This window comes from Anabrus simplex, chromosome 5 (assembly GCF_040414725.1).
Source record: "Anabrus simplex isolate iqAnaSimp1 chromosome 5, ASM4041472v1, whole genome shotgun sequence".
NCBI lineage: Eukaryota > Metazoa > Arthropoda > Insecta > Orthoptera > Tettigoniidae > Anabrus > Anabrus simplex.
The window spans coordinates 414,869,496-414,941,584 of NC_090269.1; positions in this window are offsets into that span (position 1 = coordinate 414,869,496).

The following is a 72,089-nucleotide window of genomic DNA, read 5'->3' on the forward strand; positions in this document are numbered from 1 at the left end:
CAACGGGCTTATCGCGGATTGGTGTCTGGTTGGAGTCTTGCTTCCCTATAAATGAGGAGCATATCAACGTATTCCTCTGTGGAAAACATGCCGAATGACAGCAGTGATTACAGTACGTTCAGGCCTTAACCAGTGGTGTATGCAAAGGGCACAAGATGAATAACAGTGTCATTCTGATGTTTTCATATGGCAAACGTGGGCCTGTGTTATGTATTCGAACATCATAAAAAAGCAAAAAAATAAAAAAAAATAACAAGCAAAGTCATCTCCGTACAGGCCATGAAGGCCTTTGGAGGGGTGGAAGATAAAGGCATCCACTATCCGTAACCTCGCCACTTGATGGGGTAGAGTGGTTACTTCTACGCCCGGCCCCCATTGCCCCCAGCAATTAACCTGATACTCATTTATTGTGTAGGCTGAGTGAACCTCAGGGCCATGTGCACCTCCGGAAGTGAAAATATCGTTTCTTAAAATTTACGACTTCCTGACGGGGATTCGAACCCACGTCCTTCCGGGCGAACCGAGCACGTCTTCACCGCCTCGGCCAGGAAGCCCCTATTCAAACTTCATACCGATACAACATTATTTGAACGATGCAGGATTCGGACCACCGCCGGCACATTTCTTCGATTGCTAGGCAAACGCCTAACTACATCCGCTACACTGCGCTGATAGAAACATGCTGGTAGCACGACGAGAGCAGAGTATATACGCTATCCAGTTGGATGATTAGGGCATTAATTACTGCACTGTCACCTAGTTTTATGCATTGATTCCCCTCTTCGTCACACCCGGTTACGAGGCAAGGTACATTAACATAGTTACATGGTAAAAGGACGTTGCTACATGATTTTAAGGCGTCATATTTTGCGAACGGATGATATAACATTTCGCTAGGGTTCAGAATCCTGTGAAAAATGTGCTCTCTGAACATTAGTACCATACAGTACGCGTGCAGCTGTATAGCACCCCTATAACATAGTGCACGTTAGTTGGGCTGCAGCAAACGATATTGGAAGAGGCTGCTGAATCACATTGTACATGCACTAATTTGAAGTGTTCAATCTGTTCCCCCACTTTACACCTGTTTAGCGACGGTATATCCTAAAATACTCCCTTAGTGAGCAGCTACACTATAATAAAAATGTATTCCCAAAATATCGGTTCTTTACATCGAGTAGTTTCGACTGGGGGTTGATTACAATCAGTCGAACTTAGCATTTTATATACGTATAAAGATTTTAGCTGTGGGCTTTGATCCATCTTCATAGTGCGGTGGAAACTCATGTAGTAATCATTACCAATTCTTGCGTTATAATTGTCGATATTATTTTTACTTATAGTTAATGTTTTATTATGGTTAATAAAGATATATATGTTATGAGTTATGAAAATTTCTTTGCACATACTTCGATTTGGAAACTGAAGGATAATACTTAGAGCTTTGTATTTTAAAATTTAAAAAATGTTCAAAATATTTCTTTGCTACACAACCCCAGACAACTAACTCATAGCTCAAGTGATGGCACATTACTACATAATACACTTATAGTAGTACATATTGAACCCGACAGGGGCATGATCCAAGGACCTTAGGTTGATATCGATCTCCGTAATTACGCACGCAATGCTATAAAAGGGAAAGAACGCTGAAAATGATTAATATTCATATCATTAATAGAGGTCATACCGAAACTAATTAATATTCATACCATTGGGATAGATAAATTGTGTATTTTAAAATTATTCTACGAGATTTCTTTGTCTGCGACTTGTTGCGCAGTATTATCCTTTGTGTAGCGGGGGCCCTGCAGATGAAGCCAAGCCAACTTAGACCCGAGAGGGGTTACGAATGGGGATTCCCTGTGACATCACTCGAGAGAAGACATCCCTCCTCAAGACTCACAGAATGAGGGGAAACTAACTTTTTCGAAACGGAATATAGGAGCCATCTTGGAATCGGACTGGCCAACGTAATTACCTACGAGATAGAAAATTAATAAAACTCGAATTAGGGGCTCATCTCCCGATTTAAAAGGGATAAATGTTACTAGAACATTTATTTACAGTGTTTAATGTCCTCTTCCGTGATAACTTTCAGCCGAAGAAAGAATACTGTGTTGTTTCTGCGTGGAAAAGTACTGAGGCCATCTGGTTAGTCTCATGACACGTCCTCGACGGAGGGACTTCGCCACGTGTGGTAGGGGAAGCAGAACATATTTTAATTAATTTAAAGAGATTCACCGAAGGATAATTGAGTGGTTATGTCTCAATCGCACCAACTAGATACTGGTCACCGACTACCCGTACTATTATACCTCGAGTACGCCGGGAATAGGCGCTACGCAAATTAGTGGAAGGGGTATCGCTCCCTAGTAAAAACTACTGCAGGAAGGGACAAGAGTCAGTCGGGACTCGTGGCTTACAGACGGCGAAGCTATGTGCAGTCGAGCTTCCAGCGATCTTTTGTTTGAGTGAATTTAAATTTAATTTACAAGTGAAATCGCGTACTGTGCGTAAATATTGCAGAGATTGGATAGACGCGATGCTAGTGTCTAAACTTTAAAGATCAGGGAGGTGTCGCGAACATCTAATATAATTTGTAATAATATTATTATTATTACCACTGCGCTACAGTGTCGAGTAGTAACAAAGGTACGCGGAATCCGATACTGAACCGCGGATTGCGGAGTGAGGGCCGATATCGTGGCTGGACGTTCACACTGAATGTAACTAAACAAATCTTGGAATAAATAGTGACGTATTGTGTGCCTCAGGAATACTGCCAGCGGTTTCGTCAACCTAGAACAATGGACTCCCGGTTGGAAAGAAGAATGGTGCCTCCAGTAACTGCTTTGGTGCCTATGGGTCAGCACTAAACCAGCAATGGACTTCCTGAGCTGACAACGGGTCATCAAGTGATGGAGATGAGTATTAATCATATTTAATATGACGTGATCAGATTGGGCGGGGAACAGTTATCGTTACCTGACGCTATAATGTTAGAGATTGTAACTTCAGTAATGTAGATGTGCTACCATGATACACGTAGCTTCTATTTACTTTATTTAATTAGTAACACGTCTGAGCAATCAATTGTAAATAAAGGTGTAATACGATAAGTTTGCATGCAGTAGTAGATTGACTTAATCATTTTATTTGGGGAAACTTGTAATTATTGATGCGTCAGGGAACCAATTTTTAGTAATTCAGAGTAATTCAAGTTAGGCTGTAGTTAGTCCAGCGTTGAAAATGCATGGCTGGTAAATAGTGTAATTTTATTCCGTGAGCACCCAGAACTACAAGATATGACTTCGGAACTGACACCACAGGCCTCCACTGACATATATTTAGATAGGAATTGTACAATTTTAATTGGCAAGCTTATCACAATTTAAGTGCAAATTGAGGAATATTTAATTCATAATTGTATTACCGTGTAACGATTTTATCAGAAATCACAATTTAGATATGGATTAATTACACCGTTATTACGAGGAAGTTAATTACGATCACGCAGTATGGTCTAATTTCCAGGTAAGTCGTGTAGGGAGATAGTGTAATGATGAACCCAATAAAATAATAATAATAATAATAATAATAATAATAATAATAATAATAATAATAATAATAATAATAATAATAATAATAATAATAACAATAATAATAAATTGTAATTATGGTAATCATGCAAGTATTGGTATCATAGAAACCGGTGTCGCGTCGCGGGATCATGATATTGTAAACGAATGTGTGTGTTGAATTGAAGTGAAGTATTGAGAGCTGATGTAATTTTGCTTAATGAACAATGAAGCTCAGTTTATTAGTGAACGATCCCCGAGATGGGGTGTTTTGTTAAGAAAGGGCGTTATGCCCGTGAAGGCCGAGGCCATTGACCACCCGCCGTGCAGGGGTTGGGGCAGTTGACCTAGTGAGGAGAAGTGTTGGTTTTTTTTTGTATGCTCGTCCGCTCGTATAAGGGGGAGCCTTGAGTTAAAGAGAACGTGGCCCGGAAGAGTCGCCTAATAATGGAAATATTCAACACGCCAGAATGATGTAGTCGCTAATAAATGACACGGCGATTGTTACCAGTACTTGTTAGTTTACTGTCATTACTCACTTGAGTATAATGTAGCTTAGGGTTTTCAGAGTCCCACTTCCATCCAAAGGGGTGTCAGTTCAGTTCCCGACAGCAGCATTGGTACCCCAATGCTCAACCGAAGGCTGGATGTCTGACGTGTTTACTGTATATAATTTGTGTTCTCTAAGTGTTTATGTATCTTGTTGTGATTATAATTGAGTTGCCGATGGTGCTGACCATCGGGGTGGTGGATTGTTTACAAGTGAGGGTCGGTTCAAACCCGGGCGTTTGTTCCACATTTTTATGAGTTCCTTCTTGGTACTTCGTTGGGGTATAGTTGTGTGTTTAATATAGGGATTGCTCAGACTCGTTGCATGCATGTTAATCCTATTGGTCAATGATATCACATAGCCTCAGTGTCTATGATAAGTGTTTTTCCGTTCGAATCTCGTCATAATGGATCGCTCTGCGATAGATAATACTCGGATCCATCACATACGACTAAAAGTCGATAACAAACAACAACAATTGATAATTATCCATGTAATTCATTTGTATACACTGACTGACAGAGCAAATGCAACACCAAGAAGGAGTGGTCAGAACTTCATGCCAATTGCAGGGTAGACTGACGTCACTGAGGTATGCTCATGATGTGAAATGCGCAGCTGTGCTGCGCACGTAGCGAACGATAAATGGGACACGGCGTTGGCGAATGGCCCACTTCGTACCGTGATTTCTCAGCCGACAGTCATTGTAGAACGTGTTGTCGTGTGCCACAGGACACGTGTATAGCTAAGAATGCCAGGCCGCCGTCAACGGAGGCATTACCAGCAGACAGACGACTTTACGAGGGGTATGGTGATCGGGCTGAGAAGAGCAGGTTGGTCGCTTCGTCAAATCGCAGCCGATACCCATGGGAATGTGTCCACGGTGCAGCGCCTGTGGCGAAGATGGTTGGCGCAGGGACATATGGCACGTGCGAGGGGTCCAGGCGCAGCCCGAGTGACGTCAGCACGCGAGGATCGGCGTATCAGCCGCCAAGCGGTGGCAGCCCCGCACGCCACGTCAACCGCCATTCTTCAGCATGTGCAAGACACCCTGGCTGTTCCAATATCGACCAGAACAATTTCCCGTCGATTGGTTGAAAGAGGCCTGCACTCCCGGCGTCCGCTCAGAAGACTACCATTGACTCCACAGCATAGACGTGCACGCCTGGCATGGTGCCGGGCTAGAGCGACTTGGATGAGGGAATGGCGGAACGTCGTGTTCTCCGATGAGTCACGCTTCTGTTCTGTCAGTGATAGTCACCGCAGACGAGTGTGGCGTCGGCGTGGAGAAAGGTCAAATCCGGCAGTAACTGTGGAGTGCCCTACCGCTAGACAACGCGGCATCATGGTTTGGGGCGCTATTGCGTATGATTCCACGTCACCTCTAGTGCGTATTCAAGGCACGTTAAATGCCCACCGCTACGTGCAGCATGTGCTGCGGCCGGTGGCACTCCCGTACCTTCAGGGGCTGCCCAATGCTCTGTTTCAGCAGGATAATGCCCGCCCACACACTGCTCGCATCTCCCAACAGGCTCTACGAGGTGTACAGATGCTTCCGTGGCCAGCGTACTCTCCGGATCTCTCACCAATCGAACACGTGTGGGATCTCATTGGACGCCGTTTGCAAACTCTGCCCCAGCCTCGTACGGACGACCAACTGTGGCAAATGGTTGACAGAGAATGGAGAACCATCCCTCAGGACACCATCCGCACTCTTATTGACTCTGTACCTCGACGTGTTTCTGCGTGCATCGCCGCTCGCGGTGGTCCTACATCTTACTGAGTCGATGCCGTGCGCATTGTGTAACCTGCATATCGGTTTGAAATAAACATCAATTATTCGTCCGTGCCGTCTCTGTTTTTTCCCCAACTTTCATCCCTTTCGAACCACTCCTTCTTGGTGTTGCATTTGCTCTGTCAGTCAGTGTATAAATGCGTCATTACCATCATCATCATTAAGGCCTAATAAACCACTTGTATTAATCTAAACTTTAACCCGAATGTGTTCTCATTGTAATTAGGTATGATCCGTTTCCTACCCTGTATGCCTTTAAGCTAAGTCTAGTTAAGCGCCTATTTTGTTTTATTCCAACCCGTTAACGCCCTGTAGATATCATGCCGGAGCCATTATGTGTAGGGACGGGTGCAATATATATCTACAATTTTTGATAACCTACACAAAAATAAGTTTCAGATGTTAGTTTATACAGATATAATTAGCATGATTCATCCAAGTCATAATGTCTTTCTAGAACAATGCCTAATAATTTAGCACAGTCTGTTATTTGAATGCATGTGTCATTTCAGAGAAATATCATCTTCGTAATCCCATTTAAAATCAAAGTTCATAACATTATATTTGTGAGGATTAACCATAAGGAAATTGTAAGTGAAAAATCTAGTAATATGTTTTGTTGGTGCATTAAGTATTTGTACCTTTGATTCCCTATCCTTCCCAAGTAATAACAGATATGTTTTCTGGATAGAGTTCAGTAGTTGAGTTTACAATACTTGAAGTTCTTTAATACATAGGAGGGAGAGAGAAGGTCCCTAAATAATGTCTTGTAGAATACCGCTACTTGTGATACCAAATGTTCGTAATTCCAAATGAAAATATTTCATAATCTATGTCATAAATGACCTCACTGCACACGTTAGCAGATGTAGAGTGACATCACGGACATCATAATTTCTTTAGCAATAGGTCCTGGACTACACAAAGGCTTTAGATAAGTCTAAAAGTACTGAAGAAAGGGAATTATAATGATCAAGATGAGGATTATTTAAAATATTACGAGTAAAGGCTGGTGGAACAGCAACAGTCAGCAAACCTTTCCTGAACCTTTCTTAATTTTTTTAAAGAAAATGGTTCTCAAAATTTGTAAGTATGTGATTTAAAATTACTTTCCCAAGGATTTTACATAAATCAGAAGTTACAGTTCAAGCACTGTAGTAGTTTATATCATTGGCTGCTTCTTTCTTTTCAACAGGTTTAATTGTATGTATGTTTAGTCCTCAGCCCGAAGGCTGGTTGGATCCTCAACAGCTCTGCCATCAGCTGTCATAGATGGCCTAGGCATCACTGAAGAGGCGTACTAGGGAAATGAGGAGTGAGTTAGTTTCCCGTTGCTTTCCTCACCGAGCCAGAAGTTGCTATTACATATCAGTCTGCCAAGCCCACTGAAATGCATGCACCAACCGACCCTATGAGCAATATTTTCACACCATTCATAGCAGGGACTGGCTGCAGAAGGAATGGCATTACTAGCATCACTCATACCTCAGTCACTTTCATTTTGTCAAAGCCAAGGATAAAGCTGAGACAGATCAATGAAAGTAACAAGATTGCTCTAGCCCATACCAGAAGACATAGTGCCCTGTAAACACTAGGTCCCGCCAGAAAAGGCATCAGGTTTAATTATACTGTCTTTAAAATACTGTGGGAAGATTCCATTCATTTGCGCTTCGTTTACAGGGGACATTAATGGGAAAATAAGCTCATTATTACAGTACTTTAGTATATTTTTAGAGTTTCCAAGTCATCCCAATACCAGAGTTGCACATGGCCCTGAGGTTCACCCAGTCTACACCAAAAATATGTACCAGGTTAACTCCTAGGGCAAAGTCGCCCAGGTGTAGAGCTGACCATTCCACCCCACCAAACGCCGAGGTTTCGGGTAGTGGAAGCCTTTAACTTCCGAGCGTCTTCAAGGTCTGTACTGAGATCACTTTGCTTTCACTTTTGCTAACTCACCCAGTTGAAGACGAATTTCCTAGGCTGTCAATGGCTGATTGTAATTCCTGGGTAGTTACAGAGCATGAAGGTACGTTTATAAACTCATCACGACAATTTCCTGTATTATTTACATGAGTGACACTTAGCAGCAGTCCTAAGCCTAATGTTCACTCGGCATTTATGCTACAGCTGACCATTGATTAATTTCAATCTTTTAATTTTTCACTGCGCTTCCTTCAAATCGTCCTCTAATACCCTGATGATTTCTACTTTGCAAATTATAACGCAGGCACTCCCGTTCTCCGCTGTGTAACATGGCGGCCGATATCAGACAACTTTTACCTGACAGCAAATTTATATTTTGAGCAAAACAGTTCTATGAAACACATTCTGAATACGGAGAATGATTTGCTCTGGATTCCTTTTCTTATTCTTTTCTTGCTCAGTCCGCATTTATTAGCACTATAATAATAATAATAATAATAATAATAATAATAATAATAATAATAATAATGGCGTGTGGCCAGTATTATAACCTTTTAGTCAAGGAGTCGAGAGTCCCCACCTTTGATATTCTTAAGTGACAGACAATGGAGCGCATGGAAATCACTCCAGTTTGGAGTACTCTCAGTTTCCAGAAAGACGGCAACATTGCCCGCAAATGCAGGACTTGCTTATTTAGTCATGATGTGGACTCATATTTGTGTTCATCCGGCAGCAAATTACCAATATGGAGGCAATTATTTAAAATTTATTGTTCAGTATCCTGCTGTGCACATTTATTTTTGATCAGTGACATTACGAATATTGGCCACATTCATACTGCATTGATAACTCAACAATGTTATCATTTGCACGACCAACGAAACTATTATATTTTATAATTTTGAAACCAGCAGTCGGAGGAATGTATTAAACATCCTAGGGAGAGGGAGAACAAACTAATTGCATACCGCGCAGTAATGCATGTTTATTGAGTTTGGAAACACAATTACACTTGAAAGAGGTCTGTATGAGGAATTAAACACAATAGCCAACAAGACTGACTAATTTGTCCCCAATTTACAATGTAATATTGACCGTAAGAGAACCCTACATTATGTGCCCCAATGAGATTACTTGAAATAGTATATGTTTAAGATTCCACAAGACTGTTGTGTCGTGATAGGAGTTAGGACTTTGTGGGTAGTTTGATTTGGTTGGTTGGTTGGTTGGTTGGTTGGTTGGTTGGTTGGTTGGTTGGTTGGTTGGTTGGTTGGTTGGTTGGTTGGTTGGTTGGTTGGTTGGTTGGTTGGTTGGTTGGTTGGTTGGTTGGTTGGTTGGTTGGTTGGTTGGTTGGTTGGTTGGTTGGTTGGTTGGTTGGTTGGTTGGTTGGTTGGTTGGTTGGTTGGTTGGTTGGTTGGTTGGTTGGTTGGTTGGTTGGTTGGTTGGTTGGTTGGTTGGTTGGTTGGTTGGTTGGTTGGTTGGTTGGTTGGTTGGTTGGTTGGTTGGTTGGTTGGTTGGTTGGTTGGTTGGTTGGTTGGTTGGTTGGTTGGTTGGTTGGTTGGTTGGTTGGTTGGTTGGTTGGTTGGTTGGTTGGGTAATGTCGCTTTGCACGGAAATGATGAGGCGCTTCTGTAGATCAGTCGAAATAATTTGCTTTATACATTTTGTTCGCAGAAGAATTGCCACTTGGTTGCGCTTAGCGGCAGTTTATTGTGTTGAGTGTAACACATCACAACTGTACAGAATGCCTTTGCCTCTCCGTCTCGGGTAACACCGGAACACGCTCCACAGAAAACACTTGAACCAAATTGCTGCAAATGGGTAAAACCGACAAATTTTCCCCATTCTTACATTGTGCGGTATACGAAATTGCCTGAACTTGCGGCAAGGGTACATTGACCAAACATGCCGGTCCATTGGTACTCGTATCAAGGAACATCTACGAAATATTCGTCTCAACCAGTCAGACAAATCAGCAATAGCTGAGCACGTCCGATCGACGGGTCATGATGTCGTGTTCCAAGATGCCCATACCAGAAGACAGCGCACTATAAACACTACATCTTGCCAGCAAGGGATCACATTGTTGGTTACCATTATAATGTACGAGGTCCACTACTTGCCAGTTGCTTGATAAAAATAATAAACTGTTAAGTCTACAAGCGTCCAATCCTGCTTCAATTCATTCTTCGCCTGGTGTGACAACTGACACCGCAAACTCAATCCCTCCAAGACCTAATCTATCCTTTTTTGTCGTAAACGACGAAAATACAGTACCATTGGCAACTCAGACCAGCTCAAACTCCAGGTCCGAAACACTCCGATCCGCGGCCAACCCACCCTCAAATACAATACCACGGCATCGTCGTCGACCAACACCAAACATTCCGCCTCCGTTTCCTAAACCTGAAAATCAAGACTGCAACACCCGGTCCCGACTTGTTCGTCGCCTAGCCGGAACTCGGTGGGGACTTGACTCTTTCCTTCTCCTCCTCACCTACTAGACCTTCGTCCGACCTCCTATTACCTAAGATGTCATCATCGTCATCATTATTCATCAATGATCTACATGTAGGGTGGTTGCCCTGTTGATAGATACACTATCAATTGATTGCATGATATTTACATTTATTTATAATTGTTGACCTAGCATTTTCTTAAATATTTTGTACCATCGCCTTCCATCTGAGAGAAACCTTAGTCCTACTATCTTACTCAGAAACTTCTTAAGGTCTTCTTAGTTAGAGATACGCACTCTGCTGCGTAGTGGATTGAAGGTCTGGCTATTGCGTTGTAGTGTCTTAATTTGACATTCATCGACAGATGTTTTGAGGCGTACAGTTTGCTACAGGCATGGTATGCCTTGTCTAGCTTGATTCTCCTCTGTTCGAGAGCAAAAGTTTCACTAAATCCACTCTCCAAGGTATTTTACCCTTTCTTGATATGCTTGGCATCAGACTTCAATCAATCAATCAATCAATCAATCAATCAATCAATCAATCAATCAATCAATCAATCAATCAATCAATCAATCAATCAATCAATCAATCAATCAATCAATCAATCAATCAATCAATCAATCAATCAATCAATACTGATCTGCATTTAGGGCAGTCGTCCGGGTGGCAGATTCCATATCTGTTCTTTTCCTAGCCTTTTCTAAAATGATTTCAAAGAAATTGGAAATTTATCGAACACCTCCCTTGGTAAGTTATTCCAAACCCTAACTCTCCTGCCTATAAACGAATATTAGCCCCAATTTCTCCTCTTGAATTCCAACTTCTTTATCTTCATATTGTGACCTTCCCTACTTTCAAAGACACCACTAAAAAAGACTACACCCATCGATCTAGGGGCATCTTTGATATTGCTAATAAATTCAGTCTTTCCTATGTTGATCAGGAGACCTGTTTTAGCCGCTAATGAGTGTGGTGTTGGGAATTGCGTAGTAGTATCTTGCATGTTGTTTGCTAGTAAGGTCAGATTATCGGCAAAGGCCAGGCATAGGATTCTTAAGATTGTGGGATTTGGTCCCCATTCTTAATTCCATATTGACTGGTAGGGATCTGGTCTACTGCCTGTTAATCTCTTCCAGAACACAGTAAAACAATATGCATGAGATCCTGTCTCCTTGCCTCACCCCCCTTTTGATTGGGAAGCTCTCCGAAAGCTGTCCTATAAACTTTACTTTGGAAAAGGTGTTTCGCAGAGTGGCTTACACTAACCTATTAATTTCGAGTCCTAGCTCCCTTAGGGTTTTGAATGCAGTTATTCTATCCACAGAGTCGTATGCCTTATGGAAGTCGACGAAGATAACTAACCACTGCCTGACTCGCTTTTGCTATATTGGAGGATGGTCTTGAAGTTTTGTATCTGTTTAGTACAATATCCCAATGCTCTGAACCCTGCTTGGTATTCCACAAACCCGTTGTACAGCTGCCGAATTACATGCCGTTGTAGTATCTTGGAAAATATTTGTTAATGTAATCGCAAGGAGTGATAATCCTCTGTAGTTGCCGGGGTGTGCTTTGTTGCCTTTCTTGTTGATCGGTGGATAACGGCTGACGTCCAGTCGTCTGGGAGCATTTATTTATTTATTTATTTATTTATTTATTTATTTATTTATTTATTTATTTATTTATTTATTTATTTTTGTTAGTGATTCAATGTCTCACTAAGCATCGAGGGTTTTCTGCGACGCAATGTGGGAAAAGGCTAAGATTGGTAAGTTAGCGGCCGTGCCCTTAATTAACATACAGCTCCAGTATTCGCCTTGTGTGAAAATGGGAAACCACGGAAAACCATTTTCAGGGCAGCCGACGGTGGGGTTCGAACCCACCATCTCCCGAAGGTAAGCTCACAGTTACGTGACCCTAACCGTACGGCCAAATCGCTTGGTGTGCCCTTTTCAAATATTAAGCTCAATCTAATGGCAATAATAGGGCAAAGGCCTTGTAAATATTTAAGTTACATCTGATTTTGTATCGATTATACTGCCACTCAGTTTATTGTAAGTCGTAGTGATTGATCATTGCATTTTACAGGTTTCTTAAAAAAAAACGCGCCTCAGGTAGCGTTATCTGTGATTCCAGTTCATTACTTATATAATAATTTCGTGTGGCTATTTCTAGCCGAGTGCAGCCCTTGTAAGGCAGACCCTCCGATGAGGGTGGGCGGCATCTGCCGTGTGTAGGTAACTGCGTGTTATTGTGGTGGAGGATAGTGTTATGTGTGGTGTGTGAGTTGCAGGAATGTTGGGGACAGCACAAACACCCAGCCCCCGGGCCATTGGAATTAACCAATGAAGGTTAAAATCCCCGACCCGGCCGGGAATCGAACCCGAGACCCTCTGAACCGAAGGCCAGTACGCTGACCATTCAGCCAACGAGTCGGACATTACTTATATGATTTACATATATATATAAGTAAAATAAAGTTGCAACAATACTGCCCTGTGGGACCCCCACTACAGAATCAGATAACACTTAACCTACTCTAATTCTCTGAGTTCTACTTTTCTAGAAATGAAGCCACTCATTCCACCACTTTTTGTCTAGTCAAATAGTCGTCTTTTTCTTCAGTAATCTCCCATGATCTACCCTGTCAAAAGCCTTCGATAAGTCAAAAGCAATACAGTCCATTAGACCTCTTGAAACTATAAAACGAAATAAGGTTTACACTCTCCGGCACGAGATGTACAAGAGACAACAGAGCAGTAAACAATTTTCTCGGAAATCTTTTTTTTTTAACAACTATTTGCAAAGTCACTAATGAATTAAACCGGTGCGAATGCTGATAAAAGGGTGGTACACAGCGATCCTAGCGGTGACAGGCAGAACTTCATACAGTGCACAACTGCTCTATTTCCCGCTCTAGTATAAGAACCGTTGCCTACGAGATATACAAGGCCGGGAAGTGGACCGATAGAAATGCGGGTCGTAAGTAGTTTTATGAACGTCCGCTAGAGGTCTCGACATTGTGCTATGCTGCTCGCGCGAAATACATTCAATTAATAGTACATGTTGGTTTTAAAGACGTAAAACACTACAAATAATGAAGTTAGGACCACCTAAATGTGATTTCGAGTGATTGGATGTAAAGTAAAGCACTTTTAAGTGGTATTTGGAATTATTTTAGGCGAAGTCAAGTGCAATAAATAATCAAAGTAATACATTAAAATGACTTACCATGATCACTGCTCGTATCACTCACATTTTTAAGATCTTCCAACGTAAAGGCTTTGTCCTGAAGTTCTTTTCCAAGTCATGAGCATCTGTAATTGTATGAGCTTCATTGTCGAGTATTGGTTTTAAAAGTTTTGTAATGAGAGTTAGTCAGCACTCTCTGATCACAATTGTCACATTTGAATGCCTCAATGAACAAAAACGTTAAGTTTTTAAACTAAATTCGTAATTCCCAGATAACGCATAAAAATTTTTTTAAAAGTAAAAGTTAACATATTTTTGAGGGGTAGCGTAATGCTCCACGATCTTTCATCCTAATGAAGCATATCAGCGGACTGCCAGTAGTGGCCGAGGATATCTGTCCCAAGCATGATTCATAGTTGGAATTTTCCTCCGCAACTCGAACAAGATAACCACCTATCATGGCTAAGGAAGACAACTCCAGAGTGACAGGTTTTTCTGAAAAGGCATGGTGTCATTCTTAATATCAATAGCATCTAAGATAATATAAAGCTTTCAAATATTTTAGGCCTATTAAAAATAGTACATCTGAAAGAAAATGCAATAATCGCGAATTGAATAGTTCGCTTACCTTTAAGCGTCTCATCAAGTACTGTATTTTCAGAACTGTTGTTGATCAGGATTACGACTGTAGTGTACTCTGGGTTTAATAGCCATTTCATCTATGATAAAGGATCCTAACGTTTCCTCCACGCATGTCAAATTCATGGAATCGTAATGTAGGTTTCCTTTAATAAGGTGGTGGTGGTGGTGATTATTGTTTTAAGAGGAAGTACAACTAGGCAACCATCCTCTATATAACACTAATCTGAGGGGAAAAATTAAGTGATGCGACACTTCGAAAAATGAAGATATCGGCTAAAGGAAGACAAGGGCCACGAAGGGCGTGAAAATGAAAGACTCCCTAGGCCTGGGGAATCTAATACCGTCGGGGTCGGAATAGAACAAGAGTTGACCAAGAGAAGTCAGATAGGATAGATGAAAGTGAGGAGCCTAGCGCAAGTAAGTGGAAGCAATGGCAGGACTCAGCTAAGGGCCCCGTGGTCGCCAACCAACGCTCCAAAGTTCAGATCCCCTGGGGCCCCTTTTAGTCGCCCCTTACGACAGTCTGCGGATACCTTGGACGTTACTCTACCGCTCCCACCCACAGGGATATCTTTAATGAGGTATGTTACTCTAGTCTTGTTCCATTCGAAAAGCCAACATAATTTTAAGTGTCTTTTGATGCGGTAGTCGGAGGCAGTGAAGTGATTTAATGAATCTGCAGCCCATAATCTGAAGTCTCAATATTTAAAATGTAAATTACAGACTCTGGATGACGTCCCAGGCGACCAGAGCGAACGTATCCCCCCCCCCCCCCTTGTCTGGATGTAGCAATTATCCACTTCTCCTTTAAAACTAGATCGGCGGGAAATGATTGGAAACTCCAATTGTTCTTCTTTCTTTGACGAATTGAACTTACAGTACGATATATCATATTTACTTGGAGTTCATTTGAACACTAACAATAAGTGAAATCTATATGTAAGCGTATTAAAAACACTTTTCTCCATATGTTAATACAAGAGAGCACATGCAAACTATAGCACGATGTCGAGACATCTGGCGGCGGTACTGCGAACTTGGCTGGGGACGGTTTTTATGCTCAGAACTAGCGCACACTTCCCGGGCTTGTATATCTCGTAGGCAACGATAAGAACGTAGGCAACGGACGCCAAACATACTGTGGCTACAGTTTAAATTCCTTTGACGTAAAGTTGCAGTTCTCTATGGTATAATGAAAATCCACAGCCTGTTTCCAGTCATTCGACCAGGTCAGGAATGGAATGAATGATGGCCCCATCTAGCTGCGATGATAAGAAACGTGCCGGCTGCCGAAGCCTGTCGCACTCCTCTGGAGCAATGATTCGTGATTGACAGATGAAATGATATTAGAGCGTGTCGCTGGAATGAAAGATTGCAGGGAAAACCGGAGTACTCGAAGGGAGACCTGTCTTTCCTACGCTTTGTCTATCACAAATCTCACATGGAGTGATCGGGTTTTGAACCGCGGAACCCAGTGGTGAGCGACCGGCGCACTGCCGCCTGAGCCACCGAGGCTTCAGCATTATTAAATGTGTGCATGAATAATAATCTCGTTATGACCACTACTAATAAATATATCACTACTTTGCCTCTATCCCAAATGGTAGGCAGTACCATATCGCTGATAAAACAGGCATGAGGGAGTTTTAGAAAAGTAACTATGATCGCTGGAAAATGGTAAATAAAAATGTAAACAGACTGTGGGATGGGTTTAAGGCAACTGTTGAGGAATGTGAAAATAGGTTTGTACCTTTAAAGGTGGTAAGGAATGGTAAAGTTCCACTATATTATAACAGAGAAGTAAAGAGACCAAGAAGTAGGTGCAGGTTGGAACGAAATAGAGTTAGAAATGGTTATGGAAGTAAGGAGAAATTGAAGGAACTTACTAGGAAATTGAATCTAGCAAAGAAGTCAGCTAAGGATAATATGATGACAAGCATAATTGGTGGTCATACAAATTTTAGTGAAAAATGGAAGGGTATGTATAGGCACTTAAAGGCAGAAACAAATTCAAAGAAGGACATTCCGAGAATCATTAATGAACAAGGGGAATGTGAAAATGTCAAAAAATGCTTTCACAGCCGCAGATCTTAAAATCACAGCAATAGAACCAGCTTTTGGGTGGTTAGGCCGTGTGCATTATGCAGAGTTTCGTCCAGACGTGCCATTTGGACTCATCAGCTCATCAGCGGCTGTGAAAGCATTTTTTGACATTGTATCTCCAATGGGGGAGCATTTTTTGAACGGAGAAATGATTTCTCCTTTAGCAGGTTAGCAAACTTGATTTGCTAACTCGGCGGGGCCACACAGTTTGGTCTGCCTGCTAAGCAGAGTCCTGGAGGGGCGTGCCATTCCAGCTGATGAGTCCAAATGGCACGTCTGGACGAAACTCTGCATAATGCACACGGCCTAACCACCCAAAAGCTGGTTCTATTGCTGTGATTTTAAGGGGAATGTGTATGCGAGGATCTTCAAAAGGCAGAAGTATTCAGTCAGCAGTATGGAAAGATTTTTGGTTGCAAGGATGATGTCCAGATAGGGGAGGTGAGTAATACTAAAGAAGTATTAAAATTTACCTATGATAACAATGACATTTACAGTAAGATACAAAATTCGAAAACTAGAAAAGCGGCTGGAATTGATAAGTTTTCTGGGGATATACTAAAGGCAATGGGTTGGGATATAGTACCATATCTGAAATACTTATTTGATTATTGTTTCGTTGAAGGAGCTATACCAAATGAATGTGGAGTTGCTAAAGTAGCCCCTGTCTATAAAGGAACGGGTGATAGACATAAAGCTGAAAATTACAGGCCAGGAAGTTTGACATGTGTTGCATGTAAGCTTTGGAAAGGCATTCTTGCTGATTATATTAGACATGTTTGCGAAATTAATAACTGGTTCGATAGAAGGCAGTTCCGTTTTAGGAAAGGTTATTCCACTGAAGCTCAGCTTGTAGGATTTCAGCAAGATATAGCAGCTATCCTGGATTCAGGAGGCCAAATGGACTGTATTGCGATTGACCTATCTAATGTATTGATAGGGTAGATCATGGAAGACTACTGGAAAAAATGAGTGCTATTGGACTAGAAAAAAGTGTGACTGAATGGTTGGCTATATTTCTAGAAAATAGAACTGAAGGAATTAGAGTAGGCGAAGCTTTATCTGACCCTGTAATAATTAAGAGGGGAATTCCTCAAGGCAGTATTATTGGACCTTTAGGTTTTCTTATATATATCAATTATATGTGTAAAGACGCGGAATCAGAGATAAGGCTGTTATTCTGTATGGAGTCATAAATAAGTTACAAGATTGTGTACGACTACAGGGTGACCTCGATAGTGTTGTGAGATGGACGGTGGGCAATGGTATGATAATAAACGTGGTTAAAAGTCAGGTTGTGAGTTTCACAAGTAGGAAAAGTCCTCTCACTTTTAATTACTGCGTTGATGGGGTGAAAGGTCCTATTAGGGATCATTGTAAATACCTAAGTGTTAATATAAGAAAATACCTTAATTGGGGTAATCACGTAATAATGATTGTTAATAAAGTGTACAGGTCTCTGCACATGGTTATGAGGGTGTTTAGGGACTGTTGTAAGGATGTAAAGGAGAGGGCATATAAGTCTCTGGTAAGACCCCTACTAGAGTATGGTGGTTCCAGTGTATGTGACCCTCACGAATATTACCTGATTCAAGAACTGGAAGAAAACCAGCTCGATTTGTTCTGGGTGATTTGCGACAAAAAATGTTGCAAAGTTTAGGCTGGGAAGAATTGGGAGAAAGGAGACGAGCTGATCGACTGAGTGGTATGTTCCGTGCTGTCAGTGGAGAGATACCGTGGAATGACATTGGTAGACGAATAAGTGTGACTGGCGTCTTTAAAAGTGGGAAAGATCAAAATATGGAGATAAAGTAGGAATTCAAGAGGACAAATTGGGGCAAATATTCGTTTATAGGAAGAGGAGTTAGGAATTCGAATAACTTACCAAGGGAGATGTTCAATTAATTTCCAAATTCTTTGAAATCATTTGGAAAAAGCTAGGAAAACAGCAGATAGCGAATCTGTCACCAAGTCGACTGACCTAAATGCAGATCAGTATTGATTGATTTTGATCTATTGTCGATATAGATGTTCTTGTAGCTTGCCTACCTCCTTCTTCATGTCGCTTAATTCCGCAGATATAATTTCTCGGAAGTCCTGGAAGTCTGATGCAAGGCCGGTTAGAGTGTCGCTGGGGTTGGCAGCCCTTTCCGCAGCAGCAGCCATGGCTTGCTCGTTCGTTCACGGCCTTCAGCGTCATAGTACTTCACTACTGTTCAACCTGACAATTAAAATGATACACTGGCACACCCTTGTAATATAATACGATAGTTTACTTGCTGATAAGGCAGGTGAATTGCGGAGCTCGTTTACTCGTACTGTGTAGCGCGCGCCATCTTGAATAGATGAATGGACGGTGAAATGGACGAATGAATGGACTATAGATGAATGGGAGGACAAACAGTGCACTGATCTGTGAACGGGTAGACGTACGAAGAATGAATGAATAAACCATCGGATGGACAGATTGATAAATGGACGGACGGAGGTTTGGACATAAAGTTGAATGGTTGGAATAGCAGATTAATGGATGAATAGACTGGAAGGCAATTCATAGTTAAAATTTATCTTCATTTTCTATACAGGGAACGCGGTAGCGGAGTGGCCTAGGAACTGACTTCTCATAAACCGTTCCCAATGTATACTTGAACATCATGTCACAGTAGTTCGGCTTGCACGTAAAATTGTATTTACCGAGCTCGATAGCTGCAGTCGCTTAAGTGCGGCCAGTATCCAGTATTCGGGAGATAGTAGGTTCGAACCCCACTGTCGGCAGCCCTGAAAATTGTTTTCCGTGGTTTCCCATTTTCACACCAGGCAAATGCTTGGGCTGTACCTTAATTAAGGCCACGGCCGCTTCCTTCCCACTCCTAGCCCTTTCCTGTCCCATCGTCGCCGTAAGACCTATCTGTGTCGGTGCGACGTAAAACAACTAGAAAGAAAAAATTGTATTTCTTGTGGTTATTGTCGCAATATGGACAAAATGTGCGAAAATATAAGCTTGTTCGTCTGCTGTTCCTCTCCGCAGAACGTAGACGTATAGCAAAATATACATTTCGTAATTTACTCACAGTCAAACTCTGGACATGCTACTACAATAATCAACAGTCTAGAGAGCACCCGTTCTCTCTCAAACAAAATACATATTGCAATGCAAGTGCACACAGCTCTCGTGTTCCACACTGGGAGCCGACCACATTATTCTGGACGCAGACAGATATGTATTTTAATCATAAAACAATCAGTTCCTATTAACCCAGGCGGTGACCACTAGAATTCAATTTCCATTTTATCTTTCAGGAAGTAGATTAAAATAACATATCCTGTCGACTTCGCATCAACCGTGTTTTCATGAAACCACCCACTCATTTTTAATATTTCCTATGCTGCTCGACAGGTGAGGCGGTTATTTGTGACGTATCTGGTAAAGGAGTGTTTGTTACGCCCCAAATAAAGGAATTACGAATGAGAAAACTGTTGCTAACTGGCATTTACCGTAAATTTTCTGTTTAATAATCGTAACTAAAGGAGTAACATTAGAAGATTATTTCACAGAAATCATAAACAAGATTTCAAATTAGGATACTGGAAACATGTCCGCATAGTTTCTTTTCGTAATGTAATATAGCGGAACTTCAAATTGTATGAGGTAAATTTACTATATTGTCGTTATATAAGGATCTATATCATATTTATTGATCGTCGCATTGGGAGAGGAAGGTCACTGTTTCATATGAAGATAAGTTTAGAGGGTGCAACTACCACTACTAATTGGTTTGACAGAGGACAACTCAGGTCATTCCAATGAGACTCAACATATAGGATGTCAGCGAAATGTAGCAGTTATTTTAAATTTAGGAGGTCAAATTGACTGTATTGCAGTTCACGTACCCAAGGCTTTGATACGGTAGATAATGGAAGATTACTGACGAAATTGAGGACTATTGGAACAGAAAAAAATGTGACTGAATTGGTGGCTAAATTACTCGAAAAAGGAACTCAGAGAATTAGAGTAGGTGAAGCATTACCTGATACTGTAATTAGTAATTAGGGGGCCCCACAAGGTAGTGTTATTGGACCTTTGTGTTTTCTTAAGTATATAAAAGATATGGGCAAGGTACTTGAATCATAGATACGGCTATTTGCGGTGATGTTATACTGTATGAGATAATAAATAATTTACAGTATTGTGAGCGACTGCAATAAGATCTCGACAAAGTCGTGAGATGTACAATAGGCAATGGTGGTATGTTACTTAACGGGGTCAAAATTCGGCTTGTAGGGTACACGAAGATTTGGAAGTAAGGAGACGAGCTACTCGACTAAGCGGAATGTCTCAAGCTGTCAGTGGTGAAATATCTTGAAATGATATTTGTAGACGAATAAGACTGAGTGGTGTTTTTAAAAGTAGGAAAGAACAGAATATGAAGATAAAGTTGGAATGGAAGAGAAAGGAGAGATTGGGGAAAATATTCATTTATAGGGCGAGGAATATGAGATTGGAATAAATTATCAAGGGAAAAGTTTGATAAATTCTTTGATATCATTTAAGAACAGACTAGATAAAGAACTGTTGGGGAATCGACCATCCGACGACAGCCTTAAATGCACATCAATGGTGACTGATTGATTGATTGATTGATTGATTGATTGATTGATTGATTGATTGATTGATTGATTGATTGATTGATTGATTGATTGATTGATTGATTGATTGATTGATTGATTGATTGATTGATTGATTGATTGATTGATTGATTGAACAGCATTCCACTGTACAGTTTTTCGTTTCACAATCAGAGCATCCGATGAATTCTCAGCCGAGTCATGCATCCTGTCAGATACATCCTGTTTCGTTCGGCTGTCATGATCATTTTGTAAACCACATGCGGATGTATCATATTCGTATCCATTATAATGGCGAAGAGAGTATGGTTTACCCTGTCACCAAACCAAGGATTATTCACAAATCAAAGCTGATTTTGAGGATGTCATTGGTAAACTCTTAACTTGTGAGGTGCGGTCACACAGACCACGGGAATCTTTTCAAATTTTATTTTATCCCCTTCTGTCTTAGCTCCAGTCTTTTCTTTCGTCTACCTCCCTAGCATGTGAACTTGAATCACTACACAGCTCAGAGTTGACACGTGCGGTTGATTGCGTAGTAAAATATTTGAGCGGTATCACAGACCGCACCTTAATGGTTACGTTACACATTGTTCATGCGTGTGGGTGGGGGACATTCTCGGTTAACTCAAGTAGGAGAGTATTGACTTGAAAGCACTGTGCAGTCATTGCTTGAAGAGGATATAAGTCATATTAAAACTGATTCTTATGATTTCTTTATTACAAAGAGTGAATGTATATCGAAAAGTGAATTCTCTGTAAGTCGCATCAGTGATGGTGTGGAAGGGAAAGAAGAAGAAAATGAGGCTGCGAATAGCGAGGATAACAGTTATTTGAAAGCAAAACTTATACAAATGGTCACATGAGCATTCGTGAAAAGGTGGAGGACACAAAAATATAAGAAATTTGCTTAAAGTGTGCTTTACATGCTGTGATTTTTGACAAACTGATGTAAGTTACCTTGTTTAACTGTCTCACTCTGCCAGTAACGTGTATTTGTTCCTAAATATTAATTGTAATAATAATAATAATAATGCTATTTGTTTTACGTCCCACTAAATACTCTTTTACGGTTTTCGGAGACGCCGAGGTACCGGAATTTTGTTCCGCAGGAGTTCTTTTACGTGCCAGTAAATCTACCGACACGAGGCTGACGTTTTTGAGCACCTTCAAATACCACCGGACTGAGCCAGGATCGAACGTTTCAAGTTGGGGTTGGAAGGCCAGCGCCTTAACCGTCTGAGCCACTCAGCTCGGCAAATATTAATTGTATAATGATATTTTACGTAGGTCATGTCATAAGTTATGGCAACTAATTTATTTTTCTGGCGAACAGGAGACAAGACGGAAAATCTAATATATGCATTTGGAAACGTATGCTATGTACTTGTGTATGTATATTATGTCACTAGATGGTGTATGTAAACAACAGTGTGGGTCTTAGCATGCCCCCAAGTTCAGTGTGTGAGTGAGAGCGTCACAAAATGGAAGTCAACAAGCAGGAGCGACGATCGTATATTAAAATAGCAGTTCTCCAACGCACAAATGCACGCCAATGCCATGCAGAGCTGCGGGAAGCATTGGGTGTGCAAGCCATGCCCTATAGAACAGTGGCGAGGTGGGTGGAGACGTGAGGACATCGTAACAGCATTTCGGATAAAGGTGTCACACGTTAGCGATACGCATGCAGCGTATTGATTTCAGCGCCTGCCCACCGCTGGCAATGCACAGTGGAAACCTTGGATGATTATTTCGAAGGTCTGTAACCAGTGGAGACCAGTCCTTTGTACGTAGTCTTGTGTATTTGCTGTCTATACCATAATAAAACAATGTTTGCCAATGGCCTGTGTTCTGTCACTTTCCTAGGAGAATCTCCTGAAGTCAGAATTTGTCTTCAGGCACATGCTCTATATTTCCAAATGCTTATCCTAGATTTTCCGTGTTGTCTCCTGTTCGTGAGAAAAACAATAGTTGCCATGACTTATGACTCGACCCTCGTATAAAGGTTCCTTATTCTAACATTAACTGAAAATGATGTTCAGTGAAAAGATTCCGCCATTCTCCATTAGGAGTGAAGGTAAGGATAATAGATGTACACTTTATTTATTGAAATATTTGCATTCTTAGCCCATATTAGATGAATGTAAGAAGCAATACAAGCAGTTATAAGTTAGTCGTTTGATACGTGTGGTTATGTGTAACTGAGATACATCAGCGCTCTCTGAGACCTCAACTCACTACGTACATCTCATAAATAGCACCTCACCAGTTGAGGGTACAGAAATCGTACAGTATACAAGCTTACAATGTAAAGTACCGTTTGTATACGATATGCAGAGTGCATCGAACTGCCGAGGAATATCTGGTTAGCTGCACTGCAATGGCAATATTTCGAAGGCAAGCTGCGGTATATCACGCCTACCATCTTACGCGGCTGTCAGTAGACCAACTGGAAGCTTCCAGGGCTCGCATAGCCGCCCCTCAAGTAGGAGAGTTTACCCAACCCCACTGATGCAGGACTGCGCCAGTTAGAGCAGTGCCACACCGAATTCTGTTCTACCTTGACCAAACTGTCAGAAGCAGGGATTCTTTTTGTAGAGTGTTTTGAATATGGGCTCGAAGTGATACGTTTAGTCATTTGTTTCTCCAGGCATATCGGTGCTTGAATTGAGTGGTTGTAAGATCCATAGCCGTTTTGCATGCTGGTTTTCGGGATTTCAACCTGATGGTATAGAGCAGTTTGATGTCGTGAAGAATAAGAACGCATCATTATTCCTAATCCTTCATCATAGGCGGGTAAGGACTTGCTGTCTTCTGATGTGAAAGGGAGCAATATTACGAAGTATTGGTAGCCACTGGGAAGGAGCATTTTTGAGTAATAGATCGTAGAAGAACCCTCAGATTGAAGCAAGTAACTAAAAAACCACGCCAGTTGTCACGAGATGCTGTTTAGTGACAACCTGTAGAATAAAGAAAGCTCAAGATTGACACAATCACATCTGATTTGGAAATTTAGACCTTCCTGCGGTACATTTTCCATTTTCATAGTTCTATACCACAGTATGTGACATTCTGCAAGGGAGAATATTTTTACACTTACGAAATACGATAACTTTAACATCCTGAGGCCCAGAACATTTCTCTTTTGGTCAAATGTCGTAAAAGTTTATACTTATTTAACGGTGTCTTGGTGAAAGACAGTGAAGTGAGAAGCATATCCCACCAAGGTAAACGAATTCCCCCCAAAAATGGAACACCAACGAAAGGTCAGTTTTTATTTATTTTATTTTTAAAATATTTCTTTTACGGGATATTCCGTTTTAAACAGTGTCCTTTTAAAGGTAGTAAAATTAACATTGCAGCTCCAAAAGTCGCACCCTACATTGAAACTAACGGCGCTTAATACTTTACTTCCACCCTCAGTCGAGAAGAACAGCGAAGTGCAAACACGCTGCCTATTCTCCACCGATATCAACTCAATTGGAACGCGAACATGGCAATCCATCACGAGCCGTCTGATATTACAACGAATAGACATAGTCATCAATATTAACGCTCGACTGAGGCACCACGACTAGTAAATTTATATATAACTCTGTGATTCAGGTCGATATTAATTCCGCTAAGTCATACGTATTAATGATCCCCATGTGCTCACCCATCAATACAGCTCAATATAGCCCTTTCACTCCCAAGTTTGACAGTCCACGTTTCTACTCCATAAAACACTATCGACCAGAATGCGAGTTGAGATTATCGTCAGAAAATAATGACCTCATCTTTTGAAAATACGGTCTATAAACCTCAATTCAGTTTCTGATCTCTTTTTCAGGGTCCGCATTGTCTGCTATGGTGCTCCTAACCCATATTTTTGACTATTCAGTCAAAACGATGCAACTTTGTTGTTACTTCTGCTAAATGCAATCAACTTCGTTTCCGTGATGTTGAGGTTAAGAATTTATCTTAATCCACTGGGGTAAATTGGAATCCCGGATAAACGGGTTAAGGCGCACTATTCTAGTAGGGTAATTCCGGGAGAGTTGCCGCACTTTTTATGTCTTTTGTTATATCTCGGTATATTTACTTTAAAAATTGTTGCAAATTCATCGAGCATAATTTGAAAACATGTACATTTGATCAGGGATGAACAAAATATTGGCAATTGAAAGTAAATGGGAGAAAGGAGTGAACAAAGGAATTGTTGCATCTGCGTTGTCTCTCCCTGGATCCCGGTATAGATGCCGACTTTGCTCGGGAGAGATGCCGCGAGTAAAATAATTAATGACAAAATCAAATTTAAGCCAATTTCTTCAACTTTAATATAACCGAACACTAGAACGCACTACAAGACAATTGTATCCACATAATATAATCATTCAATGGAAAAAATCTATCTGATAATTTACAACATTAAAATCATATTTTAATTTCGATTTACTATAAATGTGCATGAGCAATGGATTCTTCACTGTGTTATATAAAACCCCACGGCACTTAACACCCTTGAAATGGCTCTGGCCTGCACAGCGACCGCTGCTCAGCCCGAAGGCCAACTATCAGGGAGAGACGCCGCACCCTCCTGTTTTCATATCTCAAGGCTATCATGGCCCAAAATTAGCTTACTCTCAACTACAGTTATGTTTCTGACGTCTACTGTACTAAAAACGTCTGATTTAAGCATCTGAAGCCAACTTAATATACAATAAATTAACACACGCAAAAACTTTGTCAGGAGGAAACATGTACTCGCCTCATGATATCGGTTATAATTGGCGTAATATACGAGCAAATTTCGTCACACTCGCAGACAGTAGTTCTTCCTTAGAAACTGAAAAACCACACATATTGTCATCTAGCTGTAACGATGGGAACCTTTAGCTACAGTGTATGCGGCATCTCTACCGGGGCGGCATCTGTCCCGGATTTACCTTAAGGGTGAAAGGTGAGTTTACTGAATGAGGCTGAAAAATATCTAAGAAAGTATTTGTATTCATTTTTGTGAACGTAGAACTAAAGCAGATGACATAAATTGAAATATTTCAATTGAAAATGCATTTAAATTGCCCAAAACAAGATAATACCAATTAAAAACGAAAGAAAATTTACATCAAACTTCTTCAATCTTTCACAAAGCTATCTCTGATATTCAATATATATACTGACAACTAAGTAGTAATGAAATCTTTCATTTTGCTTTTCCTTAATATCCATTAGTATTCATATTTCCATCCACATTTCATCCTACCACCGCGGTTGTTTCTGTGTGTGTTCTTGGTAATAAAACTTGCCAACATAAACACTGTTCTCGCATACAATATAGGTATGGTTGGCTACTTAGGATTATAATATTAAAATTAATATATAATATGCGTGTTATCCTTTCAAATATTCTGTTTTGTAAGAAACAATATAATACTGGTATTGCCTACCATGATCAGAGTCGTTCACCAGTATAATTTCTCATTTAGAACAATGTACATTGTTGTATGTACGTATGTATGTTGGATATTCAGCCCGAAGGCTGGTTTGATCCTCCACAGCTCCAATAAAAGCTATTATAGGTAGCCTAGGCGTCACTGAAAAGGCGTACTAGGGAAACTAGGAGTGATAGTTTCCTGTTGCTTTTCACACCGAGCCAGAATTTGCTATTGCATACTAGTTTACCAAGCCCACTGAAATATATGCACCAACCGACCCCATTAGCGATATTTTAACACTATTCATAACAAGGAGTGGCTGCATAAGGAATGGCATTACTAGCATCGCTCATACCTCAGTCACATATTGTCAAAGTAAAAGATGACACTGAGACAGATCAATGAAAGTAGCCCATACCAGAAGACACAGCGCACTATAAACACTACATCCTGCCAGCAAGGACTCACTTTGTTGGTTACCATTATAATGTACGAGGTCCAGTTGCTTAATAAAAATAATAAACTGTTAAGTCTATAAGCGTCCAATCCTGCTTCAACTCATTCTTCTCCTGGTGTGACCACCGAAACCTCAAACTCAACCCCTCCAACACCCAATCTGTCCTTTTCCGTCGTAAAGGACGAAAATACAGTACCACTCGCAAACCAGAAGAGCTTCAACTCCAGGTCCGAAACACCCCGATCCGCGGCCAACCCACCCTCAAATACAGTACCTTGGCATCGTCTTCGACCAACACCAAACTTTCCGCCCCCATTCCCTACACCTGAAAATCAAGACAGCCTCCGTTCCCGACTGGTTCCTCGCCAAGCCGGAACTCGGTGGGGTCTTAACTATTCCCTTCTCCTACTCACCTACAAGACTTTCGTCCGACCTTCTCTTACCTAAGATGTCATCATCATCAGCATTCATCAATGATCTAAATTTAGGGCGGGTGCCCTGGTGGCAGATACTCTATCAATTGTTTGCCAATTATTTACGTTTATTTATAATTGTTTACCTGGCATTTTTTCAAATATTTTGTACCATCGCCTTTCATCTGAGAGAAAGTTTAGTCCTACTATCCTACCCAGAAAATTCTTTAATTTACTTCGAGGGCTCTAAAAGTCTTCTTAGTTAGAGATACGCACTCTGCTGCGTAGCGGATTGAAGATCTGGCTATTGCCTTGTATTGTCTTAGTTTGACATTCGCCGATAGATGTTTTGAGGCGTACAGGTTTCTGCAGGTATGGTATGCCTAGTCTAGTTTGATTCTCTTCCGTTCGAGAGTAACAGTTTCAATAAATCCATCCATCCATCCATCCATCCATCCATCCATCCATCCATCCATCCATCCTGTTCAGCCTGTTTCCAGTCATTCGACCAGGTCAGGAATAGAATGCTATTTTGCTTTACGTCGCACCGACACAGATAGGTCTTATGGCGACGATGGGAGAGGAAAGGCCTATGAATGGGAGAGAAGCGGCCGTGGCCTTAATTAATGTACATCCACAGCATTTGAGTGGTGTGAAAATGTGAAACAACGGAAAACCATCTTCAGGGCTGCCGTCAGTAGGATTCGAACTCACTATCTCCCGGATGCGAGTACGCTCTCCTAACCGCACAACCAACTCGCCCGGTGGAATGGAATGAATGAATGCCCCATCTAGCGGCGAGGATAGGAAACGTGCCGGCTGCCGAAGCCTGTCGCACTTCCCTGGGGCAATGATAAATGACTGACAGATGAAATATTAATGGAGAATATTGCTGGAATGAAAGATAACAGGGAAAACTGGAGTACGAGGGAAAACCTATCCGGCATCCGATTTGTCAAGCACAATTCTGAAATAGAGTTTAATTTATTGAAAGGCTTTGAGTAATCCTAAAATCAAACAACTAAAAGACAGTAGTTAGCGGGTTGCAACAGTTGAAGAGCAGTACCTTTACGTAAAGATACCCGCTAAGGTAAAGGATTAAAAATGATAGGTGGCCATAGATATACTGGCAAATTCAAGTAAACTTGGTACACATATGACTCAAGACTACGTGGAGAGAGATGCTGTTGGAGTGAGACACTCTCAGCACCCCTAGCAGTGAAGTGGGAGGGAGTAAGATGAAGAAATAATCGAAAACGACACTGCCGCTACCCAGTTCTTTCCCTTAAAATGAAGCACCCACTACTCATTCAAAGTCTGAAAATGGACGTGTCCCTCCATCTATCCTGAGCACTGTTCATGTTTCCACTCGTGGACACTCAAGTCGTTCATTATTTCCGGCTATTTAATTTAGAGATGTCACGGAACCAAGCTAGCAGTGATATTTTCAGAGCGTAACGGGCGTTCAATTGCTTTTTACCCGCATTCAGTTAGTGTGAGTGTATATTTTCAGCTCCAGAGTGTAGGTAAATAGAGTTTTGATTAAATCGCAGTCACTGGACAGTAAACAAACAAAACTGCTAGTGGTATGTATTATAGCTGTTCGTTTCCTCCGCTTTAGAATGCAAACTTGACGAACTTTTCTGCACGTGTGTAATATTTTGTGAAATATTATTCGTACAAATCAGAAGCGCAGTACCTAGATCTCTGCAGCACAATAGAAAGGTTGTTCAGTTATTTGCCAAGTCATTCCCGTACGGGCCATGAATGCCCTTGGAGGGGTTGAATGTAAAGGCTTACTCTGTTCATAATCTTGGCACTTGATGGGGTAGAGTGGTTAGCTTAATGCCCGGCCGCCTTTTCCTTCAGGAATTAACATGGTGCTTATTTTTGGCGTACGTTGATTGAACCTCAGGATCGTATGCACCTTCGGAAGTGGAAATCTCATTTCTTAAATTTTTCAACTTACTGACGGGGAATCAAACCGGGAACGCCTAAACCTCCTCGACCTGGCAGCCACTGGTGTAGATAAGAAAATACTTAATTGAGTGAATTTGTGAGACTTCTATATACGTCAGTATGACGTGGTACATTTTACGCATGGACCCTTGATTGTGTGGGCTATTGATCTAGTTGTATACCCAATGTTCTTTTGGTCACGCAGTTGTCAGCTAAAAAACCAAACCGACCATCACAGTGAAACAGCCCAGAAGGACCTTGGCTTACCAAGCCAACGGTGTTCGGCGCGAAGGCCTGCAGATTTTGAGGTGTCATGTGGTCAGCACGACGAATCTGCTAGGCCGTTATTCTTGGTTTTCTATATCGGGGCCGCTATTTCACCGTCAGATAGTTCCACAATTCTAATCACGTGGGCTGAGTGTACCCCAAACCAGTCCTCAGGTGCAGGTAAAAATCCCTGACCTGGCCGGGAATCGTAGACGAGGCCTCAGGGTAAGAGGCAGACACGCTAACCCTACACAGCGGGGCCGGCAGCTGTCCTCTTATATTCAGGAAATAGTGATTTCGAAACCTACTGTTGGCGACACTGAACAGGAAACGACGGAGAACCGTATTTTCACACCACGCAGTTGCTGGTGCTGTACCTTAATTAAGGCCACGGTAGCTTCCTTTGTTCTACCATTACCGCTAATGCTCTCATTGAAAGTCAGCATTATGATAATGCTGTCGTAGCTCAGACACAAGAAGAGCTTGTGAGAATCCTGAATGCTTTCTCTGCTGCGTACAACAAGACCGGACTCAAAGTGAATACCAGCAAAACTCAGATCCTATACCAACCAGCCCCTCGGGAAGGTCAAAGAGATATCAGTGTCACAGTTGATGGAGTGAGCCTTCAAGTTGTAAACACCTTCCCATACCTTGGCAGCACCCTCTCATAAAGCGCAAATTTAGATTCAGAAATCCAATACAGAATTAACCGTGCAGGAGCATCCTTTGCTAAGTTAAGATCTCGAGTTTTTGACAATCACGATGTCAATATCACAACAAAGATTCTTGTGTACAATTCTGTTGTAGTTCCAACCTTACTCTACGTATCTGAATCCTGGACATGCTACAGTCGACACCTTAAGAAGCTGGAACAGTATCATCAACGTTGCTTGAGGAGAATACTGCAAATAACTTGGCAAGACAGGCGCACAAATATCAGCGTTCTTGAAGAGGCACACACCACCAGTATAGAATTGGTGGTTTTAAGACGCCAGCTACGATGGACAGGCCACGTAGTTCGCATGCCCAATAATCGCATTCCAAAACAAGTGTTTTACTCTGAGTTATCAGTAGGTAAACACTGTGCAGGCGATCAGAGGAAGCGATTTAAGGATGTAATCAAGGCTAACTTGAAGAGATGTAACATTGATGTTGATAACTGGGAGAGCTTAGCGCTTGACCGTTCATCCTCGAGATCACTAGTCCATTACGGCACACTGTCTTTTGAAGAAAACCGCCGACGTACAGCGAATGACAAGAGGCAACGTAGGAAAGAAAAGGAAGTGCTGAGAAGACATATAAATAACATGACTGTTCCACCTGGGACTACCTGTCATCACTGTGGCAAACTGTGTAACTCCCGCATTGGACTGTATAGTCACCTCCGAACACATAGATGAAGAGACTTCCTGCCTGGAAGACAAACCTACTCGATTACGAGTGTTTGCTATCATCATCATCATTGAAAGTCACCTGATTTATATGATTCTTCTCTGGGGATGCTAAAGTACGGAACTCTTTGAGAAAGTTCGAAGTTTACAAAAAAGACCACTAAAATAAATTTACCGCCTTCAACGCCCACGGTGTATTTGTTTAAGAAATGCAGATTTCTGCCGCTGCAAATGTTACGTCACAGAGCCTCAGCTGTGATGGTAGGGTAAAGGAATTTTCGTGATACAGGTAAGTTCGTGATAAATCTTTGGTTAAGTATCATGAACTTCCCTATTGCACACTAATGCTTGATATATATCAGCATTACCTTCGTGATGTACAGGCCGTACTGTAGCTCCGATGACGTCACGCAAAGAAAGGCTACATGTCAATAGGTCAATCGGCAGCCAGACCAGGAACCTCTTCGTGCACTGTGAAACCATGATCTCTCAGCGCGTTTTTTATTAACATGTTTCTTTTGATCTTATCGTTATCACTTTTTGTATCTTTTAAAAGTAATAGATAATAAAGGACCCGTGGTGCTCCACAGCATTTGTTGTAAATAGGTCGAATAACTCTTCTTGATATGCCCGTCGTAGATATATTACCCTTTTCAATGCCTTTATGAACATTTAATAAGAAGTGCGTTATGCTATGCCGGAGTTCGTAGTCAGAATTAATCAATTCTGCCGTCATCATGCCATCTGTTTGGTAAAAATCTACCCATACATTCGTTTTTTTCAAACCTTCAGTTCTTGATGTAAAGCTTGGTATTGTGTCGTGTAAGGCAATGGTACTTTTAATAGCAGTCTATATAAAATTGTTGTCTTGTGAGCTCAAATGTTTGTCTAGAAGGAGCATTATTGCCAAACAGAGAACTTTCATATGTAGCTAGGTTATCTTTCTATAGGCGTTCCCAGATAATACCTAAGGCGTATGTCACGATGGGGTCTGTTTATACGTAGACGTTTTTCTCTTGGCGGCGTGTAAGTAATTATGAACTTTCTGCCATCTGTTGAATATATTTGGAAGCTGGGAAAGGTTAGAGAATCAAAGAGTATCTAGGAGGGAAGAGTATTATTCCGTGATCAGAGGAAGTGTATGCTCTGTGGATTGACCGCTAGTAATCAAACATGGCTGCATGCAATGACAATACTAGGGATGAAAATCACATCTATCAGAATATTAATAAAGGTGTTGGTCGCGTAGCAACCTGCGAGTTAGGTTAAGCGTTCGCCTGCAATTATTTGAGTGGTCATTTAGTAATTTGGTTCCAGAATTACTCAAAGATGACGGAACTTAGAGACCTACTAATGCCTCATGATTCACTGCCAGGTAATTCGGAAAGAATAAAACAGAAATGAAGCATATAGGTCCAGTATAACGGACCGACAGACTGCCAAAATTAGATTATTAAGACGTGTTCTAGGTTAAGATTGGTTAAGTGTAAGAAAGGAAGTACGTCCCTAACTTTGCCAGGATAAATGAAGCACACTATCTTATACATACCAAGCGCTTGGCTGTGCCGTTTGCTTCACGTAGCTATTAGGTTGAATTCGGAATATAGTGAGTTCGAACCTCTCTGTCGGCAGTCCTGAAAATGGTTTCCATGATTTCCCGCTTTCACACCAGGCAAATACTGGGGCTGTATTTTGATTAAGGCCACGGTTACTTCCTTACCACTCCTAGCCTTTTACTGTCCCATCGTCGCCATAAGAACTATCGCTGCAACGAAAGCACATTGTTGTATCTCGCCGTAATAGTTATAAACTTCTCCTCTACTTCGACGAGAAATTAATTAAAACTGAACTTTTGGAGTTTTAATTAGACTGAATTGTCAGCTGTGTTATAAGTTTTCTGATCGTTATTTTTACAGTTACGGTATCTGGGTTGAGTGAAGAAACAGTGCTGTAATGCACGATGAAGATGATGATGATGATGACGACGATGATACTTGTTGTTTAAAGGGGGATAGCATCTAGGTCATCGATCCTTTGCTATAATATAAATGATCGCAATTATATAGAGTGTTGTAATATTGGACTCTACGACACGCTCTTTTGGTGAAAGTTGTAAGATGGAGAGTTTGCTGAACGCTTAAATACTCATCTTCATTACAGTTGCGAAGAGCAATTATCGTCCGGTTGAAGGTACTGTGACTTGCAAGTCTCATAAGGCTGCATACCGTCTGTCCGAGTGATGCATTCCATGCATTCAAGTAGGCGAGAAGGAATTCCCAGTTCAGGTTCCTAGAAATGCCGCTCTGTCTCCACAAATAGGAAGTCATAAATCTTCTTCTGACTCTCCAATTAATACTCAGGATCGTAATCTGAAACTGTTAACTGAAGATATATAAAAATACATTTTGTATCTCTAGACTTTGTATGTCAAATGTTCATTGTCTCGTTTGTGTAAATGTTTTGAGAGGCTCATTGATTTCGACAGGAATGAAAATTAAGCATACTTTAGCGGTCACTTTAGTGGAGTGGTGAAGTCTTTCCTAGAGTTGAGGATTAGTTTACCATCTGCGTCGGACGAGACATCGCGGCAGCCTGTAAATACGGCAGGAGTAACAGATACTACACTCCTAGCTACAAACATTAGTCGTTTTATAAGTTGAAAAACTAATATGTTGGTTCCACACAGTCAATACCTATAAGTTTATTTACAATTCAACGTTGTAAAAAATATTAAAATAACAGGACATCAGGTCAAGTTTCGGTCTATTAGGCCATCATAACCTGTCTAGAAATAACTTAACATTATATATTTCTATATGAATTATATATTATATAGTGCTGAAGTTCTTCCTTGAGTTGAGGAATAGTTTACTATCTGCGTCCGACGAGAATTCGCGGCAGCCTGTACATACGGCTGGAGTAACAGACACTATGCTGTACGCTGCAAACATTATTGGTTATATAAGTTGAAAACTTACCACTTAAAATAGTGTATGAATTATATAGTTACTTCTACATAGCTGAAGATAGCCTAATGCGGCCGAAACATGTCCTGTTATTTTAATAAGATACTTTTACAACTTTGAATTGTAAATACAATTATAAGTATTGACTAGGTGGAAACAACCTGCTAGCTTTTTAACTTATGTAACATAATTGTCAATACGGATCAAAAATGAAATTTATTTCATGAAACATCAGTCGTACGAGATAAAAATAAATAAATGCATGTTCATTATCAAACTGTTCATTATGAAGTACGTACAGTAAATGTGTAACTTAGGAACCATTGCACTGCCACTTTGAAACTTCACAACAGTTACCTCGGGGGGAACAGACGTTTATTGTCAGGCCTTGAGACTTGCGATAGGCGCATGCGTGGCAGTCGAGCATAATTTGATAGGTACATCACTGCCTTCGTAATGTACAGGCCGTACTGTAGCTCCGATGACGTCACGCAAAGAGGCGAACTGTTTCCTCCGTCCGACCCGTGCAATGCGAGGATATGATATGCCTGTACCCTGTAATTATGAAATATTCACAATTTTTCTATTAATATAACAGGTCAGACCATTAACACCTGTAATCTCATCATAACTCGTAAGTCAGGTCCATGTAATTTCAGGAGAAGTAGGTTTGAAGTGTGATCTACGCGGTCAAAGCCTGAGGGTTTTACTCGTCAATGTACCCAATAAATAAAGTAATTATTATGCATTAATACAAATATGGAGACAACAAACGTCCACTAATAATAAACAACTTTACATCCATACTTCTAGATGGCCATAAATTCAATAGCTTTCTTGGTTTTTTCTCGACACTTGTGGCACTATTCTTCAATCCCTTTCTTGCACATAAACATTTGTACCTTTTTTGTTTAGGAATAGCCCATGTTTTGCCAAATATTAATGCACTGACCGGCAATATCTGTATTACTTCCCACATTTACGAAAATTACCGAAGAACAATGTCTTAATTATTATTTAAGGGTCGTATTGCTTCTAACACCTAAATGTTATGTACCAGCAAGAGTTTAATGTTTAAAATGTAAAATGTATGCATAAAAATGCTAAAATCACTTAACAGAAGGTTACGTTTTATAAATTGTATTTAATTCTACATTTTTAGACTAAGTTTTGCTTTTACTCGCATTAATTTTGGGGAGAAAATGCAGCGCGTGCTCAACATTACTAACCCAAGAAATAACCACATGTAAGCCAAATTTTCACTGTCCACTTTATGCTTGTTTTGTATCATAAATAAAACGCCCTGCTGTAAATCTGCGTAACAAGAAATTCAAAAGCGGAACCCATCATCAGCTCGGAAAAATGAGAGAAACATACTCCTTAATTCTTCGTAACAGGCACATTTTCGGCTGGGTTTTAAGTTATCATTCGAAAATAGCAAAAATATTAGTGTATATTTACTTGTATAGTTGTATTTTCGCCGTAGTACGCTCACATCTTATGGTGGTGCTCTTAACTTGAGAGCGTGGGTTTTATTGTGGCAACTGCGAACTTTCACTCACTATTATTTAATTTCAAAACACATTATATTTCCACAAAACGTGTTATACGATAACAATTAAATGAATAAATTCCACGAGAAGTACCACGCTCTTGAATTTATATCACTCATCACATGAAGATACTGTACCTAACCTAAACTATCAGGTCTCATTGTCTCAATAAAAAGCAGGTTTTTAATATTCGGATGTGATGAATTTAAAGAAGAAACATGCAATATACTTAAATATAAATTTATGCCTTTCAAAAGTCACAGTTATCCAAAGAATGCTTAATCCTTATGAATTACATTCGCAAGTACAAATTGTAAACTTCGCTTAGCCCGCCACAATTGATCAGCCGATGGGCTTGGCGCGCTTTCTACAGTACGGTCTGTATATTACGAAGGCAGTGGGTAGATCCGGTCTTCTGCACTGGACAGCTCCACAGGGATGAAGCGTTGCCAACGTTATAAACTCACAAGGCCGTGAAAGTGCTGTTTCGGCTGTTCTGAGAAGTGGCTCAGTGTTGTTTGAGATTACACCATTGTTAAGAACTGTAAATCCCAAAGTCTATACATACATGTCAGGACACGAATGTTACTTATGGAGCCGTCATTTTAGGACTCAGTATGGGCGATCCCTACAGCATTTACATGTTGCATATAGGCGGGTTTCGAATTTTAGAAAGGTATTCGAGAACTCCAAAGCTGCTTAAATTAGTTTTATTTGACTCGGACTCCATGCATTTAATAGCCTTCCTATAACATGCGAATTGTGATAGGTAGGTAATGATAAGATATCTATTTGGTCATCTATAAGAACTTGGGTTTCCTAAATTGTGAACAGTTCCAATGGAATTAAAACCAGACTATATGACAAAATTATCATAATATTTGTTGAGCTAGTAGACCTAATTTATGCTACCTGAGCATGAACTAAGTAATATAATGATAAAAATGTGTGGACGGTTAAAATTAAATAATAACATACAGTTACGCGGTAATAAACTAAATAAAAGTGTACGGAATCTGACCGTAAACTGCCAATAAGGAATTACGTCACTTGACAACCCTTTGGTGGCCTAAAACATCATCATTACAATAAATAGTACCGCCAGGAATTTAGGCTACATTCCTAGTAACAGGAAAACACGCAAATATTAGAAAACTGCAATGCAGTACAACAGTGTGTCCGCCTCCATAGCGTAAAGGTTAGTGTTATTAGATGAGTACTCTAGGCCCGGATTCGATTCCCGGTACTGCCAGAAATGAAAGAATTGCAGAAGTTCTGTTAGGCCGGCCATATACGTTGCGGCGTACCGGAGAGGTTTACCTGTACAGTTGACCTGCGCAGGTAAACAGGAATGTGGGTGGACCTACGTTCGATGAACCTGCACAGGTGGCCAGACCTGTACAGGCGAGCCAGAAAGAATCGAAACACAATTCCGTTACCTGCGCAGTTGAACATGACTGCACGTCTGTGTTATTCACCTAAGACCTGCACAGGCTTCTGCTCAGTTGAAGCAGGACAAGCGTAGGTTTGTTTTGTTTTGTAATTTATTTTTGGTTACCGGTGATTTTTTGTTTAGTTTTGAAAGATTACTATACGAAACATGTCAAACCGTAAGCGAACACAAGTTTTAGAGGAGGTCATCAAGTTGTACAAATCTGAACCTTGTCTGTGGCGCGTGAAGAGTACGGAGTATCATAATCGTGCACTGAGAGATGCCGCTCATACAAAATGATTGACAAAGTTGAAAGAATCCGAGTGGTCAACTGATGGGCATGTATGAGGTCGTCGCCTGTATAGGTGAACCTCTCCGGTACACCGCAAAGTGTAGGGCCGGCCTTACGAGGTTGAAATGGAATACATAGAGCCCGCCTCTATCCTGCTTGAGAAAGAAGCTGCACCACCTCGGGATGAGCACCTGACTTTATTAATTAATATCGTGTTATTATTTCTTTGTAATAATAGTAATTGAATAACTTATGCAAATTTTATATTATTATTATTATTATTATTATTATTATTATTATTATTATTATTATTATTATTGTTATCAAGAAAATCGTGTATAAATGTTAATGAATTTGAGAGGTCATTGAATTACATTAATTTACAAAATTATTACAATTATTACAATAGTCGGCCTCTGTGGTGGAGTGGTTTATGTGATTAGCTACTGCCATTCTCGAAAGCCTGGGTTCGATTCCCGGCTCTACCACGAAATTTGAAAATGTGGTACGAGGCTTGGATTGGGGTCCACTCAGCCTCGGGAAGTCAACTGAGTAGAGGGGGTTCGATTCCTACCTCAGCCATCCTTGAAGTGGTTTACCGTGGTTTCCCACTTCTCCTCCAGGTAAATGCCTGAATGGTACCCAACTTAAAGCCATTGCCGCTTCCTTGTTTTTCCCGTCCAGTCTTCCCATCCCCCACAGGGGCCCTCTTCAGCATAGCATGTGAGGAAGCCTGGACTATGTCCTGGTCCTCCTCCCCAGTTGTATCTTCCGACTCAAAGTCTCACTCTACAGGAAACTCCTCTCGGAGCGGTAGAGGTGGGATCGTCGCTGAGTCCGAGGGAAAAGCCAACTCTGATTTCAGATACAGGAGGGCGTTCTGATGAAATCAAGAGAAGAACAGCCATGGCAATTGCTCCCACACCCAGCTCTAAAAGCCACATCAACTGGACCGACTTCAAAAACACATTAAAAGAATACTACACAGACAACCCTCAACGTCTACGAACTACTGAAAAATTGATACTGGACTCAACAATAACACAGCTAGCACCCGAACAGCCACTACGTTCTCTCACAATCCACCGACCACAGCACACCTCAGAGGGTTACCTCACAACGTAGTAAACATCATCAACCAAAGGTGAGCCGCCAGGAAAATGTGGCAAACGTACAGGCTACCAAGGGATAACAAATATTACAACTACACGACCAAAGTTTGCAAACAAGATTTTTAAAATTTTTCGGACTACATTCAGTTCTTTCATTTAAATGGTTGGTTGAGTCAGTTCATTCCATATCTACTTTTATCGGGGAACGTATTTTTTTTTACCATTGCCTGCTCATTCACACAGCACTGGTAAGGCACCATGGCGTGATTAATTACACCCAAGCTAGGGACCAACGAACATCCTCGGTCAGCCATCATTTGAAAAGAACGTTAATCCTCTTGTAGCACGGTCAACCGGCAATCAATATCCATGAATTGAATATTGCAGTATATTAATTTATAGCCACTCTATCTATTGATGAATTAAAATATAACTTTAAAAATATTTTGTTTTGCAAAGTCAAACAAAACATTTCAATTCAAGCTGGTCGTTACATGATGCAAAAAGCTTTTTATATGAACTGATTCTACTGACTTTCGAAGTAAATTTTCAACACACTAGGCCGTGTTATGTACATACGGTACACATCGAAAGGCTGTTAAGTAAAGTTCTGAAATGTCCGACTGGAAAGAACATCATCCGACGTTGTATCGGAAGATTGTGGGTGCGGAACTCAATGGTGTCCAATTGTCATTTTTTTTTTCTACTTAACATCTTCTGAATGTCTGCCTTCGTAGCGTAACGACTATCAGTAATACCTGCAGTCCACGCAGGCTTGGTTTCGATTTCGGTTACTGTCATGAATCTGAGAATGGCAGGAGAGCTTGTATATGGCTAAATGGTATATGAAGCTCACCTCAATTAGGGGTGCGCCTGAAAATAGGTGCACCTCTTCGTGTTGAGGGCATTAATTAACGTTTGACTTAAACCATCTCGATATGTAGTGTGGGTACTCAACACGTTCTAATACGCTGCAATTTTATTTCCAGTAAAATGCGATAGCATAAACTAAATAAGGTAAGGTAAGGGTTGTTCTGCCCGAAGGCAGGACCGAGCCGGAGTTTACTTGCGGTAGGGTGGCCAATTCCTTTCCCCTCCTCCATTCCCTTACCCCCACCAACAGCGCGTGGCAACCCATCCAACTCCTGACCACGCCCAATGTTGCTTAACTTCGGAGATCTCACGGGATCCGGTGTTTCAACACGGCTACGGCCGTTGGCATAAACTAAATAAATAAAATTAAATATATCTTAAGGACATTGGAAGAAAGGCGCCTTACACTTCTCAGGTCAGACATTTGATATAGTTCTATATAACTTTAAATTTCGGACCTATTTTCTTTCTTTTCCATAACAACTCCCATACTGTGCTTCTTTATTATGCTAAAAGGATGTTTTCTTCCCTTCATCTCTTGCATTTAGGCCTAGTAATTTACGTATCATAATTAAAAGTAATTTATGCGTTAAAGTATCGTTCATAGCTCGAAAAGTATGCGGACTTCAGTAGGTATCTCGAAGGTTATTGACACCATTTACTCATTTTTCAAAAGAATCAGTGATTATGACGTTTTAATACGTCTTGATCAAATTAAACATTAGTTTTGACATTTCTCTTTCTTTCCTATGTAATTAACGTTTTGCGGACAGTATTTCAATCAGCCACGAAACCCTTAAATCCTTACTTGCTTCGAATTTCCTTGTATGATTTTCAGAGAATTAATAATCCCTACAAGCGACATACTTCATTATGGATAAAATAAAACTAACTATGAGCGGAAATTAGTTTCTATTTAGAAACGGTCTTGGTACTACGAAGACACCGTTGTCTATATGACTTTTATTCCAAAAGTACCTTGACCAGCAATAAACTACCCTTGATTTTCTCACTGATTGTAAAATCATTTTGATAATGTTATGCATGATATCGTTAGAGATTATCTGAAACAGAACTGATTGAAAGTGAAGGTATGAACCTCACCAAGCATCTGTATTCCAGTCAGATATTAAACAAATTGGAGGACAACGCTATTGAATGTACGAAGGTATAAATATAGTTTGAGGGGATGTTAAATATTGTTTCCATATCTGTCAAAACTGACAGTTTAGAATGGCTTCACTTCCTTTTGAATCAGATCAATGAAGTTCGCAGGGACTTTGTACGCTGAAGGTATTCATGGTGATCACGAAGCAGAAAGTCTATTATGCTGTTATCACCCTTGAAATAGTGTCATATTTCATTACATAGGATTATGGCTAAAGCAGGATTTAAGTATAAGGATGTAATAGTAAAAATTGCGCTAACGTTTACGAAATTTGCAACGCCAAACAAGAAAGCGTAATTGAAATGAACTTTATCCTACAGGTTAGGTACTTGACAATGCACAAATTATTGTTTACAGATCTGTACCTCATATTTGAGCTTCCATATTTTGTGTCGCCACTGGGCATTACAATCCGTGTCTATAAACATCATGGTATGGAATCAAAGTGGCTCCTGGGTTATATCCATCCATGCAAATTGTTTGCGTGTCCACAAATTATCGACACTGGTTACTGGAGGACCGTGACGAAGAAGTTGCCCACCAGCCATATCCCAGACAAGTCCGATGGGCGACATGACAAGTGCACATTCAGGCCAGGGAAGCGATGGTAAACACCGCTCTTCGAAGACAGCTTGCACATACCTTTGGAATGTAGCATGTGGAGTTGCCTGAAACCATCCTCATACACCGGTTGCTGTTCAGATTGCCAATGGCGCCACCAACCAACACACTCTGTGTTTGTACGTTTATCCGCTCAACACGCCAGATTGCACTCACCACGGCTGCGTCGAACACATATTTGGCCATCACCGTATAACAAGCTGAAGTACGAATCCCCTGAAAAAAAACCTTTTTTCACTCAGCGCACAAATGATAGAGCTCACGTGCCGACTGTAGTCTGAGCCTTTTGTGGTTTCTGGACAATGGAAGCCGACGGAACGGGATCTGTGTAACCAGGCCAGTTTTCAGCAGATGGTGTCAAACCGTTCATGGAGTCAGTTTCACACCGGTTGCAGTGCTGAAAAGTCGAGCCAACACTGCACGGGCTGTTATGGGTATGTGAACAACGTCATCAAATCATCAGTCAATACTGATCTGCATTTAGGACTCTCCCCAGGTGGCAGATTCCCTATCTGTTGTTTTCCTAGCCTTTTCTTACAGGTCTTCAAAGAATTTGGAAATTTATCGAACATTTCCCTTGATAATTTATTCCGATCCCGTACTCCTCGTCCTATAAATGAGCATTTGCCCCAATACGTTCTCTTGAATTTCAACTTCATCTTCATATCATTACCTTTCCTACTTTCAAAAGCTCCGCTCAATCTTCTTCGTCTACTAATACCATTCCACGCCATCTCACCATTGACAACTCGGAACGTACTATATTGCACCCGTCATGCCGGGCTCAGCTCGGCCGGTGAGCGAAGATCTCCAGGGTGCAGATCGTTCGCTTATCGGCTGTGCGAAAATTTTAAAGTGCAGGGATAGATGATGAACTAGTGGCAAATGAGAGAAAGCTAAATAGGTTTTAGACATTTATTACAACTACTGCTCTTCATAAATTATACAATAATTAACAAAATCTAGGTATTTTGTTTATATGATTGTCTTCTTTTATGTCGTAGTCACATAGATACTTCATCGGTAAACGAAACAGGAAATGCCTGTATCTGCAAATATAATATTCACATTTTTAGTGAAAATTTAATTAAATAATGAATAATAATTAATTTGAGATGATCTCTCTCTGATAATTTAATAATTTGAAAATAAACTTCCTTCCTTCATGGATTTGATTTTAAACAAATTTGAAAATGATCATTTTCATTTCTCTTTGAAAATTAAATAAAAATTTTCTCTTATAAAATTATAGTTAAGTCGTCTTCCTTGACCTTTAAATTAATAAATAAACTCAACTTTATAATTATTTAGTAGTTGCTTCTCACATAATAGCTCGGAACTTGACCTCATGTCAATTTACATTTATCCGTTACTTGAAACAATTAATTAAATTATTCTTACAATTTTCGACTTTGTGAGTTCAATCCACTGACATGGCCTATACTTATTCATGTGTATTTGTTAAATAAGATCCTATTCCTCCTTAAAAACGAATAAAATTTACTAAAGGTTTGAAATCATTCAAATGGTGAACCACTAAAGTTGGCGTAAATTAGGCCGAAAATTCCACAAAATAATGAAGAGCATCATCACAAATATGGATTATAAACTTACATTAAGCAAAACACAGTCAAATCACACATACTACACTCACACAAGGATACACGGAAATATTATATACATATTTACACGGACGCTAGCCCTTGATTATTAATTTTTATGTTTAGACAAAGTTAGGAAATTTATTCTCACGATGACACTATCGTGGTGACCTCCTCTCATCAACTGGGAAATGTGACAGAGCAAGGATTATCACTTAATTATAGAACACAGTTATACGACAACGTCTAGAGAAAATTTACGAACACAAAATCATCCAAAAAATCATCGATAAATCGCTTAAACATAGGCCAGAACAAACATTCCGCGCACGCGGTTCATGAGCTACGACATTTATTTTTACTTCTCCACTATAATTGTGATTCTCGATTAATCTGCACTCATAACGAAGACATTACATCAAGTAACATATTTATCCCATCATTGACTCATTAATGGATGCACAGCTCGACTGCTGGATTCAATAATATCCATCAATCAATCAACTAATCATCACAGCACAGCAAATATATAACAAATTGTATCGGTCAGATACTGCCATTTCCCAGGCCTAAATTACAATAATGAGCGCACATCAACCATTTTCAATAATAACTAATATTATGCTCATGACCTTAGGTGTTCTTTTACGCGATAATTTAGTTAAATTATTTTTAATATTATTATTATTATTATTACTGGCCGCGCAAGATCATACGTGCGGAAGCTACTACACAGTAATATTTCAGATGACTCTGTTGCACACAAAACTCAACCATATGTCGCATAATTGAAGAATGAACTCTGACATGATAGAATCCACGGAATTTCTGTCCCATTTGATCTCATTAAAAGTCAAAAAATATTCAAATAGTCCAAGTTTAACGTTGGGGTCAATTTACACTTATTTCTCCTGCCACAATGGACTCGGGACAGTTGAAACACTTCTCGAAGACATCCACTCAAACAAACTAATAGGTTCAAATACTCACTCATCCTCAATCTACCATCACCAAGAAAGAAGAGATGGAAAAATTCTAACTAATAGAAAATGTCTAAACAAATAAGTAGAGGCTATGTCATTACAATTACTTTACAAAAGGAAAGAAAGAATAACAAAGTTTAAATATTACTTGGTGGTGACTGTCGGCTGTAGAACTCGGGCTGATGACCTAGTGCATTATCACCTTACGCACCATCGATCCTCGTCACGCCCGTCTGGACTGCCTTACATTTTACTCGTGCATTGGAGACATGCTGGCGCGCTGGAAATCACACCGTTCACGAAGAAAGAAGACTGACATCCTGACTCGGACTCGAACCGGTGACCTCTTCAGTGGAAATCTTGTGAAGCTGAAACTAAAAATCACGTCTAAGACAAGGTCCAAAACTCACACCGATGTCTGATAAGATGACAAGGAAACTTAACTTTTAGAGTCTGCTGAATTATAGATGGAGTCCGCAAACATCTGAACTGCAGTTGTAACCAGTTGTAGGCTCTGAATGACGAAGTTCCCTGGCAAGCGAAGTGCGTCTTCTTCTGCCCGTAGTCGAAGCTCGAGTAATTCTTCTCAGTAAGTGAAATACGTCTTCTTCCGTCCGCAGTTGAAGCTAGAGTAATCCTCCACAAGACGTGTTCAGAGGTAGAAATTTCTGTGAAAATTTTCCCTAGGAAAATCCATTATTCACTGTCTTAAGACAGGGGTGCGTCCTTTCCTCATAAGCGATTGGTTAATTTATTAACTTAGCACCAAATTAATCGCTTGATTGGCTGCCATAGTCAGACGTCATGCACCTTCACAATTATCGATCGAGCACTTGACACACATTCAGCCTGGTCACGTGTCATTCACGGCTGATTCCAAGGTTATTTGGCTAGCTGTCTCTGCGTTCTCCCTCGCCTGGCCTTGAGTGGAATTCCCAGCCACCTGGCATATCTCGCTCAGTCAACTCGACGTGATAAAACTCCCTTCCTGGTTCATAAAATAATATTTTAACACACAGTAGAAATAAATGCTTTCCAATAAATGATTTTGCCAATTTTGAAGGGGACATCATCTCCCTTGGTTGGTTAATGATTTAGTCGGAAGATGAAATCATTAATGCTGGAAATAGACCCTTAACATGTTCCCTGAAAAATTTGAGTGGTAAACATGTGTAACACTTCTAAGCCATATTTTCAGCTCTTGTTCCGGCACGTAGCCTCCTGTTGTCCGCTTCTAGTGCTGCGCCCAGTAGTCGAAGTTGATTCATTATAGTGTTCTGCATTGCTTGACATTCCTCACAGGTTTCTTCTTGCAGGTTGACTTGGGTCGATGCATGGTGGTACACTGCATCCTCACTTGTATCCCATGACGTTTCCTCTTCCATTATAGTGTTGACTTGGGCATCATTTACTGGTCTAGGATAGTTGTAGCTGCGTAAATTTGAGGCATTATGAATTCCCTCATAGCTCTTATCAAGACTTTGAATTTTATAGGCATTATTCCCATATACTCGGATAATTTTATAGGGACCCACGAAAAGAGGTGCGAATTTCGCGTAGAATTTACTGGTAGGTTCCGAAATGGCTGGTTTCTTTAAAAGAACATATTCATTCAATCTCAGGGGTCGACGGAATTTCTTTTCTCTTACCCTCCGTTGTCTGCGATCAGCTTGCTCCCTTAATGAGATAGCAGCCTTTTGAATGTTTTCCTCTAGTGTTGGCCTTAAGTTACCGGGGCATTGAACGATGCTATCCCAAGGTCGAGTTGGTGGTCGATTGAAATGGAGACTGACAGGGATTTGTGCCGTGGCCTCATGTACAGTATTGTTTAAACACTCCATCATTATAGGTAGAACGTCGACCCATAACCAATGTGTATTTCCACAATAAATCCTACAGAATTTAGCTAGCTCTTGCATTACCCTTTCTGCCGGGTTGCTTGAAGGATGGCGGATAGAATTCAGAATATGCTTAATTCCAAGCTGTTCCATCTCCTTGATAATCTTCGCCACACGAGAGTGAAATTTCTCTGGGATCGGATAGGGTTTCTTCTTAAATGGGGTCCAATCTGTAGCTACCAGTGAGTATTTAAAATCAGGAATCTGGCCTGGTTTGTCATCGAACAGCGTTTTATATTTCATCAGAAGATCTCGGAGCTGGCCTCTCTCTTTCTCTGTTCCTAATGCTTGTTCAGCCTTGGAGTTTATAAGATCGTACGGGTGTGTTGTACTATCGCCCTCTTCTATTACGTTGTCCAGGGCCTGGTGAACTTCTTCTGTGGCCTCCTGGTCTTCAGATTCCCACGGTGCATAGGCGTTACTAATTTGGAATACACTCTGATCAGCTATTCCTGATGGGTTAACCATGACTGTTTCAATTGTTTCATCTGACCGGAATAGTATCTGATTTAAATTAAGATCGATGTTGGCCTGATAAGTAGTTAAGAAATCCACCCCAAGGATGATATTGAATTTTATATTTGACATGGCCAGGAAAATATTTTGAAATTTTGAATTCCCAATTTCAACATCCAGTAAAGTTTGTTGTCTACATGCTACAGTTTTATCCGGGATAATTCCCTTTATTTTTACATGAGACACTGGAATAATCGGAATGTTATATCTTTCGTTCAAGTCATTTAGAAACGAATTGGAGATGACACTGATGGTGGACCCTGTGTCGACCAAACATTTTACTCTAACACCACACACTCGGGCTAAAATTATTGGCAATGTCCTCGTACAAATTCTACTTGAATCTATATTTTCTTCTAGTAAATCCTCCGACTTTGTCATCCAAGAATCAATCTGCACTATTATCCATTCTCGTGTCGTATTGTCAATACAAGGGCTAGAATTCCGGCTATCTCCCGTTAGTTCAGGGATTGTTTTTTTTTTTAATAGCGCCCTGACTCTGTTCTTCTCTTTCAGGACGTTCCCTTTCCTCCTTCTCTTTAGCTCTCTGATATTCTAGGCTCTCGGCGCCGACCATGTCAGGATTGACGTCTTGGTCGTGGATAGCACGGTGCCATTTGCGTCGTTCTTGGTTCGATTGTTGTAACTCGCGGAGATATTTTTCCCGCTCTTCTTGTCTCCAGTTCCTCTTCCGGGTTTCGAGTCTGCGGTCGTTGGGTTCTCTTCTCCAGCGATCTCTATTATTTTCATACGGCCTTCTCCGATTGTTCCGCCGGTAGTAATTCCATTCTCTTTCATTCCTATAGCCTGGTCGTGGAGAACGATCCCTGGGCGGTCTTTCTTCACTTTCGCGACTCCGGTTTCTCCCTTGATTGGTAAGGTTCCTGTCGTCTGATCGATTGACAGTTGCATGGAACACCTGTTGCTCTAGGTTTGTACTTCGCCGAGACGGTTCCCTAGATGTCATATCTAACTGTCTGAGAATAGCCTCTGCCTGAATTGCCGTCTGGACGTTCGAGGCTATCATAATTCTTTGGATATCCGCAGGCAGTTGTCTTACGATGACCTTTATTAGTTCAGTTTCTGTAGGTGGCGCGTCAAGCTCACGCAATTTGCGTAATTGACTTGAAAAAAATTCTGAGAAGCGCGTGGGTGTAGACTGAGCATATTTCTTAGCGTACAGTTCTGTCTTAAGTTGGTCCTGAATATCTGAGTTCCAGTACTTCTCTAAAAATGCCCTTTTAAAGCCTTCAAAATCGTCAAACGAGTATCGGAAGGCTGTGAACCACGTCAACACCGAGTTTTCCAGGTATCTCTCGGTTACTCGTAGCTGACGTTCCACAGGGATTTTATTGTCTCGGAAGAACTCCTGCAATTCGTTAATAAAACTCTTGGGGGTTATTCCTTTTACATTATTGAATTTCTTTGGGTGGTCCTCATGCAATCGTATTATATTTACGATTTGGGTTTGACCAGAAGTGTTCAGTTGACTTGTTTCCCCTCTAACAGGCTCTAAAAATGGGTTGGTGGTGTTTACGGGAACGTTTAGAATTACCCTTTCATCGGTCTTGGGAGTTGAAAATTGAACTTCCCCAGATACACGTTTCTCCAGTTGTCCCTGCCGTTCTATTAAAGAATTAGCTACAATATTATTACTCTCTCCTTGTAACTTGAGTAGTTTCAGCTCCTTGGTAAGCTCCTGTATTTCTCCCTGTAATTCCTGTTTGTAGACTTCCGAGCTAGCTCTAACTTCACTTATCTCCTTGTCCACGGATGTTTTTATTGTTTCAAGACTCTGCTGGGTTTCCTCGATTGTCTCATAAAAGTATTCGAGTCGTTCCGAATTAGTGACTTGGGCTACCTTAATCTCGGCTATTACGCCCTTCTCCACCTGTTTTACCGTTTCATAGATTTCAGTGAACTTCCTGCTCCATGCGGTTTTAGTTGCAGACAAGTCCTCGGCATTGTCACTAATTTTCTCTTCAATGGTCCTAAAATTTCCATTTACTTCGTCCTTGTATTGATCTAGTCCATGCAGTATTCCTGTCTGTACTTTGGCTAGCCTTTCGCTAAACTCATTTGACATAGCTGACATGGAGCTATCGATTCCGGCCTGGATTTCCCCTTTCAGGTTAGAAAATTTTTGCTTAACGGACACCAATTCACTCTGGACTGACGCTAGTTTTCCGTTAAATAATTTAACGTCCATGTGCAGTTTCCCTAAGTTTTCATCCGTCCTAGCTTGAATTTCCTCTAGGGCACCCTTAAGATCTTGTTTGAGTTTGTCCTGTCCTGCATTTAGTTTTCCTGTTAGTGTAAGTTCCAACTGAGTGTTATTTTCTGTTAATTTGCGTTCTAGTTGAGCATTATTCTCCGTTAGCTTAAGTCCTAACTGAGCATTCACATTCTCACTAATCTCACGTTTTAACAAGTCATTGTTCTCACCTAACTCACGTTTTAACTCCTGTTTCAGTAAGTTATTGTTTTCATTTAATTCTTGTTTCAATAAGTTATTATTTTCAGCTAACTCCTGTTTCAATAAGTTATTGTTTTCATTTAATTCCTGTTTCAATAAGTCACTATTTTCATTTAACTCTTGTTTTAAACTGTCCTTCAAGTCCGCGGTCACTACCTCTAGGAGCCTACGAAGGTCCTCCATAGTCACAGTACCCATTCTAATTTGAGACAACTAGCAGTTCAGACATTGGACGGACCAGGTTCGATGGTCTAATACCCGAGTTCCGATCGACAGTCACGTGTGGATTGAATTCACAGTCATAAAAGAAGATTATTATCGCATAAAATAATATCTTATAATTTAAGTCCAAACTATGCGGAAATCTGCCGCAAAAGGTTAATTTTGAAAATATCATCCAGATTTTGTTTCTAATATAGCACCAAGGCCCTTCCTAACCTTTAACATGAGCGTAGTTCGCCACAAAAATTTGGGCTAATAAATGTCACAAAATAAACCCGAAAATTTTTAATTTGCCACTGCATCTTGTTTGCATCCAAATTCTGGACTACAAGATCGAGTTCTTTATTGGTACAGCCAATAAATCGGGCCTTAACACGTTGGCCGCCAAATCTATACCTGCACCCGTCATGCCGGGCTCAGCTCGGCCGGTGAGCGAAGATCTCCAGGGTGCAGATCGTTCGCTTATCGGCTGTGCGAAAATTTTAAAGTGCAGGGATAGATGATGAACTAGTGGCAAATGAGAGAAAGCTAAATAGGTTTTAGACATTTATTACAACTACTGCTCTTCATAAATTATACAATAATTAACAAAATCTAGGTATTTTGTTTATATGATTGTCTTCTTTTATGTCGTAGTCACATAGATACTTCATCGGTAAACGAAACAGGAAATGCCTGTATCTGCAAATATAATATTCACATTTTTAGTGAAAATTTAATTAAATAATGAATAATAATTAATTTGAGATGATCTCTCTCTGATAATTTAATAATTTGAAAATAAACTTCCTTCCTTCATGGATTTGATTTTAAACAAATTTGAAAATGATCATTTTCATTTCTCTTTGAAAATTAAATAAAAATTTTCTCTTATAAAATTATAGTTAAGTCGTCTTCCTTGACCTTTAAATTAATAAATAAACTCAACTTTATAATTATTTAGTAGTTGCTTCTCACATAATAGCTCGGAACTTGACCTCATGTCAATTTACATTTATCCGTTACTTGAAACAATTAATTAAATTATTCTTACAATTTTCGACTTTGTGAGTTCAATCCACTGACATGGCCTATACTTATTCATGTGTATTTGTTAAATAAGATCCTATTCCTCCTTAAAAACGAATAAAATTTACTAAAGGTTTGAAATCATTCAAATGGTGAACCACTAAAGTTGGCGTAAATTAGGCCGAAAATTCCACAAAATAATGAAGAGCATCATCACAAATATGGATTATAAACTTACATTAAGCAAAACACAGTCAAATCACACATACTACACTCACACAAGGATACACGGAAATATTATATACATATTTACACGGACGCTAGCCCTTGATTATTAATTTTTATGTTTAGACAAAGTTAGGAAATTTATTCTCACGATGACACTATCGTGGTGACCTCCTCTCATCAACTGGGAAATGTGACAGAGCAAGGATTATCACTTAATTATAGAACACAGTTATACGACAACGTCTAGAGAAAATTTACGAACACAAAATCATCCAAAAAATCATCGATAAATCGCTTAAACATAGGCCAGAACAAACATTCCGCGCACGCGGTTCATGAGCTACGACATTTATTTTTACTTCTCCACTATAATTGTGATTCTCGATTAATCTGCACTCATAACGAAGACATTACATCAAGTAACATATTTATCCCATCATTGACTCATTAATGGATGCACAGCTCGACTGCTGGATTCAATAATATCCATCAATCAATCAACTAATCATCACAGCACAGCAAATATATAACAAATTGTATCGGTCAGATACTGCCATTTCCCAGGCCTAAATTACAATAATGAGCGCACATCAACCATTTTCAATAATAACTAATATTATGCTCATGACCTTAGGTGTTCTTTTACGCGATAATTTAGTTAAATTATTTTTAATATTATTATTATTATTATTACTGGCCGCGCAAGATCATACGTGCGGAAGCTACTACACAGTAATATTTCAGATGACTCTGTTGCACACAAAACTCAACCATATGTCGCATAATTGAAGAATGAACTCTGACATGATAGAATCCACGGAATTTCTGTCCCATTTGATCTCATTAAAAGTCAAAAAATATTCAAATAGTCCAAGTTTAACGTTGGGGTCAATTTACACTTATTTCTCCTGCCACAATGGACTCGGGACAGTTGAAACACTTCTCGAAGACATCCACTCAAACAAACTAATAGGTTCAAATACTCACTCATCCTCAATCTACCATCACCAAGAAAGAAGAGATGGAAAAATTCTAACTAATAGAAAATGTCTAAACAAATAAGTAGAGGCTATGTCATTACAATTACTTTACAAAAGGAAAGAAAGAATAACAAAGTTTAAATATTACTTGGTGGTGACTGTCGGCTGTAGAACTCGGGCTGATGACCTAGTGCATTATCACCTTACGCACCATCGATCCTCGTCACGCCCGTCTGGACTGCCTTACATTTTACTCGTGCATTGGAGACATGCTGGCGCGCTGGAAATCACACCGTTCACGAAGAAAGAAGACTGACATCCTGACTCGGACTCGAACCGGTGACCTCTTCAGTGGAAATCTTGTGAAGCTGAAACTAAAAATCACGTCTAAGACAAGGTCCAAAACTCACACCGATGTCTGATAAGATGACAAGGAAACTTAACTTTTAGAGTCTGCTGAATTATAGATGGAGTCCGCAAACATCTGAACTGCAGTTGTAACCAGTTGTAGGCTCTGAATGACGAAGTTCCCTGGCAAGCGAAGTGCGTCTTCTTCTGCCCGTAGTCGAAGCTCGAGTAATTCTTCTCAGTAAGTGAAATACGTCTTCTTCCGTCCGCAGTTGAAGCTAGAGTAATCCTCCACAAGACGTGTTCAGAGGTAGAAATTTCTGTGAAAATTTTCCCTAGGAAAATCCATTATTCACTGTCTTAAGACAGGGGTGCGTCCTTTCCTCATAAGCGATTGGTTAATTTATTAACTTAGCACCAAATTAATCGCTTGATTGGCTGCCATAGTCAGACGTCATGCACCTTCACAATTATCGATCGAGCACTTGACACACATTCAGCCTGGTCACGTGTCATTCACGGCTGATTCCAAGGTTATTTGGCTAGCTGTCTCTGCGTTCTCCCTCGCCTGGCCTTGAGTGGAATTCCCAGCCACCTGGCATATCTCGCTCAGTCAACTCGACGTGATAAAACTCCCTTCCTGGTTCATAAAATAATATTTTAACACACAGTAGAAATAAATGCTTTCCAATAAATGATTTTGCCAATTTTGAAGGGGACAATATAGACCCCTTAATCCCTAGTCTTTCAAGTCCAAAGCTCGCAATATTATCCTAACACTACTCCTATGTCGGATATCACCCAGAACAAATTGTGCTGACTTACTTTGAATTTTTCCTCTTCTCTTTTCAAGAAATCCAGCTATTGGTCCTATACACTGGAGCCATACTCTAGTTGGGGTCTTACCAGAGACTTATACGCCCTCTAGCACACATCCTTACTACACCCCAAGTCCCGTGATGTGGTCATATTGCGTGGTCCAGTAAACGCTAGTAGCTGCGTACGACCCTCGCCTATCCACTGCTTCCACACGTTCATCCCTGTCTTAACAGCATGCCCTGTACGAGCGAATATGTCAAGGTATGATAGACCCGCTTCCCAGAGATCGAACACACCCACAAGCTGATGTTGTCCCAAAGGAATTATTCTACATGCTGGTAAATCTACCTCCGCAAGGCTGGTATATTTGTGTACCTAAAAATAACACCGGAGTAAGCAGGCATCGAACCTGTTAACTTGGATAAAGAAAGCCAGACATCTGCCATCTGAACCGCTTTACCCATTACATTATATATACAAGCACAAGTGAAAAGTTGAAAACAACCTCTAGTTACAGTTTGCAAAAATAATTATTGTGAAACTCGTGAGGAAATACTTTAAAGTCGGACAAGATAATCGTTTTTCACGCCACAGTAGCAGCATAGTAGAGCCTCTGATAAACGGAACAAAAGGGGGGGGGGGGAGAGTGTTTTAGAACAATCAAATTTTCGATGATAACTTTCTTACTTTTAGGTGTTAAGAGATTTTTCTTGACGTTTTAGGTGAAAGTAAATAATGATAACACATATACAACGTTACTAACAGGCTAATGGAGGAGCAAAATCAAACCGAGTTGAAACAGAGAAGGGAATGAAGGTCCGCGCATTTCGTTATTCATCCCCTTTGTCATAACATAACATAACATAACATAACATAACATAACATAACATAACATAACATAACATAACATAACATAACATAACATAACATAACATAACATAACATAACATAACATAACATAACATAACATAACATAACATAACATAACATAACATAACATAACATAACATAACATAACATAACATAACATAACATAACATAACATAACATAACATAACATAACATAACATAACATAACATAACATAACATAACATAACATAACATAACATAACATAACATAACATAACATAACATAACATAACATAACATAACATAACATAACATAACATAACATAACATAACATAACATAACATAACATAACATAACATAACATAACATAACATAACATAACATAACATAACATAACATAACATAACGTAACATAACATAACATAACATAACATAACATAACATAACATAGCATAACGTACCATAACATAACGTAACATAACATAACATAACATAACATAACATAACATAACATAACATAACATAACATAACATAACATAACATAACATAACATAACATAACATAACATAACATAACATAACATAACATAACATAACATAACATAACATAACATAACATAACATAACATAACATAACATAACATAACATAACATAACATAACATAACGTACCATAACATAACGTAACATAACATAACATAACATAACATAACATAACATAACATAACATAACATAACATAACATAACATAACATAACATAACATAACATAACATAACATAACATAACATAGCATAACGTACCATAACATAACGTAACATAACATAACATAACATAGCATAACGTACCATAACATAACATAACATAACATAACATAACATAACATAACATAACATAACATAACATAACATAACATAACATAACATAACATAACATAACATAACATAACATAACATAACATAACATAACATAACATAACATAACATAACATAACATAACATAACATAACATAACATAACATAACATAACATAACATAACATAACATAACATAACATAACATAACATAACATAACATAACATAACATAACATAACAGAGGTTTTACTGCACTTCACTGTTCATAAGTCACGAATGAGTCAGGATGATAAGCGAAAACCTGCGTCAGCGACTGCTATTGAATAATGTGTGGCTGTTTAAAAATATGAAATAAAACTTAACATGCACCCTGTGAACTCTCATTGTGAGGCACAAATAGACACACCAGTTTCCTTAAGTCTGTGGATTTGCTCACGCCAAGGATGGACAACCGCCAGCGTTTGGTTGAGGTAAACCATTTAAGAACATTAACATAAACTCTAAATCGTGGGCAAGGGTATGAACGGAGGGTGATGTTAATACAGGGTATAATTTAACGGTACTGTTACACTCCGTGGGAATATTCCACATGATAAATATATGTATGAGACTTTTCTAGGATAAAGCACCATTATGTCTGATAGAATTCCATTTGTATCGAGTGTTACATAGCTTGATTTGTGAGAAATTGTAATTCATCGGGAAAGAGAGCGGTTTGTGTAATGTCCAGTGAAAATAAATGCTCCAAGGGGGTCAAAGTCAGATCGCCGAGCTATTGATGTATTTGCCGGTGGTACGAGTGAGATATATAGGTTTGTACAAGGTAGCTTAAGAGAACTGTATAAAATTTCCCTTTGGGAAAATAAAGTGATCGCAAATATGTCTTTCAGTAAATAAAACTCAAATTGATAAAGATTAATTTATTTTCGTTTAACGAATCGTTTTCGACATACATCTTATGGAATTTGTAGTCTATAAATGTAGGATTGAATGCAACGAAAAGGGAGAACTGACTCAGGGCTTATGAAATAACCACGAATGAGATAGTTCTCTAGAGAATGATGACATGAGGCCACTTCGATCAAAGAGCCTTCTATATGTTTCTAAGTCATGGCCATACTTAACAATTCACACCGCAGCCTGCACTGTTGCTAGGTAACATAGCGTCACATATTTTGTATCGCTAACTTTAGATTACCTCCAGGTATAAGGAGAGAGATTGCACAGTTCCTAAGTAGCATCGAGTCACATTTTTATCACTAATTTCAGATGATCCCTAGTCATAACACATACTTATGTCAAAATTGTTCAATATTTGCAGTGATCTTCCTCATCCATGGCCTATAACACGAGGCAAGAAAGTGCGCAAAGGAAAAGGTAAAAGTTACATCAACAAGAGAATGTCGGTCTCTTTGTTGAAATGTGCACATTTAATGCAACCGGGAAGTGTGAAACGATGGAAACAAGTAACTTCCGATGTTGAGTTACATATCTCACAAAGTAAAAGAGGTATTTCCTTGAATGTTCTTTTGATATATTTGGAATGAATTCACCATTACTGGGTAGAATATGAAACTTCCATGTGTAATATTTTCTGCCAGGAAGAACATAATAAAGATAATATTTTAAAAATATTGTTAACACATCTCTTAGGTCAGGTACCTTTTTCTGAGAAACTACTCCAACAAGACCCAAGATACTTTGCATGCATAATATTTAAACCTGTTTTGAGGTTCTGAAGTAAAATTATTGCCCTATTGCTTACAGGAATTGAGAAATTATTATTTATTTTCATCCTACTTGGAGACTGAAATTTTCTGTAAACTTTCCTGTGCTTTACTTCCACGAGCAGATCTGTATGTTGTGTAAAAGACTACATGATAGTTTGTGAGAAGAAGCTACACAAAATAAATAAAAAAAATGTGACAGGTAGCTTACATCAAAAGGTATTCAGCCTGCAGAGTTATGTTTAAAACTATTTTTATTGCCTATTCAGCACAGTGCTTGGTACACCAAATTCTTCACGCCTAGACTCTGAGTGAGTAACTTGCAGTCCAGATCAGTTTCAATACAAGTATGCTTCTTAAAACTTTGAATTGCATTTTTCATAACTTAAAGTATTTTCAGCTATTTGACCTGTATAAAATGCTCCTTGGGCAGATTTCTTATCAGATTCACTGAAATTTTCTGGCAAAATTAAACGTACTTCTGCATTTTATTAACTTATTTTTTACAACTTGCTTTACGTCGCACCGGTACAGATAGGTATCATGGCGACGATGTGATAGGAAAGGCCTAAGAGACGGGAGGAATCGGCCATGGTCTATTTGTCTGGTGTGTACAATGGAAACCACGGAAAACCATCTTCAGGGCTGCCGACAGTGGAACTCGAACCCACTATCCCCCGGATGCAAGCTCACAGCTACGCGCCCCTAACCGCACGGTCAACTTGCCCGGTCATTTTATTATCAGATCAATATTACCTTAGTATTTTTGTTCCTAGAATAGCACCATGCTAGAGTTTTGCCTATTGTCTATATAATGGAAAATTGAGAAACTTATAGCTTCAGTAGTTTATACCTGACTGCAAAACCCAGAGTTTTCATTAAGTACAAGAGTACTTTGACAAGTCCACCAAATTATAACCAAAAATAATGAAAACTGTGCCGAAAGGAGAATTTTCCATGCAACATACAAAACATAAATATTATTTGTTAATAACATTGCAAGAAATGAATTAATCAACTTGAAAATCTTTTTGATGTTCTTTTTAAAAACCGGGCTTATTTCAGGAGGATGCTCAAGCAAAAGAGGTTCCAGGAAAAACCACCAAGAATTAAGACAGGTACCCTCTGGGCAAGGGAGAGGAGGGAACAATACAGCCAGAGGATGTGCAATTACTGGGCAAACATCAAAACCCGCCCCGATCGCAGTAGTCGAATATCGTGCTCCTTAGTCGGCCTATACGAAACAAGAACAAGAAGAAAATATGCTTATATTTTAAATTTGGATATGATAAGTGGTAAATTGTAGAAGTTCCAAATTTCATGACTCTCTTTAAGATGTGCCCCATTATTCTTTCACTCCTTCTGACAAAATTTAGCCAAATCGTTCTCCGCTCACCAATTAACTTTATTATTTATTCATTTGTGATTATGTCTACCCCTCTCAATTTCAGCATTCTTCTGTACCCCATATTTTCTATTTTCATCATTTTTAGCTAGGTATTGTCCATAGTTCACTTCCATGCAACGCCTTGCTCCAGACAAAAGTCTTCAAAAACATATTGTAAATTCTTATTTCCATATCAAACTGAGCAAACTTATTTTCTTTTAAAAAAGGCCTTCCTTGCTTGTGCTAATCTGCATTTTATTTCCTTCTTAATTCTGCTACCGTTACTTATTTTACTACCCTAGTAATAGTATTCATCTACATCGTTCTACGCGATTCCCTTTCCAAATTCAACTTTGATATCCTGTACCGCCTGTTCTTTTATGAACAGTGAAAAAATTTGGCTACATTCTGCAGCCTTACCTTACTCTCTTATGGATTGCTGCTTCTTTCCCATAGTCCTCGAAAACCACGGCAGCTGACGTAATGGGCATGGAGATATATAAAGATGGCCACCTACCTAACGTATGCTTTTTTTCTGCCATGTGTACCATTATAGTGTACGTGGATAGCCTCGGAGAAATCATTTCAGCATGGCTAGAAAAAGTACTTCGTAATGTTTTCATTTCCTTATCAAATACTAGGTGAAGTACCCGTGCTTCTCAACGGGACATAAATAAATTATGCACGGCCGGCAGGTACACGTGGAGGGGATAGGCGAGGTGCGGCGTGGAGACCGTGTTTTATACCACAAATTTACGTTTTACTCGCTAAACGTTGGAGATAAACGAAAAGTGATAAGGGACTTACGTATAGGAAATTAAGTTTTATATCTCGTGTATGTCATCAAAAGTTTCCTATTTCTTAGCGTTCTCCTTTTATTTTAAATGGAATTATGAACGTTTGAAACCAAAGGGTGTAGTGACGTCAATAAAATGGTCGCCATCTTTAAATAGCGAAACAATATCGAAATCAAAAGTAGCCTATATGTTAACCATGTGAATAAGCTATATTCTTACAAAGTTTCATGTGCATCGGACCAGTGATTCTTGCACGGTTGAGTAACACAGAGACACACAGACGCACACCAATTCATTTTTATATATTAGTTTAGTTTATCTGCTTCACGTGACTTCAATTGGCTGCACTCCATTACTCTTCTTTCAGATTTGCTTTCATCTTGTACTCCTTCTCAAACACTACTCCCATACCATTCAGAAGTTTCTACAGATCTTTTGTAAACTCATATCAAATAACAATATCATCGGAAAATTTCAGAGCTCCTCACCTTGGATTGTGATTCCCTTTCGAAATTCAACTTTGATATCCTCTACCGCCTGTTCTTTTATGAACAGTGAAAAAATTTGGCTACATTCTGCAGCCTTACCTTACTCCTTTATGGATTGCTGCTTCTTTCTCATAGTCCTCGATGACCACAGCAGCTGACGTGATGGGCACGGAGATATATAAAGATGGCCACATTCCTAACGTATGTTTTTTCTGCCATGTGTACCATTATAGTATAATTGGATAGCCTCGGAGAAATCATTTCAGCATGGCTAGAAAAAGTACTTCGTAATGTTTTCATTTCCTTATCAAATACTAGGTGAAGTACCCGTGCTTCTCAACGGGACATACATAAATTATGCACGGCCGGCAGGTACACGTGGAGGGGATATGCGAGGTGCGGCGTGGAGACCGTGTTTTATACCACAAATTTACGTTTTACTCGCTAAACGTTGGAGATAAACGAAAAGTGATAAGGACCTTACGTATAGGAAATTAAATTTTAAATCTCGTGTATGTCATCAAAAGTTTCCTATTTCTTAGCGTTCTCCTTTTATTTTAAATGGAATTATGAACGTTTGAAACCAAAGGGTGTAGTGACGTCACTAAAATGGTCGCCATCTTTAAATAGCGAAAAAATATCGAAATCAAAAGTAGCCTATATGTTAACCATGTGAAAAAGCTATATTCTTACAAAGTTTCATGTACATCGGACCAGTGATTCTTGCACGACTGAGTAACACAGTGACACACAGACGCACACCAATTCATTTTTATATATTAGTATAGTTTATCTGCTTCACGTGACTTCAGTTGGCTGCACTCCATTACTCTGCTTTCAGATTTGCTTTCATCTTGTACTCCTTCTCAAACACTACTCCCATACCATTCAGAAGTTTCTACAGATCTTTTGTAAACTCATATCAAATAACAATATCATCGGAAAATTTCAGAGCTCCTGACCTTGGATTGTGATTCCCTTTCGAAATTCAACTTTGATATCCTCTATCGCCTGTTCTTTTATGAACAGTGAAAAAATTTGGCTACATTCTGCAGCCTTACCTTACTCCTTTATGGATTGCTGCTTCTTTCTCATAGTCCTCGATGACCACAGCAGCTGACGTGATGGGCACGGAGATATATAAAGATGGCCACATTCCTAACGTATGTTTTTTCTGCCATGTGTACCATTATAGTATAATTGGATAGCCTCGGAGGAATCATTTCAGCATGGCTAGAATGCTCCAAGATTTGTGAATTTTGATGTTATCTCGTTGAAGTTCACATTCTCGTAACTAGAGGACGTATCAAAGAAACTTTTTCTGTCTCATTAGTGTCTTTGCTCTGGCCAGTGCTTAAAGAGGAACTCGCCACTCGGAGAACTTGGGTGTTAGATAAGAACCTAGCTAACACACTGCAAAGTGCAGGATTTGGTTCTTGTTATGGCGAATGTGTAGAAATCGTAACTGAAGAGAAAACAAAAGGTAAAATTTAATTTACAAGTATAAAAAATATTTTTTTTTACATTCGTAAAAATAGGGATGGATCAATGGACTGACAGACAAATCTTCATTGAGCCTAGGACTGGGAACGAATCGGCCATGACCGGTAGAGCCGCAACATTTGTTTGTCATGAGAGTAGGAAACTTTTGAAAACTATCTTCTGTGCTTCCATCAATTGTGTTCGGGCCAGCTACTTCCCGAACGCAAGCTCACAACTACGTTAGCCTAACCTCGTAAGCAATTTCCTTCGCAAGATTTCACTTTAAAAATGTATTTTCAGTGACTCTCCGCGCATAAAAATATTCATTGATCTCACTGACAAATCTTCCAACTGAATAAACGTAAAATAAACTCCCTGGGCCTTTATTCTGGCTCTGACACTCATTCTATATACATGTCCTTGTCATCATTTTTGAGTCTATTTAGTTCCCTATCGATTTGGTTTCGTTTGGTGAACCGTTCTATCTAGGTGACTGAAGAAAAATACGTTCGTACTATGGGATGTATATTTTATTTTCGATACGGTGGTATTCATTGTGTATTCTGTACTTTTCTTGCTCTGAGTTTTTCTGCAGCTCAGTATGCGTGTCCTGTATGGTTTAGGTCAGCCCATACGAAGCGGGTGGATGCAGCCCTTAATGAAACATGTAGAATAGTAACTGGGTGTCTGAAACCTACTCCCACTGACAAACTCTACTGCTTGGCTGGTATTTCTCCTCCAGACATTCGGCGAGAAGTGTTTGCAAGGCAAGAGAGGTCGAAGGTGGATCTCACAAGCAACCACCCGTTATTTGGACATCGACCTCCACCCAGAAGACTTAAGTCCAGGAAAAGTTTCCTCAGTGTCTCCAAGGCTCTGGATAAACCAGCAAGAACAGCACGTTGTGATATGTGGCGAGCAAAAATGGAGCATCTTTCTGATTGGATGGTGCCTTCTGAATCTCCACCCCTTGGTCATCATTTGGAATGGACAACCTGGAAGGCACTTAATCGTTTGAGGAGTGGTGTAGGTAAATCCAAGGATAACCTTAAAAAATGGGGTTATCTGAAAGATCAGTCAGACTTCTGCGATTGTGGGGAGCAACAAACTACCCAACACCTGTATGACTGTCAGTCCTGCCCTGTTCGTTGTACACTTCAAGACTTGATTCAAGCCACTGAAGAGGGAATTTCTGTTGCCCATTTCTGGGCAGACATTGTGTGAAACATGTTTTGTGACATAAAATGTATTCTGTTTTATTTGTATATAATACCTTATTTACATTTTTAAGTTTCTCAACACTCTGACACGAAATAAATAAATAAAAAAATGATGAATGATCTGAAAGTCTTACTACTATGCTGTAAAGGCTAAGTTTACAGATTTACTGATAACTTCTTGCTCTCTTAAGAATTCTTACACTTGTGATATACAATCTTTTGTTTGGTGTACCTGTTATTAACGAACAGGTCTTAGTTCAAGTTGTTCGAGACCAATTTTTCTTACTATTTAAAAATTTCGAAAATCTTGCAAACCTATTCTAAAGAGGGCTGGAGGAAATTTTGATGTTTGTAAAAAATTTGATTTTGTTGAAGGCAAGGCCGCTTTTGAAGCAATATTTCATGAGACTGACAGTTGTATGAAATGTGAGATCATCAACATATCTGAGCATTTAAAATTATTGTTAGAATTTTGTTATCCTTTTCTAGTGCCACATATTTATCGTAGCTGTGGTCACTACTTGGTACTCTTATATGGGACGCAATTTTAGAGTATAAATGTCAGCCCTTCCACTTGCCTCACTCCTGCTTTAATCTCAAACGGTTCTGATATTTCACTTCTGAGTTTTATTGTATGGATACTAAGAATTGCCAAAGTAGACGGCGCACAGAGGTGAGATCATCCTTCTAGGGACAAACTTGCCTTTAAGCGGAAGACACTAGTATGGTTGAAATCAAGCGGGATGAACTATAGAAATGTGCCGGTCACCAGGAACTCTATGGATTGAACAAGTTAGTTTTAATTAGTGAACAATATAACATTCTGAAGTTGAAACATTTCATTTTGACATTAATAGCTTACGTCGTATGGCTGGAGGTCATCCGAAAATTTGTGTAACGCAACGCGACGAAATGTGTGACGAAAGTGACGCACATTAGTCGTTATCGTAGGCCTTGATCGGCAAAGATGTTGTGGCTGTGGATTTGAATGCGTTGGAAAATAAGTGTACCGTCAGTATCGTCACATTAATCGTTCCTATGGGCCTTGATCGCCAGAGATGCTCTGCGTTTTAAGTCGTGCAATAATTAATACAGAATTAAGGAGAAACGTGTTGGGAAATTGTCTATGGAGGGAAGCCGTTGTCTACTCAGTATTTAGCCGAACCCTTTGTTAAAATTATTCGGATGTTTAACAATTTCTCTCACCTCACGAATGATTCTAGGTACAAGTCCTTTCTTTTTACAAATGACAGATGTTGCATCAGATATGGTTTGATGGTCGTTATGTATGGCATGTTCTGCCCCAGCAGATTTCTTTGGCTAGCAAAGACGTAAGTACCTGCGGTGTTCCTTAACCATCGTTGCTACTTTCTCAGATGTTTGGCCCACAGAAAACTATCGACAGGAACAAGGAATCGTTTAAACGCTATAAGCTGGTGATACTGTTTCCTTTGTATCCTTAAAGGTATGTTTGACTCATATACATATATTAGTGGAGGCTGAATTTCAAACAGTGTCTTAATCTCTTCGGTCAAGTAACTATGGAGTTACAAAGGTTATTAACAGTTTTAGTTCATCTTAGTCCTTGCTGCAGGACGATACTGGTTGCTACTTTGAAATGTGCCAGTGTGCAATAATAATTGAGGTGATGAGGTAAAAGCGGTAAAAGTAGTTTTGAGATATATCTATTTTTGTATATAATTGTGTATAATAATATTCCTACACCTTATAGTTAACCATAAATGCTCAATAAGATGATTAAAGTCATACACCATTATATGCAATCTTATAATAAAGACAAATACTAGAAAATTGATATACAAAATGACTGACAAGTCACATTCATTATTTAAACACCATTCATTTTACAAAAAATAAATTTTAACTAAAAATGTATACTATTTTATAGTAAAATGTGCTTTTAATCGTTTATGCATATTAATACGCACTCCAAATAATGGTATAAACATGCGTCATGTTACAAAGTGTATGTGTATGTTCAGTCTTCAGCCCTAAGGCTGGTTGGATCCTCAACAGCTCTGCCATCAGCTGTCATAGATCATCACTGAAAAGGTGTACTAGGGAAATGAGGAGTGAGGTAGTTTCCCGTTGCTTTCCTCACCGAGCCAGAATTTTCTATTACATATCAGTCTGCCAAGCCCACTGAAATGCATGCACCAACCAACCCTATGAGCAACGTTTTCACACCATTCATAGCAGGGACTACATATCAAAATCGACGCTGTCATGGAAAGACAACTCATTACAATATCAGTATCTTGGCTTGTAACATGGAAGAGGTAATGAAAAGTATTTTCTTACTAAAAAGCCCAGGTTATTTAGTCAGAAAAGTATGTTCATATTTGATTTGGACGCCAGATTTCACTCCTGATCACTGTCCCAAACTTCACTTTCTCACGACGCAAAATTTCACCACGGGTTTAGACAGGGAAAGAGTTAAGGAACAAATCCCAATTTACGATAAGAAGATGCGGAATCACGTAAAGGTAAGAACCACAATAATAACTCATGTACCACCAAGAGGATGACTAGACCCTTTTCTTTTTATCTCAGCGCCTCAATTATTACACGACCTATCATCCCCAAAATAATATAATATTATTGCCTTTATGCCCCACTGGCTACTTTCGCGGTTTTCGCAGATTCCTAGGTGCCGGAATTTTGTGCCGCGGAAGTTCTTTTACGTGCCAATGGATCTACCGACACGGGTTGACGTATTTTAACACCTTCAAATACCAACGAAGTGAGCCAGGATCAAAGCTCCCGCGCGCTCAGAAAGCCAGCACCTTAACCGTCTGAGCCAATCAACCCGGCGAGCGTGCGTTTACAAAGGACTGAGTAAGGGTATTCATTCGATGGCATGATCAGCTGCAGTCTACTGCTTTTCGATTATGTTTACTAAAGTGTCTCAAGCACATTACACTCCAGTTCAAACCTAAAAGCAAAATTTCTGCGTACTAATTTTGTCACTGAACGCCAGTATGCCGGTTGATGTATCAAAGCGAAGTCTGCAAATAGGATACTTGTGTATCGTAAAGAACAGTTAACAGTCAGTTAATTACATACAAGCATGTGATAATGTGATTTACTCTCAACAGCAGTAGTACAAGAGCGAAGTGTGTCCGTGTTGAGAAGGAGATCGAGGGAACAAAACTGGAACCTTTCTGTAGAATCATTGCTGATGCGATAGAAATTACTAAACATCAGAATAATTTTAACAAGAGGAATGGCTATATACAGAGTAGACAATGGCTGCTCTCCATAGTTAACTACCTGACACCTTTATCCGTAACTCTGTAAGGACCTAAGACGAATAACAAAAGTAATGGGAGTGCATGGTGCTCCCGACCACATAAGGGGAGACAAAACATGCAAAAGTACATGGCATCTTTCTCTGATCGTCCTGTTATCCTAGGATTTGTGTTAAACTAATCTTTTAACTATTTTCCCCAGTTTTTGAGCTCAGAGTTTCGGAGGCAACCATTTCCCCAGTTTTTATTGCATCCTGATACAACGCATGCAAATACAAGAGCATCCCTTTCATTCCATATAAAATATGGAAGGTATATTATATAAAGTAATAGTAAATTATGCAACAAGCCTATAATGGCAATGATTATAATTTCCATACGAGTATCTTAATTCCCATTATAGGCGAATAGCTAACTACTGTTTATGCTCGACGATACTTATAACTCTATTTTTTTTATATATTCATATATTTCTGTCGAGATGTCGCTTGACAGTTAATTTTACTGAACAGAACGCAGAGCGCATGCGCTGGGTTTTTGATTTTCCGTGACAATGTTATATTTTTTTCAAAGCTTTCATAGAAGGTTATCATAACCTAGCCTTACTTCAAGTGCAAATTGTTTAATGTGCAGTTGGTGAAGTGCATTTTTGGGAACGTGCCCTGTGGTTGTGGAATATTGGAAGTAGAAAGTGCATTGATGTTTTCATATATGTCCGACATGATTGATTTTGGAAACAAGGGCGAAGCTAGTGCGTTTAGAAGAGGTGCGATCTGAACTCTGATTGGTGGAGGACATGTATCATAATGAAAATCTGAATTCTGGTTGGTGGAGAACCTGTATCATAATGAAACTTGAGCTACAATGAGCCTCATTAAGATTCAGTTTTCTGGCATATAATATTTATATTTCGGCATCGTCGAGCATAAAAGTGTATATTGTACCAGGAACGCCCGCACTTAGCCATCTTGGAGAGCATCGATTTACGCAGGGCGTGTACGGTCCATGCTCGGAATGCGTGCAAAGAGAGAGATTTCCGAAATAAATTTTTAAATTGAACTGTTTGTTTATTCATAACAGAAGGCAAGTTTAATATCACCTTTAATACAGACGGAATTGGAAAAGAGGAGTGGACGTCCTTAGTGTTGTGGCAGGCGATGTCCCTTGCTGCTGGTACTCCTTTCCCACCCCATAGGTCAGCTCTATGTACCATGGAACCACGTGAATTCCCACTACGACTAGAAGTTCTGCAATTTACAGAAGATCGCAGAGGTCTGAAGTCTAAGTTCCAGGGTTCACTCGTTCGGTACGATTGTGTACACTCGACTGATCGTTGGTGCAGTTTGAAAATAAATTGTAAGGTTTAAATTGTTCCCACGAAGGGAGTAAATAAACGTTTTTATACTGTCTAGAATGTTAACATAATATCTCACGAGAATTTCTTGACTATAACTGCACCATGAAAATAAAGAGATTATTCTGCGGTTTGACTGTTAACGGGATCAAACGCGCGCTCAAAGAAAAATTCACTTGGCACAGTTTTGAATATAAATTATTCACTGGACAAACTTTGAACAAATTAAAGGAAATGAATAACTTGTCTGTTTCACAGCACATGAAGTAAGTGGACAGAAGACATCCTACTATTGTATTTACAAGTCGGCGATATTAAAACATGTTATGTACAGACGTATGAATTTAGTTACGTTCAGAAGGTATTGTACTATGACACTTGATATATACAGAATGCGAATTTAGTTCCGTTCATACATGATAATTTGGAATATATGTTTAAGAAGTTAAACAGAGCTTTGTTCACTGAGACCACTTTGTTATATGTGATACTACAGATGGAACTGTCATGACCTTCAACCACTTGTACGAGAAAGAAATTCGTCTTCACTGAAGCTACTAAGCCTATTCAACTGTGATGTAAAATAAATGCTAATGAGCTTTCGGCTGTATTTACGACCTCATATCTTATGCACTGTCTTAAATACTGAGTCAAATTATCTACTGGATGAAAGAAAGGCTTTGAATTAAACTTGGAAGTTTAAGTCTTAAGATTATGACTCGACATTCAACTAACTTTGAATTCATAGTTACAAAATCTAAGTTCAATTGCTCAGTTCTAATATAACATTAAAACTGCAATTCCGACGTACAATCCTCGGAATATGAAATGAGAGAAAATATTCAGTCAACTTTATACGATGGGTTAGTGTCGAAGTTCACAGTAACACACTCTTGTAGAATTCCGTCGTAGACTGTCCTACGGTTAGCCAGCTCGGCTATCGTGTCGCCTGGTTCTCAATTTGTATTAAATCAGCTGGCAGCGTCACGCGATTTACCTATAGATTTAACTTGCAATATTTTCGTCAAGTTTCCACAGATTTGCTGGAGATTTGGTAACCATACATAGTTTAACATTGGCCACACGGTGATACAGTCCAAATCGTCATGCTAATTTTATTTATTGAGTTATCGGCAAGGAAGTTACAGAACATTCTATCTGACGTAGCTTGTTCTTGACTGACCAAAATCGAGCTGGCTCCTTGTTCGCCAGTTGCGGTCCGCTAATCTCGCGCGCAGCAACTATTCTGAACTTTAAATACTTCGAGATTGGGCGCTGTATCAGCGTTCCTGTTTCAGTATGTATATACAAAGTAAATACAATGAATATAAGTAAGTATCTTGACTTTCTACTGTAAAGTTTTGAAAATAATCTGAGCTAATCTGTTGTAACAGTCAAAATTTTAAGAGCTCGCTGCATTTTCTCTGTGCTCACACCTGAATCGCATCAGTTCTCTGTGTAATGCGGTACTCAAATATTTGCTTCACTGAAGGGTTAGAGAAAAAGAAAATAAACTTATAAAATTACCGTTAATAAGGAAAGTAATGCTAATTTATCAATAAAAAGAAATTCTGCGCGAAACGTTGTGATACACGAAATGAAGTAAGGAAAGAGGAAAACTGACTACTAAACTGAATCCGTCACATTTCCGCTGGTGACATTTCTCTTTAAGTACCGATGCAGATATGGTGCCACAAAGATCAATGGGCAAAGAATTCGATGTTAGAACTTTTGTACCTACAATAAAATACTTCTCGTACAGTGTGGATCTGTGGTTTGGTGTTTTGAGGATTAGGTTATCAGCAGCTCTAGTCAGGATTTTAATAATAATAATAATAATAATAATAATAATAATAATAATAATAATAATAATAATAATAATAATAATAATAATAATAATAATAATAATAATCGTATGGCCTCAGCCACCGTGTGCAGACATTTCAATTTGACGCCATCTGGCTGCCTGCTCGTCAATTTCGAAGTTCTGTTTTACTCTAGGCCCACTAGATGGCAGACCGAGTAAACCGAAACTCTCTTGGGAGTCTATGGCTGAGATTTAATGAATTTTGTCGGGTGAACACCAAATGTGTAACCAGAGATCTTTTACATGCCGACATCGTACGACGTGGAGTGTCGAGTGGTTTTTCTTCCGCCCTTCAAAAATCCGACTACCTCTGCCGGGTTTGAACCCGCTATCATGGGATCCGGAGGCCGAATACTCTATCACTGATCCACAGAGGCAGCTAGTCAGGATGTTATGAATGGTTGAGTGCTACTGGAAAGAATCTCATATATCACGGGGCCAGCTTGTATATTATTTTGTAGAGTAGAAGCAAAAGCGCTGTGACGCTGTTTTAATTTAAGACAATTTATCTCATGGAATGCAAGAGATATACGATTATAAATAGGACACAATCATTGCGAGATCTCTCAAGTCTGTTGTAGAGTGCACTACTTAGTCTGGCGTTGACGACGCAAGAATAGTCCAACAGACGCAGTAGTAATTGTTGAACCAACAGTTTTCTGACCTTAAAAACCAAACCCCATGGCACTACAGCCCTTGAAGGGACTTGGCCTACCAAGTGACCGCTGCTTATCCCGCAGGCCTGTAGATTACGAGGTATGGTGTGGTCAGCACGACGAATCCTCTCGGCCATTATTCTTAGCTTTCTAGACCGGGGCCGCTATCTCACCGTCAGTTAGCTCCTCAATTCTAATCACGCAGGCTGAGAGAACCTCGAACCAGCCCTCAGGTCCACGTAAAATTCCCTCACCTTGCCGGGAATCGAATCCGGGGCCTCCGGGTGAGAGGAAGGCACGCTACCCCTACACCATGGGGAGAAGGAAGTAGATATTTCATTCCCTTAAGTGGACGTGGTGTGGATTACTGTAGTCACGTCCTAGTTCGTGAACCACGGGCAACGCCTGAGTGGCCTAGTAAGTGGTCTTGAGAGTCGGGATACCAGTTGGTATGGAATGGGAGTGGGGATCTCGGGCATATTCTGAGTCATGGCCTTCCTTGTGCTCAGGCGGCTAGGACTATACAATCCACCCTTCGTCCGTAACCCGTTAGAGGAGAAATCCTCACTTGGACTATGTGTAAGTAGTGTAGCATCCTGCTTCATGAATTTACCGAGCTTAGAACATTTTAAGCAAGGATAGAATAGTGCTATGGGAGTAACGGAGTCCCACTCCAATTTGACAGGCGAGAGACTCCTTGGAAATAACTTGGCGAACGAAATGGAATTCGATGGGGAGTTATCAATATTAATGTGGCTCATGGAAGAAAGAAAGTAGAACTGGCTGAGTCAGCAAAGGGGATGCACCTGGATGTGCTAGGAGTAAGTGATATTCGGAAAAGGGCAGTTTATCAGGTATACCATTGCACGCAACATAGTTTCTGTTAGGCACGTAAATGAGAGAATGATGTGGGTATATTTGGCAGTTGGAGGAATTAGGACGAGAATGGTCTAATGGGCGATTTCAATGCGAGAGTTGGGAATAGAACTGAAGGATACGAAAGGGTGATTGGTAAATGTGGGGAAGATATGGAACCGTTTGCTGGACTTCTGTGCTAGTATGGGTTTAGCTGTTACGAATACATTCTTCAAGCATAAGGCTATTCACCGCTACACATGGGAGGCTAGGGGTAACAGATCCATAATAGACTATATCTTAACCTACTTCGAATTCAAGAAATCTGTTAGGAATGTACGAGTTTTCCGGGGATTTTTTGATGATACAGACCACTATCTGATCTTTAGTGAACTAAGTATCTCTAGGCCTAGCGTAGAGGGATGAAATCTGTCTGCAAACGAATAAAGGTAGAAAATCTCCAGGACGAGGAAATTAGACAGAAGCACATGGATATGACTAGTGAGAGGTTTCGAACAGTAGATAGTAAGCAGGTTCAGGATATAGAAACTGAATGGGTGGCTTACAGGTATGCTGTAGTAGAAACAGCAAGGGAATGCCTAAAAACAACTGCGTGTAAAGAAGGAAAAAGGCGAACTTCTTGGTGGAATTATGAAGTGAGAGCAGCTTGTAAACGTAAAAAAGGCTTATCAGAAATGGCTCCAAACAAGGGCCGATGCAGACAGGGAATTGAACGTAGATGGAAGAAACAGAGCGAAACATAGGGTTGTTGAATTCAGAAAGAAGTCTTGGGAATATTTTAGTAATAACCTGGAAAGGCTAGGTCAAGCAGCGGGGAAACCTTTCTAGACAGTAACAAAGAATCTTAGGAAGGGAACGAAAAAGGAAATGAACAGTATTTTGAGTAATTCAGGTGAACTCACAATAGATCCCAGGGAATGACTGGAGAGGTAGAAGGAATATTTTGAACATCTCCTCAACGTAAAAGGAAATCATCCTGGTGGTGTTGCGAACAGCCAAGCTCATGGGGAGGAGGAAAATGATGTTGGTGAAATTACGCTTGAGAAAATGGAAAGGATGGTAAATAGACTCCATTGTCATAAAGCGGCAGGAATAGGTGAAATTAGACCTGAAATTGTGAAGTATAATGGGTAGGCAGGGATGAAATTGCTTCACAGAATAGTAATATTAGCTTGGATTTTTGGTAATGTACCTTCAGATTGGAAAAAAAGCAATAACTGCACCTATCTATAAGCAAGGGAATAGGAAGGATTGAAACAACTATCGAGGTATCTCATTGATTAGTATACCAGGCGAAGTTTTTACTAGCATCATGGAAGGGAGGGTGCGATCAATAGTTGCGAGGAAGTTGGATGAAAACCAGTGTGGTTTCAGACCACAGAGGGGCTGTCAGGGTCAGATATTCAGTATGAACCAGGTAATTGAGAAATGCTACGAGAGGAATAGGCAGTTGTGTTTATGTTTCGTAGAACTAGAGAAAGCATATGACAGGGTACCGAGGGAAAAGATGTTCGCTATACTGGGGGACTATGGAATTAAAGGTAGATTATTAAAATCAATCAAAGGCGTTTATGTTGACAATTGGGCTTCAGTGAGAATTGATGGTAGAATGAGTTCTTGGTTCAGGTTACTTACAGGCATTAGACAAGGCTGTAATCTCTCACTTTTGTTGTTCGTAGTTTATATGGAACATCTGCTGAAAAGTATAAAGTGGTAGGGAGGGATTCAGTTAGGTGGATATGTAGTAAGCAGTCTGGCCTTTGTGGGCGACTTGGTCTTAATGGCAGATTGTGCCGAAAGCCTGCAGTCTAATATCTTGTAACCTGTAAATAGGTGCAATGTGTATGGTATGAAAATTAGTCTTTTGAAGACTAAATTGATGTCATTAGGTAAGAAATTCAACAGAAGTAAATGTAGGATTGTTAATACAAATCTAGAACAGGTCGATAATTTCAAGTATTTAGGTTGTGTGTTTTCCCAGGATGGTAATATGGTAAGTGAGATTGAATCTAGGTGTAGTAAAGCTAATGCAGTGAGCTCGTAATTGCGATTAACAGTATTCTGTAAGAAGGAAGTCAGCTCCCAGACGAAACTATCTTTATATCGGTCAGTTTTCAGACCAACTTTGCTTTACGAGAGCGGAAGGTGAGTGGACTCGTGATATCTTATTCATAAGTTAGAATTAACAGACGTGAAAGTAGCGAGAATGATTGCTGGTACAAACAGGTGGGAACAATGGCTGGAGGGTGTTAGGAATGAGGAAATGAAGGCTAATTTAGGAATGAACTCGATGGATGAAGCTGTACGCGTAAACCAGCTTCGGTGGTGGGGTCATGTGAGGCGAAAGGAGGAGGATAGGTTGCCTAGGAGAATAATGGAGTCTCTTATGGACGGTTAGAGAAGTAGAGGGATACCAAGGCCACGATGGTTAGACTCAGTTTCTAACGATTTGAAGATAAGAGGTATGGAACTAAATGAGGCCACAGCACTAGTTGCAAATAGACGATTGTGGCGACGTTTAGTAAATTCAGAGGGGCTTGCAGACTGAACGCTGAAAGGCATAACAGTCTTTAATGATAATGTATGTATGTATGTAAGTGAAGAGAGACAAATACTCGTTGGAATATAGCTATTGCGTGCTCTGTCCAGTCAAGTATTTTGTTCAGTGTTAATCCTAAACCTTTAACTTTGTTTTCAAAAGTGATAATGTTTCCACTGAACGTTATTAGAGGGTGGTTGAGTGTGGGGGGGGGGGGCGGTGATATTAATTTTCGTTAAGCAATAATTGATTCTAAATATACCTATTATTACAGGGAGTGATTTTACTGGGTTGATTCTGAGTCCATTTAGTCTAATCAACAGTTGGACACTCGCGTGATTTTGATTCATTTTAAATTTTTTGGCGAATATCGATTATTACAGTGAGAAAATAGACCGTTAGGTCAACTGCGTAAACACTACTACTACTACTACTACTACTACTACTACTACTACTACTACTACTACTACTACTACTACAAACTATTTTCATTCCTCCCCTGAAGGGGGAGGCGGGCCTCCTAGACGATGAAGCCGTCTCTCAGGCCAGGTGATTTGTACCTGAGAATGAGATGTGCGGAGATGGTGAGAGGGTCCTGGCATTCGCCTTAGTGCATGAGAAAGGAAAACCACGGAAAACCGTTTTTAGGACTGTGGACGGTGGAGACCAGCCCCTCTCCGTCTCCCGAATACAGAGGCGGACCGGCCGTGACCACTTGTGGCCCGAGATACACTCCGCATCCGCATATTTACAGCTTTGAATAGGCCTACATGATGGGATATCGTTAATACAGACGAAAAATAAAAGAGAAATCATGATTATTCCATGAAGATGTACTTTCCGCTATGT